General features: G+C 42.5%; 2 protein-coding genes across 5 annotated transcripts in view; both read right to left on the reverse strand.

Moving 5' to 3' along the window:
• Window positions 1-11,406: 11,406 nt before the first annotated feature.
• Window positions 11,407-48,672, reverse strand: hsd17b10 (hydroxysteroid (17-beta) dehydrogenase 10). Of its 4 annotated transcripts, XM_060938097.1 has the most exons (7): window positions 48,608-48,672; window positions 36,309-36,473; window positions 35,753-35,917; window positions 35,282-35,410; window positions 35,070-35,178; window positions 13,295-13,424; window positions 11,457-11,545 (listed from the first exon to the last, which is right to left on the reverse strand). In XM_060938097.1, the coding sequence occupies exons 1-6, from the start codon at window positions 48,629-48,631 to the stop codon at window positions 13,333-13,335; spliced, it is 684 nt and encodes a 227-aa protein (XP_060794080.1). In that variant the 5' UTR covers window positions 48,632-48,672; the 3' UTR covers window positions 11,457-11,545; window positions 13,295-13,332. The 4 variants fall into 4 exon arrangements, with proteins under 4 accessions (XP_060794079.1, XP_060794080.1, XP_060794077.1 ...); XM_060938096.1 differs by lacking the exon at window positions 13,295-13,424 and having other exon boundaries at window positions 11,407-11,545; XM_060938094.1 differs by lacking the exons at window positions 11,457-11,545; window positions 13,295-13,424 and adding an exon at window positions 27,743-28,316.
• A 22,817-nt stretch (window positions 48,673-71,489) lies between these two features.
• fam120c (family with sequence similarity 120 member C) overlaps window positions 71,490-72,089 on the reverse strand; it is a 57,118-nt gene continuing 56,518 nt past the window's right edge. Inside the window, exon 16 of the mRNA XM_060938098.1 lies at window positions 71,490-72,089. This exon is cut by the window's right edge and continues 4,975 nt beyond it. The gene's annotated coding sequence lies outside the window, so the exon portion shown is untranslated.

The following is a 72,089-nucleotide window of genomic DNA, read 5'->3' on the forward strand; positions in this document are numbered from 1 at the left end:
AAATGTTTTCTTTTATTTCGTCTTCATCAGGGTAGTAAAACTCGCTTTCGCTGTGAAGACTGTCGTTATCGCTATCCATGATGTAAAATTAATGCTATTCTCCTGAGAAATGCGAAAATAAATGTTGACAAAAATTGCTACTATGGTTGTTGTTGTTGTTGTTGTGAATGAGCAAGTTGCCAGAGGTCTGTAACCGGGGTCTGTAACTGGGGTCCGTATCGTAGGATATGGACCCGCTCGCCAGCCAATCCGAGCGCAGGATTTGATGGAAACTGGACCGCAAAAAAAAAATAATTATAGTTATGTTATAGTTCACAGTCAGTTTGACTGCTCACTTGAATTGAATGTGTTGAATACAAACATCATTAACTCTAACATAAGTAACCAATAAATAATGCCAACTGGGCTCTTATGTGTTCTGTCTGTGGAAAGACAACAAATAAAAAGCTCTATCGTGCCAACAAATAGGCAAAATACAACTGTCCAAATTATAAAAATGAGGCTAATAGTTCAATAGTACAATAGTTGGATTATGTTCATAAAATAAATCTGTACTGAAATGGTCTGTGGAAATTATTTTCCAGTTAAAGTGCTTCCTGGTTGCATATGTGTGAGAACCCTGATGTAAAGAGCAATGATGTGCCAAGTCTAAAAGATAACTGAGCACATTATGGTCTGAAGTGTGTGAAGCATCCTGAATATTCTACCATTGAGCAGCATCTCAAATTGGCCTCCATTATCATTGGTTTAAGTATGATTAAGTATATTTGGTCAAGTACTTTTGACTTACAACTGAATACATTAACTTGGTTCTATTGTACTGCTTTAACTTGTCGAATGTAAACATGTTTGCTGAATATAAAGTGATATAAATAAGAAACTACAGTGGTGATTGACAGTTTGTGAACCCTTTAGAATTGTCTATATTTCTGTATAAATATGACCTAAAACATCATCAGATTTTCACACAAGTCCTAAAAGTAGATAAAGAGAACCCAGTTAAACAAATGAGACAAAAATATTAGACTTGGTCATTTATTTACTGAGGAAAATTATCCAATATTACATATCTGTGAGTGGCAAAAGTATGTGAACCTTTGCTTTCAGTATCTGGTGTGAACCCCTTGTGCAGCAATAACTGCAACTAAATGTTTCTGGTAACTGTTGATCAGTCCTGCACACCAGCTTGGAGGAATTTTAGCCCATTCCTCCATACAGAACAGCTTCAACTCTGGGATGTTGGTGGGTTTCCTCACATGAACTGCTCGCTTCAGTTCCTTCCACAACATTTTGTTTGGATTAAGGTCAGGACTTTGACTTGGCCATTCCAAAACATTCACTTTATTATTCTTTAACCATTCTTTGGTAGAATGACTTGTGTGCTTAGGGTCGTTATCTTGCTGCATGACCCACCTTCTCTTGAGATTCAGTTCATGGACAGATGTCCTGACATTTTCCTTTAGAATTCACTGGTATAATTCAGAATTCATTGTTTCATGAATGATGGCAAGCCGTCCTGGCCCAGATGCAGCAAAACAGGCCCAAACCATGATACTACCACCACCATGTTTCACAGATGGGATAAGGTTCTTATGCTGGAATGCAGTGTTTTCCTTTCTCCAAACATAATGCTTCTCATTTAAACCAAAAAGTTCTATTTTGGTCTCATCTGTCCACAAAACATTTTTCCAGTAACTTTCTAGCTTGTCCACGTGATCTTTAGCAAACTGCAGACGAGCAGCAATATTCTTTTTGGAGAGCAGTGGCTTTCTCCTTGCAACCCTGCCATGCACACTATTGTTGTTCAGTGTTCTCCTGATCATGGACTCATGAACATTAACATTAGCCAATGTGAGAGAGGCCTTCAGTTGCTTAGAAGTTACCCTGGGGTCCTTTGTGACCTCGCTGACTATTACATGCCTTGCTCTTCAAGTGATCTTTGTTGGTTGATCACTCCTGGGGAGGGTAACAATGGTCTTGAATTTCCTCCATTTGTACACAACCTGTCTGACTGTGGATTGGTGGAGTCCAAACTCTTTAGAGATGGTTTTGTAACCTTTTCCAGCCTGATGAGCATCAACAACACTTTTTCTGAGGTCCTCAGAAATCTCCTTTGTTCATCCCATGATACACTTCCACAAACACGTGTTGTGAAGATCAGACTTTGATAGATCCCTGTTCTTTAAATAAAACAGGGTGCCCACTCACACCTGATTGTCATTCCATTGATTGAAAACACCTGACTCTAATTTCACCTTCAAATTAACTGCTAATCCTAGAGGTTCACATACTTTTGCCACTCACAGATATGTAATATTGGATGATTTTCCTCAATAAATAAATGAATAAGTATAATATTTTTTGCCTCATTTGTTTAACTGGGTTCTCTTTATCTACTTTTAGGACTTGTGTGAAAATCTGATGTTGTTTTAGGTCATATTTATGCAGAAATATCAAAAATTCTAAAGGGTTCACAAACTTTCAAGCACCACTGTACGTCTCCATCACACAAATGAGTTTATGGCATATAACACAGTCTGAATCATTTTGAACTGTCATTACAGCCTGTTTTAATATGACAAGAGATTTCCCCCCTGCAGGTTATCCCAGAATAGTTAAAAAGATGTAAATGCTGTTGACAGTCAGTAAACAGTGAGTGTCCACAGTCATCCACCCCACATACATTCATTTGTGCCAACAAGCACCAAAAACAAAACAAAAAAAAAAACCAACAACCCTGTCTGGTGCTCCATTATGGAAATGCAGAATAACTCGACATGATTGGCAGCTGTTAACACCGAACCTAGAGCCTCAAATGAACCAGTGAATATATTTGTGCAGGACTGGCTTGTTTTGATGAATGCAGGGTGAATTTCTGCTCTCCGCTCCTGAATGTGCGCTGGCGTCTCCTTTTATTCATTCTCTCTCTCTCTCTCTCTCTCTCTCTCTCCAAGCATAGCTTCTATAGCCTGCACTCCACAGATAAAATTCTACACAATGCCTCTAAAAGGCTCTATAAAGATGCAGAACCCAATGTTTCAGACAAGTGTATTTGTTTCCACAAAGACCGAGTGGTAGATTAGTTGTGTCAGTCTGGGTTACAGTATTGTTGCTTCTGAAAGACATTGTAAATGTGGATTTTGTTGATAATTCATGCTTTCATTTGAATCCATGGGGAAAGGATCTCTGAGGTCATTGATGACCGTGAAATGTACGTAATGATTGTGAAGGGGGTAATCATTTATAATCCTCTGTTGTCGCTGTTTAGCATTGTGAAGTGTGTTTATGTATTGCTACTGAGGATGCTACCTTTTACCTTCTTTCATCCTGACAGAAAAAAAAAGATCCAGCAATTGTCCCAAATATCCCAACTGCTTTCATTGAAACCCGGCAGTAAACATGTTGAAAGAAAATGAATAAGTGTAGTTTGGACTAGATGCACACTCACAATGCCTAGCCTCTTAAATTTTAAATCACTGACTCCACAGAATGCAGTAGCTAATAAATGTGCTATAATGTATAAGTAAAAAAAAAAAAAAAGACTGTGGATGCAGTGACATCTCTGAGGTACTGTATATGCTTTGTGTGTGTGTGTGTGTGTGTGTTTCTGAGCATCTCAGAGATGGATTGTGGCATGTCAGAACAGCTCTCCCTGACCCAGATAGATGACACTTCCCAGCCTTCCAGCTTTCTCCTTCCCTCCATGTCTCCCAAGGGTCCATTCTCTCATTCTCACTTTTTTTTTTTTTTGGACTTCTCTATGGAGCAGACAGCAACTAGTTCTGAGGTGTGTGTGTGTGTGTGTGGGTGGGGGGGGTGGGGGGGGGGGGGTGGAGACAACCACGAAAGCACAAATGTGCCTCAGTGAGTTTGTTCTTTATATTCCATGTGCTTTTGTTAGGAAACACATTACTCCTTAATCCCACAAACAGATGCAGCTCGTTATAGTCACTGAAAGCTCTGATGTTTATGAAGTCTGAGATTCTTGTTGCTTGATGGTACAAACTGCTTCTTTTGTTTGTGCCCTGACCAGTTACATGTGAATAAAAAATTATGGCTGATTAAAATAATCTTAATTAATATTCACTTCGGGTGGCACGGTGGTGTAGTGGTTAGCGCTGTCGCCTCACAGCAAGAAGGTCCTGGGTTCGAGCCCCGTGGCCGGCGAGGGCCTTACTGTGCGGAGTTTGCATGTTCTCCCCGTGTCCGCGTGGGTTTGCTCCGGTTTCCCCCACAGTCCAAAGACATGCAGGTTAGGTTAACTGGTGACTCTAAATTGATCGTAGGTGTGAATGTGAATGGTTGTCTGTGTCTATGTGTCAGCCCTGTGATGACCTGGCGACTTGTCCAGGGTGTACCCCGCCTTTCGCCCGTAGTCAGCTGGGATAGGCTCCAGCTTGCCTGCAACCCTGTAGAACAAGATAAAGCGGCTAGAGATAATGAGATGAGATGAGATTTTCAAGCCATTTTTAATCTACAGCATTTCTTTACACGTGCCTAAGACTTTTGCACAGCACTCTATATTGCTTTGTTTGTTTGTTGTTGGTTTATTATTATTATTATTATTATTATTATTAATTGCTAGAAATTTAACATTACAGGAATTTTGTCTCATATTTTTAAACAGAAATCAATTTCTAGGTCTAGCTAACTGATGATGTGCTGATGTAAGAGTGTAAAAGATTAGAGCTTAAGCTTGCCAGCCTTAAACTTTATTTTATATTTATTTATGTGACATAAACAATTCAAAACTGAAAAAACACCTAAATATTCACTCTTTAATGCTTAATTTTACTGTAAGTAATCTATAAACTGGAAGAAATAGAAAATGTGGACTAATTGAATGCAAGCAAATGAAATGATACATAATAATACAATAAAAAGAAGAGATGCTATTATTTTCAAGAATCTCTGCTGTTGGATTCATAAAATCTATCAATAACAGTGATAATGGCAAAATGGCGGTGCATACCGGCAGTCTGGCAGGTCCTGCTGAAGTGCACGCAAACAAGCTCGCCAATTACCACCATAAACCTGGTTTGTGTTATACTAACTACATTACACACAAAGCTCATAGAGTGACAGACGTAGTCAAAAGACTTTATGTTTTAAATTATGTGTTTGCATTATTTCTACTATCCGTGTGCTGCTGCTACTCTAACCAACAACGGCCTAATGCACTGTAAAAAAAGAATAGTTGAGAATACTTGAAATTTCAAGGCAACCGTCTGCATTAAGAATTTTATGTTTTGCCAACGATGTGCCCATGATAATCCAAACTATGATAACACTGTTATCTTTATTAAGAATTCTTAATTAAGTCAATTTTCAATACCTCATTCTGCCAACATAGATTTCTCTTTTTGCTGAACAGTGGCATTCACAATAGTACAAAAAGGCAATTGAGGTTATCACAATTATTTTTTTTTTTAGATTTTTTCTGGGCTTTTTTCACCTTTATTTGGATAGGACAGAGACAGGAAATGAGCAAGAATTAGGAAATGACCTCAGGTTGGAATCGAACCTGGGTCCCCAGATTTATGGTATGGCACCTTATCCACCTGAGCCACAACAACAACATGAGCTTCAACCGGAGAGAGAACCACATTGCCCAGCCCTTGCATTTGGGAGAGGAAACCCCGTCTCTTGCTCATTAAGAGCATGCGCTGAATAAACACCTGTGGCAATTATGTATTTTCAATTCAGATTATTCACTATTGTATATTTACACATCATTGAGGTGCACCCTATCAGTTTGATGTGGATTTTTCTGTTCGTTAATAATTATTCATATTTTCTTTTCCATTCAATTGTGAATATGGAATTACTTGAACAAAGAGTAATTCTATTTTTTACAGTGTGGCGACACTGAGTGCGCTCTCCACTGCAACTCAAACCTCAATTCTTGGAGTCATTATCTCTAGCCGCTTTATCCTTCTACAGGGTCGCAGGCAAGCTGGAGCCTATCCCAGCTGACTACGGGCGAAAGGCGGGGTACACCCTGGACAAGTCGCCAGGTCATCACAGGGCTGACACATAGACACAGACAACCATTCACACCTATGGTCAATTTAGAGTCACCAGTTAACCTAACCTGCATGTCTTTGGACTGTGGGGGAAACCGGAGCACCCGGAGGAAACCCACACGGACACGGGGAGAACATGCAAACTCCGCACAGAAAGGCCCTCGCCGGCCCCGGGGCTCGAACCCAGGACCTTCTTGCTGTGAGGCGACAGCGCTAACCACTACACCACCGTGCCGCCCCGAGTCAATACATAGTCTATGCAAAACTTTTAAACAATGGCTGAGCAACTCCACCAACTACCAGGCTTAAGATCCAAGGGACAGAGAGATTTCATCGACCGCACAGAAAAATCATCTACCTGATGGTGATTCTCCTGCTGGCTGGTGATGTCCAGCTGAACCCAGGGCCCCATTGTCTGGCCACTGGAGACTCACCAGATGCAATGGACTCTCGCCCTACCCTGATCGGTCGGATGGCCTGCGGGAGACGCCGGTAGCTGCTGGAGGGCGATGATGGCAGGTGGAGTACCCTGGTTGTTCCTCGGTTGGAGAACGGCGTTCCCGATTTGGCGGTTACATCTTCCTTTGCCAGCCCGCGGAGTGCTCTCTCTGTTCTGGATGTCACGGCGGCCCCGGTGGTGGTTTTCCCCCGGGCGCAGTGTGGAGAAAGCTCGCGTCCACAAATACCCAGTAGTAGTGAGTTCCAAACTCTGACTGCCCCACTGTCACTAAGGAATACCAATCAATTCACGAACCTCAATAAACAGACTGTTTCAGGTCGACAACAACAACAGCAAGGCTCGAATCCGGCGATTAGGAAACACCGAAGAACGAATTTTTTTCAAACTCTTACTCATGCGAAAATTATTTGGGATCCGTGCTCTAAACCTAAAGGATTACTAGGAGGACATTTAAATATTCGAAGTATTGTCTCCAAGAGTAATCAAGTAGAACATTTACTTTACAGCTCCAATTTGGATTTTCTTGGCATAACAGAAACTTGGCTTAGTAAATATTCTCCTGTGGCTGCTTTTAATGTTTCTGGGTATAATGTATTTAGGAGAGATAAAAATAAGGGCAGGGGAGGGGGATTGTTATTTTATATCAAAAACACAATTAAATGCAATCTCATTGAATGGGCAGAAGAAATAGATCTGGAGTGTATTGGGTTAAATGTATCCCTATCTCCTCAAATGTCCTTTATTGTTATTTGTGTATATCGCCCACCATCATCCAATTACCTGTTTTATGAGTATCTTCACAATATTCTTAAGCAATGTGACAGTAAGAAAGAATTAATACTAATGGGTGACTTTAATATAAATTGGGATAGAAAAGCAGACAGAAAAAAATTAAAAGACATAGTAAATAAATTTAATCTTACTCAGCTGGTACAAGGACCAACAAGAGTAACTAACTCTTCCCAAACCCAAATTGATCTGATATTTACTAACAGACCAGAGAGAGTCACTAAGACATACAGTGGGGCAAAAAAGTATTTAGTAGTCAGTCACCAATTGTGCAAGTTCTCCCACTTAAAAAGATGAGAGAGGCCTGTAATTTTCATAATAGGTATACCTCAACTATGAGAGACAAAATGAGAAAAAAAATCCAGAAAATCATATTGTCTGATTTTTAAAGAATTTATTTGCAAATTATGGTGGAAAATAAGTATTTGGTCAATAACAAAAGTTCATCTCAATACTTTGTTATATACCCTTTGTTGGCAATGACAGAGGTCAAACGTTTTCTGTAAGTCTTCACAAGGTTTTCACACACTGTTGCTGGTATTTTGGCCCATTCCTCCATGCAGATCTCCTCTAGAGCAGTGATGTTTTGGGGCTGTCGCTGGGCAACACGGACTTTCAACTCCCTCCAAAGATTTTCTATGGGGTTGAGATCTGGAGACTGGCTAGACCACTCCAGGACCTTGAAATGCTTCTTACGAAGCCACTAATTCGTTGCCCGGGCAGTGTGATTGGGATCATTGTCATGCTGAAAGACCCAGCCATGTTTCATCTTCAATGCCCTTGCTGATGGAAGGAGGTTTTCACTCAAAATCTCACGATACATGGCCCCATTCATTCTTTCCTTTACACGGATCAGTCGTCCTGGTCCCTTTGCAGAAAAACAGCCCCAAAGCATGATGTTTCCACCCCCATGCTTCACAGTAGGTATGGTGTTCTTTGGATGCAACTCAGCATTCTTTCTCCTCCAAACACGACAAGTTGAGTTTTTACCAAAAAGTTCTATTTTGGTTTCATCTGACCATATGACATTCTCCCAATCCTCTTCTGGATCATCCAAATGCTCTCTAGCAAACTTCAGATGGGCCTGGATATGTACTGCCTTAAGCAGGGGGACACGTCTGGCACTGCAGGATTTGAGTCCCTGGTGGCGTAGGGTGTTACTGATGGTAGCCTTTGTTACTTTGGTCCCAGCTCTCTGCAGGTCATTCACTAGGTCCCCCCATGTAGTTCTGGGATTTTTGCTCACCGTTCTTGTGATCATTTTGACCCCATGGGGTGAGATCTTGCGTGGAGCCCCAGATCGAGGGAGATTATCAGTGGTCTTGTATGTCTTCCATTTTCTAATAATTGCTCCTACAGTTGATTTCTTCACACCAAGCTGCTTACCTATTGCAGATTCAGTCTTCCCAGCCTGGTGCAGGTCTACAATTTTGTTTCTGGTGTCCTTTGACAGCTCTTTGGTCTTGGCCATAGTGGAGTTTGGAGTGTGACTGTTTGAGGTTGTGGACAGGTGTCTTTTATACTGATAACGAGTTCAAACAGGTGCCATTAATACAGGTAACGAGTGGAGGACAGAGGAGCCTCTTAAAGAAGAAGTTACAGGTCTGTGAGAGCCAGAAATCTTGCTTGTTTGTAGGTGACCAAATACTTATTTTACAGAGGAATTTACCAATTAATTCATTAAAAATCCTACAATGTGATTTCCTGGATTCTTTCCCCCCATTCTGTCTCTCATAGTTGAAGTGTACCTATGATGAAAATTATAGGCCTCTCTCATCTTTTTAAGTGGGAGAACTTGCACAATTGGTGGCTGACTAAATACTTTTTTGCCCCACTGTACAACATGTTAACTGGCCTGTCAGATCATAATATCACATTAATGGTACGGAAAATAACCAAAAAACTATTGAGAAATAGTACCAAAACAAATCAATACCATGAGAGAATCCCCAAAAATGAAATGGCCAATTTGGAAAATGCTATAAAACAAATAGACTGGTCTGACCTCATATCCAGTACTGACACTGAGCACAGCTGTAACACTTTCTTAACAACCATTAAGAAAGTAATATCCTCCTTTACCAGGAAGGTTAAATATAAACACAGGCAAAAGAACATCTTACCATGGCTTGATGATACTCTCTAGCAACAAATGAAAGAGCGAGATCTTTCTCTGAAGAAAGCACTTAAATCAGGGCATAGAAGTGACAGGCATATTTTCACAACCCTTCGAAACAAGGTTTTAAGGGGCATAAGAAAGGCTAAAGCAGATTTTTTTTATTCGAGTTATAAACCAGGCACAGGGTAATGGAAAACTTATCTGGAAAAATCTTAACAAATTAACTAATAGGAATAATGAACAGCGAACAACTGTATCTGAACTTGAGGTAAACGGTATAATGATCTAAGATGAAGGTATGATAGCAAGCACTTTTAATGATTTTTTTATAAACTCAGTTGAGGAGCTGGCCCAAGGCTTGCCAACCGGAACTACACCATATGTCCTTACTGATGACACAAAACCATCTTTTAGAATAATGGAGATATCTGAATTAGCAGTGAAAAGAATCATTGCATCTCTGAAAAATTCAAAAGCAAAGGATGCCTATGGCTTGGATACCACATTTCTAAAATCACATAAGGATGCTTTAGCTCGTCCCATTGCTCATATGATCAATCTTTCAGTTAAAAGTGGTGTATTTCCCAGTATCTGGAAAATAGCAGTCATAACTCCTGTCTATAAGTCTGGTGATAAAACATCTGTGTCAAATTACAGACCTATCAGCATCCTACCAGTGGTATCCAAGATGGCTGAGAGATGGGTAGCGGAACAGCTGACAGCATACCTAAATGTGGGCCATACCCCACTGCATCCAAAACAATTTGGATTTCGCACCAACCACTCCACAGAAACAGCTAATTGTTATTTTTTGGAAAGTGTTAAATCCCAATTAGATAAAGGTGGTGAAATAGACGCAGTGTTTTTAGATCTTAAAAAGGCTTTTGACACTGTGAACCATCAAACACTAATAGCAAAACTATCTTTTTTTAAATTTTTCAATAGATGCCATTAAATGGATGAGTTCTTATTTACTTAACAGGAAACAAAGTGTACTTATTGGCAATACTCATTCCACTTATCAAAACTGTAATATAGGAGTGCCACAGGGATCAGTGTTGGGACCTATCTTGTTTAGTCTGTACATTAATGATCTGCCATCAGTATGTCCATCTGTCAACATACAGATGTATGCTGATGACACAGTTCTTTATGTACATGCAAAAGACAAACAACAAGCTGCAAGCAAGTTAACTGCAGCCTTGGTCCATGTTTCTGAGTGGTTAAGAAACTCATGCTTACATTTAAACATAAATAAAACAGTTTGCATGTTCTTTTCACAGAAACATGTTAAGAAACATCAACCTGATGTTTTAATTGGTGGAGAAAAGCTCATGGTTGTATCTGATTTTAAATATCTTGGAATCATTTTAGACTCTAACCTAACGTTCAAAAAACATGTTCAAAAGGTGATCAACACCATTAAATTCAACCTGGCAAATTTTAGACACATACGACCATATTTAACAATAGAGGCAGCTAACCTCTTTATGCATGCCATGATCTTTTCTTACATTTCATATTGTTTCACAAGTTGGTCTCAAGCTAATAAGACAACTTTGAAACCAATAGAGGTCCTATATAAGCAAACTTTAAAAGTTCTTGACAAAAAAACAATCAGCCATCACCACTGTCATTGTTAAGAAGTACAATTTAATTTTGATAGTTTTTTACATTTTTTAGATGCTTGCCTAATTTTTAAGATATTACATGGGCATGCACCTCCCCCATTGAGTACATTTTTGAAGCAGATGGATGGTAGTGGCAGGATAACTAGGGCAACCACCCGAGGAGACTGTATGATACAACGCACATATAGTAAACTTGGGCATACAGTCTTCTCAGTAAGGGCCTCTAACTACTGGAATAGTCTTCCTTGTGAGGTAAGGGAAAGTTCAAATTATACAACTTTTAAAACCAGGCTTAAGAGATGGATCAAAATTAACCAGTGTAGTACGCTGAGCGGGTGGGTGGAGCACAGAAGTACGGCAGGCCAGAACTGAGTTTGCAAAAACTCTTTATTTTCAGATTTTCAGCTTCAAATACTACTCCCAGTCACACAAACACGCACACACACATCAGTTGCCGGGTAGGGGAGACAGCTCCCTTCCTCTGCGCTCTCTCTCTCTCTCCTTATATAGGGCGTGGTCACTAGGGAAGACACACAAACACAGATTAACCAACATCAGGTGCAGTGATTCTGCCACTTACCTTCCCTGACTCCGCCCTCCGGTCACAGACCGACGCTTGACCACGCCCCCGCTGCCACAACCAGTCTTATAACCATGAATAGCCCTCAGGTCACACATCACTCTTATACAAAATTACTCATTGTTGTGCTGGGTGCTTGTATTGTTTTTTGTTGTTGTTGTTGTTTTATGTTGCTGTACTGACCTGCCAAGGGACTACAGATGAAAATTAGCTAATTTGCTAACTCTGGCACATTTACATTTTTAATTCAGATGGAGATGTTGATTAATGTGCATTGTCCCTTTTAAATAAACAAAATAAATGAAAAAATAAACGAGAAAAAAATAATCCCAGGCTCACTTCATACTTGACCATGTTTGTGCTTTACTTCCTGTTCATTTGTCCTTATATGGGCTGCCAGTACAAGTGTACAATAATGCCGCTTTTCCACTACCAACGCGGCTGAGTTGGGCTGAGCCGTGCCATGCTGAGTCGAGCTGAGTGGGGCTGTTGGAGTTGCATTTCGACTACAACCGCGCTGAACCGTGCTGGCTGGAAGTGGGTGGACACATTGGGTGGAGTTAGCGAAAGTGGGTGGACGTCACGTGATGTCGTTAGGCGGCGCAAACAGTGACATCAGTGACCTTTTAAGCGGTAGTCTCATGACCCGGATAGTAAACAATAAACATGGAGGACATGGAGTCGTTAGTGTTGCTGGTCTTGGTGCTGTGGCTTGTTGTCACCGACAACGCCAACAGATACTGGCAAGAGTGTATAGATGAGGCGAGGCGCATAAGGCTTCAGAAATTCTCGTAATTCGTAATTCTTCTTCTTCCGGGTTTACGGTGTTTACAGATCCCAGCGTGCTTGCGGGGCTTGTGTGGGTATGTGAGGACAGTCCTCCTCACCAATCAGTGCACAGGGGAGTGTCTCCTCACGCCCCTAGCCCCACTCGGCTTGGTTTGGCTCACTTCAGCCCTACTCCAAAACCGTGCGAGTTTTGGGTGCTGAGTAGGGCTGAAGCAAGCTGAGTCGTGCTGCTCTGAGGTAGTCGAAACGCGAGCCGTGTCGGGCTGAAGTGAGCTGAAAAAGGGTAGTGGAAAAGGGCCATAATTAACAGAAAGGAAGAAACACATTTTCGCAGAGTTTCTTGTCCAGTGATTAGTCCATTGGTTTAAACAGTCGGACTGTGTTGAAATGGTTAAGAAGAAGAACTTTATTCATCACACGTACACTTGTGAAATTCCTCTCTGCATTTAACCCATCTGAAGCAGTAAACACACACATGAGCAATGAGCACACACACATACCCAGAGCAGTGGGCAGCCATGCTAACAGCACCCGGAGAGCAGGTGGGGGTTAGGTACCTCGCTCAAGGGCACCTCAGCCTAAGGCCGCCTCATGTTAACCTAACTACATGTCTTTGGACTGTGGGGGAAACTGGATCACCCAGAGGAAACCCACACAGACACACAAACGCCACACAGACACACAAACGCCACACAGAATGGCCCTCGTTGGCCGCTGGGCTCGAACCCAGAACCTTCTTGCTGTGAGGTGGCAGTGCAAACCACTACACCACCACTTGCCACCCTTAGTTGTAAATGTCAGAGCCCAGGACTGTCCCCAACACATTTTTATGCATTTACTTTAATGATAGTTAGCAAGGCATAAAGATATTTTTGCAAGTGTTCTTCAAAAATGACTTACAGAAACTTCCACAGTACTCTCCTTGGATTGTTGTCTGTTCATTCACAAGAGAGAGCCATGATTCCTGCCTGTATCCTGCTCACTGTATAACAATGCCATTGAGCATTTCTTCTCAAATAGGGTTCCATTTCTGAAAGTGAAAATATAATTTCTAAGCAGGATCTCAACACATTACCATGAATATCCATAATGCCACATTCCTAAATGTTTTAATTGATATGACATGAAGAACGTGGACGTCTCTTCAAGCCTGAAATAAGTATCTTTATACTAAATGCTACATCCAATCTGAATGAGATATTGACATATGATAATAAAAGGCAACTCGTTATAGAGGAACAATTCTTCATCAAATGTGTGTAAAGTATATTACTTATTAGGAAGAATATCTCATAAGTGAGTAAGCCACAAGATTCAGCCAGTGAGCAATAACATCAACGTGTGATAAAATATAATGTGCATAAACAAAAATCATTGACTGATTTGATTTCAGGTATAGATGATATTTATTTTATCCACATTCACTGGATATGAGCAATCGTGTGCTCTGATTGACTACTCTACTAGGATATCAGCTCATAAACCATGAGGAGAGAAAAACAAAATGGCGGAGCGTGTTGCTGAACCAACCGAAGGATGAAATAAAAACTCTACTCGAAAACAAAACCCCAAAAAATACAAAATAAGCAACAAAATGTGGAATAAAAGTATTTGATGGTAAGAATGTATCTTGTTTTATTTTTCAATAATTATTATTATAGCATTTTTCACAAATTGTTCCTGTCATTTCGTCGGTTTGTTTACATTCTAAGCGGAAATTATTTTGTCAGACATTTTTTATAATGTTTTTATTTATTGAGTTTGCAAAAAATAAAAATGCTCTGTTTCTCAAAATCCAGTGAATGTGGGGGCGTTGTGGCTCAGGTGGATAAGGTGCCATACCATAAATCCGGGGACCCGGGTTTGATTCTGGCCTGAGGTCATTTCCCAATCCCTCCCTGTCTCTCTCTCCCGCTCATTTCCTGTCTCTACACTGCCCTATCCAATAAAGGTGAAAAAAGCCCCCCCCAAAAAATCCAGTGAATGTGAATAGAATAAAACAGTTATTCCACTCAATCTTGTCGTACATGGCTTATAGCCACTATCAGCTCATGTATGACTCAATTTCGTGGAATAACTGCTAAATATTCTCACCTCAAAGCCTCTAAAATGCACACATGGCAGTGAGGACTAGTTGGGCGTTGTCCCTTATTACCTGTGTGCCTTTCGGAGAAAATCACTGCCAAAGAATTGTACAAATCCATTCCAGGATATGAAATGTAAAGGCCCGGTCCCACTGCACTTACGGATGCAAAGAGGATGTAAAACGTAAAAAAATCTTTGCCATCTGTTGGAAAACGCTATGCATCTGTTGTGTACTCATTGCATACATGCTTCATACGCTCTATCCATCGAGCATCTGTCCACTGTGATTTCATCCGCGCAAAAAGTTTTGAGCTGCACAAAACTTTTAGAACGGATGAACTTTCCGCCGTGTACGATGTAAATCCACGACATATACGAGCAACAAACGTTCTATGTCCGTTATCATCCGTTAAACGTCTGCTGTATCCTCTCTGCATCCTCTGGGCATCCTCGCAACTCACATCCGCTGCAGCTGAAAATGGAAAGAGGGAGGAAAGATAAGGTACATGAAACGTCTATTCATCGTTAGTAGCACGGAAATAGAAAGGATGTAAGCGTATGCATCTCGTATATAAAGTATTCAAAACGGACAAAGCGTTTATATCTGGGATGTATCTCGTATATTTAGGATGTCTGGAGTATGTCTAGAGTATGTAGAAGGACACCTAGCGCAGTGAACGGTCTGCATCCGATATACATCCGCGCAACATCCCCTTTGTTTCCGTTAGGCGTACGTGATGCATCCCCTTCATCCGCTATGCATCCGCTCTTTCTGCTATGCGTCCGCTTCTCAGTTATCACCGGTAACCCCTTCGGAGCTGTTATCCACTTCCATCCGCTTTCATCCGCTAGGCTTCCTATGAACATGCGTTTAACATCCCCGCTATATACTACCCACGACCGTTCTTTTCCGTTCTGTTTTCGCAAATTTTCGCCAATTTTGTCCATTTCTGGAGCGGATGAAAACGGATAGAGCCACCCCCGAAATTTTGCTCGTCCGCTGTGTCCTTTTTGCATACATTTTGTGTCCATCGGCCAGTGGGACCGGGCCTTAATGTTCATCTGGAACAAATGCAAGCTGTTATAAAAGATGACTGAAATGCTCCAGCCATATAACAGACATCTGTAATTTATATCTCATCTCATTATCTGTAGCCGCTTTATCCTTCTACAGGGTCGCAGGCAAGCTGGAGCCTATCCCAGCTGACTACGGGCGAAAGGCGGGGTACACCCTGGACAAGTCGCCAGGTCATCACAGGGCTGACACATAGACACAGACAACCATTCACACTCACATTCACACCTACGGTCAATTTAGAGTCACCAGTTAACCTAACCTGCATGTCTTTGGACTGTGGGGGAAACCGGAGCACCCGGAGGAAACCCACGCGGACACGGGGAGAACATGCAAACTCCACACAGAAAGGCCCTCGCCGGCCCCGGGGCTCGAACCCAGGACCTTCTTGCTGTGAGGCGACAGCGCTAACCACTACACCACCGTGCCGCCTGTAATTTATATATAAACATAAAATGCTGCTTCCTGTTGATATCCATTTCCCCACATTTCTCCAATTTCAGTTTTCAAGTTCATTGTATTTACAGTAAATTGTGCCTTTCAAAACACTCCTCATCAAAAAGCTGCTTTGCAGAAATCTGGGTTTGGGCCCCTTGAGCAAGCCAAAGTTGAAAGCAATGAGGGAAAACTCCAAAAATATAGAAAGAAACTTTCAGAGGAACTGAGTCTCAAAAAGAAGAATCCAGCTTCCTCTGGTAGACACCACATAGTGGAATTACAATAGGAGGAGTACAAAGATGAAGTGCAAGAGTGAGATTATCATAGGGATTCCAACTTAAATAACTATATTTAAACTATAAATGAATAAGAACTTGGAGTGCAAACTGAATAAACCATAACATAGCAGGTGGTGAAAAGAGTACAGAAGCATGCCTGTATGTGATGCAGTGCCGTCTAAGGGCCCGAAGATCACGGGCACCCAGTATGGTTTTCCGGCCTTGACCCTTACGCACAGAGATTCTTCCAGATTCTCTGAATCTTTTGATGATATTATGCACTGTAGATGATGATATGTTCAAACTCTTTGCAATTTTACACTGTTGAACTCATGTCATGTGACAACAATCTCCTGTATTCTCCATATGTCTGGACTATGGGGTAGGGTCAAAGAAAAACATCCAGGCCCGGCTAAATTTTGCAAAAAAATACATCAAGTCTTCCAAAAGCATGTGGGAAAATGTGTTATGGTCTGATGAAACCAAGGTTGAACTTTTTGTCCACAATTCCAAAAAGTATGTTTGGTGCAAAAATAACACTGTGCATCACCAAAAGAACACCATACCCACGGTGAAGCATGGTGGTGGCAGCATCATGTTTTGGGGTTGTTTTTCTTCAGCTGGAACAGGGGCTTTAGTCAAGGTGGAGGGAATTATGAACAGTTCTAAATACCAGTCAATTCTGGCCCAAAACCTTCAGGTGTCTGCTAGAAAGCTGAAGGTGAAGAGGAATTTCATCTTTCAGCATGACAATGACCCCAAAAAAGTTTTGGAATGGCCCAGCCAGAGCCCAGACCTAAATCCAATTGAAAATCTGTGGGGTGACCTGAAGAGGACTGTGCAAAAGAGATGCCCTCACAATCTGACAGATTTGGAGTGCTTTTTCAAGGAAGAGTGGGCAAATATTGCCAAGTCTAGATGTGGCAGGCTGATAGACTCTGACCCAAAAAGACTGAATGCTGTAATTAAATCAAAAGGTGTTTCAACAAAGTATTAGTTTAAGGGTGTGCACACTTATGCAACCAGCTTATTGTACATTTTTTTATTTTTTATGTTTTTCCCCCTAACAGATTTGTTTGTTTTTCAATTGAATTGTACAGGTTATAGGTCACATTAAAGGTGGGAAATTATATATCATGGTCTCATTTTTTTACATCAGAAAAACTTATCATTTTAACGGGGTGTGTACACTTTTTACATCCACTGCAACTAAGCCTTTTGCCAAGTTTGGTGAAATTCCTCCACAAATTGTGAGAGGAGTTGATTTCAGAAGAATGTACACCCTCATGAAACTGTCAAAGTACAAGTTATTTAATCAAGGGTCAAAACTCTGGTAAAATTTTCACAAACGAAATTAAATGTCAATATGCGTATTACTGTCATACAACAAGGCCTTTTGCCAAGCTTCGAGAAATTTGTCCAAAAATTGTGAGAGGAGTTGATGTCACAAGGCAAGCACACCTTCATGAAACTGTGAAAGTACAAGGTTGTTAATCAAGGGCCACAACTCTGGTTAAATGCGACCAAATTGAACGAAATAACAATATGGGTACTACTGAGATATAACACTGCCTTTTACCAAGTTTAGTGAAATTCCTCCAAAAATTGTGAGAGGAGTTGATTTCAGAAGGAAAACACACTCATGAAATTGTGAAATTATAATTTTGTTAATCAAGGGCTGTAACTTTGGTAAAATGTGACCCAATTTAACGAAATTACAATATGCTTATTACCGACATATAACAAAGAATCCTGCCAAGTTTTGTGAAATTCCTCCAAAAATTGTGAGAGGAGTTGATTTCAGAAGGTGAGCACCCTTCCTGGGACGGACGGACGGATATCGCCATGACATAATCCCACTTCGGCCCTTTCGGCCAGCAGGGGATTAAAAATTGAACTGCTTCAAATTGTTTTATTTATTTATAGCAATAACCTTCTCAATGATGAATAAGCGTGAAAAGGTTACTGTTGCCATAAAGTCGAATAAGTTGCGTGAATCAATCAATCAATCAATCAATCAATCAATCAATCAATCAATCAATCAATCAATCAATCTCCTTTATTTAACCAGGTAAAAGACTCATTGAGATTAAAATCTCTTTTCCAAGAGTGACCTGGCAAAGAGGGCAGCATGAACAATCCATCCATCCATCCATCCATCCATCCATCCATTATCTGTAGCCGCTTATCCTGTACAGGGTCGCAGGCAAGCTGGAGCCTATCCCAGCTGACTATGAGCGAGAGGCGGGGTACACCCTGGACAAGTCACCAGATCATTGCAGGGCTGACACAGAGACACAAACAACCATTCACACTCACATTCACACCTACGGTCAATTTAGAGCCACCAATTAGCCTAACCTGCATGTCTCTGGGGAAAACCGGAGCACCCGGAGGAAACCCACACAGACATGGGGGAGAACATACAAACTCCACACAGAAAGGCCCCCATCAGCCACTGGGCTCGAACCCAGAACCTTCTTGCTATGAGGTGACAGCGCTAATCACTACACCACCGTGCCGCCCAACATTACAGATGATTACAGGTAAAATAGTGTTCAGTTAAAATGCCATAAAAGCTCAAGGTTAAGAATTCAATTAAAAACATAAATCGAATTTTAAAAGCAAGTGCCTTGTACAAGAGAGGTATTTTCTCTATCTTTTAAAGTGGATTTAAATTCACCCGGGATCATCAGCTCTGACAGTTTCAAGTCCCTTTGTAAATTGTTCCAGGAGGAATGAGCAGCATATTTAAAAGCCTTTTTTCCTATGTCTGTTCTCACTCCAGGGACCAATATCTGTATTGTGTTATTAGAGCGCAGGGCATGTCGACTTTGTTTTAGACGCAAGTATAAAGAAAGATCAGGAGGAACTAGCCCAAGAACAGATTTATAAACAAACACCAGCCAGTGTGAAAGTCTGTGAACAGACAGAGATGGATGATTTGCTATATTATACAGAGTACAGTGATGTATAAGACTGCCACAGCCAGTGATAAAACATAAGGCACAGTGATAAATAGTGTCCAACTTCTTTAAGTACTGGTCAGGTGCATTTATAAAGAGTAGATCCCCATAGTCCAATAAGGGCAAAAAAAAAAAGAATGAATGAATGAATGACGCCAATACACTCCCATGTTAAAGAGCGTGCCCTTTTTGCCCCCAAATGACTCATATCTAACCAAAAAAAACCTTGCCTCTCTTGAACCCCAGGTCCCAGTGCACACCTCTCTTCCAGAGATCAGGCACAGTCTAAGCAGACGCAGAATCTAAAAAAGCAGCAGCAGCAGCATATATACATTCTTGAAAGATGAAATTTTACTAAGTAAAAGATCCGAATCATGGTGGTGCAGTGAGTAGCATGTCGTCTCACGCCTCCATGGTGCTTGGTTCTATCCTCATCCTTGGGTGGTACTGTCTGTGTGGACTTTCACGTGTTCTCCCTGTATTTATCTCATCTCATTATCTCTAGCCGCTTTATCCTTCTACAGGGTCGCAGGCAAGCTGGAGCCTATCCCAGCTGACTACGGGCGAAAGGCGGGGTACACCCTGGACAAGTCGCCAGGTCATCACAGGGCTGACACATAGACACAGACAACCATTCACACTCACATTCACACCTACGGTCAATTTAGAGTCACCAGTTAACTGTGGGGGAAACCGGAGCACCCGGAGGAAACCCACGCGGACACGGGGAGAACATGCAAACTCCACACAGAAAGGCCCTCGCCAGCCCCGGGGCTCGAACCCAGGACCTTCTTGCTGTGAGGCGACAGCGCTAACCACTACACCACCGTGCCGCCCCCCTGTATTTATATTCCATCAAATGTAAACATATGGGTTTCCTCATTCTGACAAAAAACATGCAGGTAAGCAGATTAGCTACACTAAAATGCCCCTATGAGTGAATGACTGTCCAAATGTTTGTGTGTATAATGCCATCTGATAGACTGGCATCCCACCCAGGATAAAGCTCCTGCCTTAAGCCCAGCATTGCTGGGATTGGCTCTGGATCCATTACGATACTGATTAAGACCAACATGAAGATGAATGACTAAAAGTTACAGAACAACACACAGTATTTGACAAGCTGAGATTCTGAAATGCCTCGATATACCGTAATTGCTTAACTAGAGCAGCACGCTGGTGTACCGGTTAGCACTGTCGCCTCACAGCAAGAAGGTTCTGGGTTTGAGCCCAGTGGCCAATGGGGCCTTTCTGTGTAGAGTTTGCATGTTCTCCCCGTGTCTGTGTGGGTTTCCTCTGGGTGCTCCGGTTTCCCCCACAGTCCAAAGACATGCAGGTTAGGCTAGTAGGTGGCTCTAAATTGACTGTAGGTGTGAATGGTTGTTTGTCTCTGTGTGTCAGCCCTGCAATGATCTAGTGATTTGTCCAGGGTGTACCCCGCCTCTCGCCCGTAGTCAGCTGGGATAGGCTCCAGCTTGCCCGCAACCCTGCACAGGATAAGTGGTTACAGATAATGGTGGATGAACATAGCACAATAATGAAGGAACCTGAGACAGCTTCCCGCCTTTCTTTCTTTATAACAGGACAACAACATTTTCCTACTTGATGTCTACAAACCCCCCCAGTATGGAATAGAGACTCTATCAAAGACTTGACTAATTACATTTAAATACATTTTGCTTCATTGTAAAAATGAGACTGTGTCCTAAACACTTACTGGAAGGTTATTTATTCAGTGGCTGGGAGGATCATAAATTGTGATGAGTACACTCAAATACGGGCGGCACGGTGGTGTAGTGGTTAGCGCTGTCGCCTCACAGCAAGAAGGTCCTGGGTTCGAGCCCCGGGGCTGGCGAGGGCCTTTCTGTGTGGAGTTTGCATGTTGTCCGCGTGGGTTTCCTCCGGGTGCTCCGGTTGCCCCCAAAGACATGCAGGTTAGGTTAACTGGTGACTCTAAATTGACCGTAGGTGTGAATGGTTGTCTGTGTCTATGTGTCAGCCCTGTGATGACCTGGCGACTTGTCCAGGGTGTACCCCGCCTTTCGCCCGTAGTCAGCTGGGATAGGCTCCAGCTTGCCTGCGACCCTGTAGAAGGATAAAGCGGCTAGAGATAATGAGATGAGATGAGATGACACTCAAATACTCTATAGCAAGCCCAATTTTATAGATTACTGGCAGTGATTAGTCCATCTATTATCCGTAAATGCCTATCTGGACAAGTCACCAGATCATTGCAGGGCTGACACATAGAGACAAACAACCGTTCACACTCACATTCACACCTACGGTCAGTTTAGAGCCACCAATTAGCCTAACCTGCATGTCTTTGGACTGTAGGAGAAACCAGAGCACCCGGAGGAAACCCACGCAGACACGGGGAGAACATGCAAACTCCACACAGAAAGGCCCCTGTTGCCCACTGGGCTCGAACCCAGGACCTTCTTGCTGTGAGGTGACAGTGCTAACCACTACACCACCGTGCCCCCCGCAGTTATTAGTGCAAAATTATATTGAAGTGTTGCGTAAAATATGGACTCCACATTCTGGACTAATTGGAACTTGTTTAGGTGATAAAGGTGTGAACTAGTTTCTGTGCATTATGGGAGGATTCGGACATTTTTATCAATATTTCTCAGATAGAGGGAGGTGGTCAGGTTTGTACATTGTAGAAGTTCCTGTTATTTTTGCTGTCTATTTTAGCTTGAATCTGAGCAGACACTATGGCCCTATATACACTTCAGAATTCATCCTGCTGCTTTTGTCAGCAGTCACGTCATCAATAAACACAAAGGAACCAGTTCCACTGGCAGTTCCACACGCCCATGCCATAAGATGAGGTGGAATTCTTCAGCTCACGAGCAGTTCCTTCCCTTCTCCATGATCTTTTCTTCCCATCATTCTGGTACAAGTTGATCTTTGTCTCATCTGTCTAGAGGACGTTATTCCAGAACTGTACAGGCTTTTAGAGATGTTTTTGGTGAACTCTAATCTGGTCTTCCTGTTTGTGAGTCTTGTCAGTGGTTTACATTTTGCAATAAACCCTCTGTATTTACTCTGGCCTTCTCTTTTCTTGATTGTTGAGTGTAACATGACATGACTACATCCTGGAAGGTGTTCATGGTCTGGCCAACTTTCCACAGCGTTTTTGGTCTTCCAGACCTTTTAGTGTTCCTGAGCTCACCAGTGTGTTCCTGCTTTCCACATTGCAAAAAATGATATCTTAGCAAGTGAAAATATCTTGAAAATAGCTGAAACGATCTAGCATTTCCTATTAGAAGAATACAAGACACCAATTCTGAGATTATTAAACCCGGTTCTAGATTGCAACCAACTTATTCTAAGATGTCTTATCAAGTAAAAACATCTGTCCATGCAGCAAGATAATTTCACTAGTATCAAGTAATTTTCTCCTCAAATTCAGTTTTCAATTTTTTTTTTTTGCAGTCTAAGACTGTACCAAAAAGGTGATTTGGCCACATCTAATGTTTTCGTTATCACTCTGATGAGTTTATTTTGATTTTTCAGCAGAATGGAGATGGCTTGCTTCGCTGGCAGTGACAGCTGTTGGAAATTCATACTGAGAGTTAACAGCAACAGATTCCAAATGAAAATGTCACACTTGAAATCAACGCTAGACCTTTTATCTGCTTACTTGGAAGTGAAATATGAGGAGAAACACACACAGCCATAGAATAGGCGAGAAGCCATTTGTCCAATTACTTTTAGTCTTTTAAAAAGGGGAGGACCAAATACAAAAAGCACTGCAGTTCCTACAGCCTTTGCCCTCCCTAGTTGGTAGCTGTCTTGTGATCGGGGACAGCTGCTTCATAGGTGGGAATTGGCTATGACTAAATTAGGGATAAAATGTGTGTGTGTGTGTGTGTGTGTGTGTGGTGGGGGGACTGTACAGAAAAAAAGAAAAAAGGTAGTTGATTTTTTATTCTTTACTTGTACGAATCACCTGGAAGACATGTAGAACATGATACCAAAAAGTGTCCTATGCCCTTAGGAATAATTTTTAATTAAGTTGCTGAGAAAACCATTTTGAAAACTGACTTCTGGTCCAGAATACTTGTTTGTGCTTGGATGCACTCCCTGTCACTCAGTTTATAGCAACACTATATGGGTCACGTGGGCGGCACAGTGGTGTAGTGTGTCGCCTCATGGCAAGAAGGTCCTGGGTTCGAGCCCAGTGGTTGATGGGGGGCCTTTCTGTGTGGAGTTTGCATGTTCTCCCCGTGTCTGCGTGGGTTTCCTCTGGGTGCTCCGGTTTCCCCCACAGTCCAAAGTCATGCAGTTTAGGTTAATTGGTGGCTCTAAATTGACCGTAGGTGTGAATGTGAGTGTGAATGGTTGTCTGTGTCTATGTGTCAGCCCTGCGATGACCTGACGACTTGTCCAGTGTGTACCCCACCTCTCGCCCGTAGTCAGCTGGGATAGGCTCCAGCTTGCCTGCGACCCTGCACAGGATAAGCGGTTATGGATAGTGGATGGATGGGTATATGGGCCACATAAGATCCTGAGCGGCGGAGCTGCATGGATATGGGCAGGAATCATTCAAATGTCAAATCCACCGAACCATTAGACTGAAGCCTGGTCTTGGGGGGAGGGACACCACAATAACTTACTCAATATTCACATAATTATGGACCTGAATGTATAAAGAAAAAAAGGATAATCAGATAAAGGTTTTTCATTTCTGCACTTCACAGGACCATGTTCTGAGAGAAGGACAACCACAATGCAGCAGCAGCTTTTTTTCCCCTCCAGATATCTGCATTGAATGAAAAACTACACACATTATCTGACATTTACAATAGGTTTGGAGTGTTTATCACTCCTTTATAAATGAACTTGAACAATAAATATGTTAATAATCATGTCTGTGCAATTTGAATGGAATTGATGCGCCAGTATTTGAAGCTAATTCAGTCTTATTGCATCTCTGTGTTCCATTTTGCGATTGCAGGATGACATTCTGAACCTTTTTTTTTTAAAGAAGACATCTGATTTATGCTCTCTCACTATAAACATGAGTGTTGTGGTATTTGAGAGCACAAATCAGTGGTCTCAGTCTTGTCATAAACTCGGCTGGAACTTTACTGTCTTGTATCGGTCTACAAAGCCTCGAAATATTTTTTCAGACACCGCCCAAGACCGTAACATCGTTTTCATGAACAAGTATTTCGTAATGTTTGTTATAGTACAAAATTTAAATATCTATCTATCTCTGCATGTGGAGCTATAGAGCATCTATAAATCTAATGTGACTATGTTTCAAAATACTTCGTCGTCTTCTGTTCAAAATAATACAGGACTTGTAACGCACAGCTGTCTTTGGTCTCAGAACATTGTATGAACAAAAACATATTCCAGTTTTTAATGCATGCTAAAGGTTGGCATGGTAGTGCAGTGGTTAGCACTCTGTCACCTCACAGCAAACAGGTTCGGGTTTCGAACCTGCTGCTCAACCAGGGCCTTTCTATGAGAAAATGTTCTCCTTGTGCCTGCGTGGGTTCCTCCTACAGTCCAAAGGCATGCAGATTACATCAACTGGCTACTCTAAAGTGTGAATGGCTGTCTGTTTTGGCCCTGCGATGGACTGGTGACCTGTCCAGGGTGTACCCTGCCTCTTACCCAGTGTCAGCTGGGATTGGCTCCAGCTCACGTGCAACCCACAATGGATAAGCAATATAGAAAAGAAAATGCATTCGTTCAGTCATTTATGTGCTTTAATCAAAGGAAATGTGCTTTGATTCACAAATCTTTACATGCTCTTGCATTTCTTTAAAAAAAAAAAGAATCGTTTGTATAATTAGGTCATTTATATCATTTACATCCTTAACCCCCAAAGCAATGATACTGTAGGGTTACACTGCAGCACCTGCTAGAACACTGGGCTATAATCAACATATCCTATGTACATACTAGTGCATCTCAAAAAATTAGAATACCATGAAAAAGTTCCTTTTTTCATAATTTAATTCAAAAAGGTAAACTTTCATATATTCTATATTCATTACATGTAAAGTGAAATATTTAAAGCCTTTTTTGTTTTAATTTTGATGATTATGGCTTCTAGCTCATGAAAATCAGAAATCCAGTATCTCAAATTATTAGAATATTCCCTAAGATCAATCAAAAAAAGGGTTTACAATACAGAAATGTCCAACTTCTGAAAAGTATATTCATTTATACACTCAATACTTGGTTGGAGCTCCTTTACCATGAATTACTGTATCAATGTGGTGTGGCATGGAGGTGATCAGTCTGTGGCACTACTGAGGTGTTATTGAAGCCCAGGTTACTTTGATAGTGGCCTTCAGCATATCTGTATTTTTGGGTTGGGTGTTTCTCATCTTCCTCTTGACAATACCCCATAGATTCTCTATGGGCTTCAGGTCAGGCAAGTTGGCTGGCCAATCAAACACAGTAATATCATGGTCAGCAAACCATTTGGTAGTAGTTTTGGCACTGTGGGTAGGTGCTAAGTCCTGCTGGAAAAGGAAATCAGCATCTCCAAAAAGCTCGTCAGCAGATGGAAGCATGAAGTGCTCTAAAATCTCCTGGTAGATGGCTGTGTTGACTTTGGACTTGATAAAATACAGTGGACCAACACCAGCAGATGACATGGCACCCCAAATCATCACAGACTGTGGAAACTTCACACTGGGCTTCAAACACCTTGGATTCTGTGCCTCTCCACTCTTCCTCCAGACTCTAGAACCGTGATTTCCAAATTAAATGCAAAATGTACTTTCATCTGAAAAGAGGACTTTGGACCACTGAGCAACAGTCCATTTCTTTCTCTCCTTAGCCCAGATAAGACACTTCTGACATTGTCTCTGGCTCAGGAGTAGCTTGATATTAGGAATGCGAAAGTTGTATCCCCTTTCTTGAAGATGTCTGTTCGTGATGGGTCTTGATACACTGACACCAGCCTCAGTCCACTCCTTGTGAAGCTCTCCCAAGTTCTTGAATCAACTTTTCTTGACAATCCTCTCAAGACTGTGGCCATCCCTGTTGCTTGTGCACCTTTTCCAGCCACCCTTTTCAGCAATGACCTTTTGTGGCTTACCCTCCTTGTGGAGGGCATCAGTGATCATCTTCTGGACAACAGTCAAGTCAGCAGTCTTCCCCGTGATTGTGGTTGTGCGTACTGAACTAGACCGAGAGATACACTGTGTTCATACTGTTTTACTCAAACTCGAAATGAAATATTCTAATATTTTGAGATGGGTTTTTTTATGTTTTTGTACTGTATGCCATACTGATTAAAATTAAAATAGAAAAATGCTTGAAACATTTTAGTTTATGTGTAATGAGTCTATAATATATAACATTTTCACTTTCTTAAATAACTGATGGAAAATATTGAACTTTTTCACAATATTCTAATTTTTTTAGATGCACTAGTATGTTCTGTGTACTAACTATACAAATGATAATACCAAAAGTAGATGCGTTATTTTAGTTACTACAAAAGAAATTTCAGGTCAGGTTAGGAAAACACTGCAATCAGCAAATGAACATATCTGAACACCTGGTCTTGGGCTTGACATGACTTGGCCATGTGTGGTGTTAGTCAGTCCACTGGCTACGATTTTGGTCTTGTTTCGATCTAGACTGAGATGGTTTTCAACCCAACACTTGGAACATTTTCAACGGCTTCAGCTTGAAATGACTTGTAAAGCATTTATGCTGGTTCACTGCTGCCCCCTGGTGATGATATTGCGATTTGCTGCCTCATTGTGGGAATTTAGAAACAAAATTCAATTAACCTTCTGAGGAACTGTGCTCAGATTTATAATTAAAGTCTCTCTTTAATAACTGAAACCGGTTATACTGTATAATTTAAAAATATGGCCTTAAACAGAGATCTGTATCATGTAACAGTTGTTTATTCAGGTAAAAGCGTTCACCCAAAGTAAGCCAGAAAATGGATCTTTCAGAGTTCAGCTGAAGATTATGCGCATATATGCATGCACACACTGGCCTCTTTATTGGAAACACCAGTACACCTGCTTATTCATTCATGCAATTCTGCAGGCGGAAATGTCTTCTTGATGAGAAAGGTTCGAAGAGAATGGCCAGACTCAAGCTAGCAGGAAGGCTACTGTAACTCAAATAAGCGGTATCTACAACTGTGCTGAGCAGAAAAGCAACTTGGAAAAAACACACACACGCACGCACACCACATAAAACTTTGACAGTTCAGCTACAACAGCAGAAGACCTCATCAGGATCCACGTCTGTCAACCAAAAATGGGGATCTGAGCCTACAATGGACTCCGACTCATAGAAATTGGATAGTTAAAGAGAAGAAAAAAGACCAGGAGACATTTTTCCAACCTTCAACTGTTTGCTCTAGAGATCACCGTCCACTGCAGCGATCAGTACATGAAAATCCTACAAAGATGTGAAACTTGACATTCAAATGTACTGTAGAATTCCTGTGTGTTACCTGTAGTGTCGTAAGGGAGCATAATTATAACACTTTCCCGGCTTTTCAGCAAGATGTTTTATTATTTGATTATTTGCAGTACACTCTGTTTATTCTGATCATAATCTCAATAATGCACTTTAGGCATTTCCCAGAACAGAATAAAGCCTGGTACTGGCCTGAAGAGTAAACGTCCTCACACAACCAGGTTTTTGGAAAATCAGAGCAGCATTCTAAAAAATATCTACAGATTTTCAATGATTTAAACATAAAAAAAAAAAAAAAGCAGCAGAACTTTAACTCAGGAAGTCCTGAGAAGTAAAACTGCAGTACACTGAAAGAGGAAATGCTCATCAGGCTCTGTTCCATTAACCCAGTTTCTTTTCCACACACAGACCGCAGGGTGCATTACTAAGTCTCTTCCCCTCTGTGAGGTTCTCTCCTTCTTAAGGCTGCATCCTGATGGCTCCATCCAGGCGAATCACCTCGCCATTGATCATAGGGTTTTCAGCAATGGCAGTCACGAGGTGAGCGAACTCAGCAGGGTCGCCCAGGCGCGAAGGGAAAGGCACCTGTCTTGCGAGAAAACCTTGCACTTTCTCAGGCAGACCAGCCAGCAGTGGCGTAGAGAACAAACCTGTGGTGTGGAGGAGTGATGGGACAATGTGTGAAGGGTACATGACGACGGCTGTGAAACATATTCATGACGTAAATAAAATCTGTTCAATTCAGAGGACACCACAGACTGAATGAATAAAGTCCACTTTGTACTCACTGGCACCTACAGCAGAATACCGAAAAAAAAAAGGTCACACTGTTGTAGCTATTCCAAAACTACACCTTGTTCAAGGCAAGAAACTGCAGGCAGGAAACAACCGTTTCAATCATCTTTTGGATTTTTGGATAAATTACATCTGTAACAGGTTTCTTTTAGTATTAAAATATTAAAATTCACTCACTCACAGTAACCAATTTTTCATGGTCAGGTTCACAGAGCCTCTCCTGGAAACTCTGTGAGTAATGTGGGAATACACCCTGGTGGATGCGACCCCACACTATCAGACAGCACACACATTTACGTTTATTTTTGCCAATCGACATACACGACCGTTCAAAAGTTTGGGGTCACTTTGAAATGTCCTTATTTTTGAAAGAAAAGCACTGTTCTTTTCAATGAAGATCACTTTAAACTAATCAGAAATCACATCACATCACATTATCTCTAGCCGCTTTATCCTTCTACAGGGTCGCAGGCAAGCTGGAGCCTATCCCAGCTGACTACGGGCGAAAGGCGGGGTACACCCTGGACAAGTCGCCAGGTCATCACAGGGCTGACATATAGACACAGACAACCATTCACACTCACATTCACACCTACGGTCAATTTAGAGTCACCAGTTAACCTAACCTGCATGTCTTTGGACTGTGGGGGAAACCGGAGCACCCGGAGGAAACCCACGCGGACACGGGGAGAACATGCAAACTCCACACAGAAAGGCCCTCGCCGGCCCCGGGGCTCGAACCCAGGACCTTCTTGCTGTGAGGCGACAGCGCTAACCACTACACCACCGTGCCGCCCTAATCAGAAATCCACTCTATACATTGCTAATGTGGTAAATGACTATTCTAGCTGCAAATGTCTGGTTTTTGGTGCAATATCTCCATAGGTGTATAGAGGCCCATTTCCAGCAACTCTCACTCCAGTGTTCTAATGGTACAATGTGTTTGCTCATTGCCTCAGAAGGCTAATGGATGATTAGAAAACCCTTGTACAATCATGTTAGCACAGCTGAAAACAGTTTAGCTCTTTAGAGAAGCTATAAAACTGACCTTCCTTTGAGCAGATTGAGTTTCTGGAGCATCACATTTGTGGGGTCGATTAAATGCTCAAAATGGCCAGAAAAATGTCTTGACTATATTTTCTATTCATTTTACAACTTATGGTGGTAAATAAAAGTGTGACTTTTCATGGAAAACACAAAATTGTCTGGGTGACCCCAAACTTTTGAACGGTAGTGTACTGCCGTGTTTCATGTTTGTAAGGTAGGAGAAAAGCAGAAAACCTGAAGGAAACCCATGCGGGCACGCAGAGCACATACACTAAAACCCACACAAACAGGAACCTGAGGTCAGAAATCAAACCGTCAAACCGTGGACCCTGGAGCTGTGAGGCAGCAATGTTAGTGACCAGCACACTATCAGAAACAGCAACTCTGTAGAAGGCATAAGCTTCTTCCTTCCATCATATATCCCTGAAAAGCTTGTTTCCTGATATACAGTACCAGTCAAAAGTTTGTACACCCCTACTCATTCATAGCTTTTTCTGTATTATGACTATTTTCTACATTGTAGAACAATACTGAAGACATCAAAACTATGAAATGACATATGGAACATAGATGGAATTATGTGGTAAACAAAAAAAAAGTGTTTAAAATTAAACAAAATGTGTTTCATATTGTAGATTGTAGGTGTGTCCAAACTTTTGACTGGTACTGGACTGTATGTCAATTCACATGTCCTTATGATCTACAAGTCAATTTTATGAACCTTATAAATGATGAGTGCAAACATATTAAAGCACTTATTTCTACAGTTGTGGTCAGAAGTTTACATACAGTGGCATGAATGTCATCTTGGATATGAATGTCATGGGAATATTTGGGCTTTCAGTAATTTCTTTGAACTGTTCTTTTTCTGTGGCAGAATGATTGTACAGCAGACATCTTTAATTAAAAAAAAATCCCACTAGAATTTGGTGCACAAGTTTTAATTTTCTTTGGGTTTTCTGAAATCAACACAGGGTCAAAATTATACATACAGGGTCTAAAATTTACATACGCTCACTTAGATTATTAATTCAGAGGCTGAGGTCTCTTAACTTCCTGTTAGTGATCATGATTGACTACAGCTGATAGCTTCTCTGTGCCTTCATAAAAAGGGTTTGTTTACAGCACTTACTGGATTGACCAACACAGTAAAATGGGAAAGTCCAAGGAGCTCAGTGCAGATCTGAGAAAGAGGATCGCAGATATACATACACAACTCTGGAATGTCTCTTGGAGCCATTTCTAAACAACTGCAAATTCCAAGATCAGTTCAAACAACTGTATCCAAGTTATTGTGAGGTGTAGTCACTTTGCCAAGCCACTTTGCTTCAAGAAAACCCAAACTATCACTCACAGCTGAAAGGAAATTCGTTTGGATTGTCAGGAACAACCTGGGAACCACCATCCATGAACTGGAAGCTGATGGATCACTGTCTACAGTTCAGATCACCATGGACTAAGAGGCTGCTATCCAAGAAATAACCCCCTGCTCCAAAACTGACACCTTCAAGCTTAACTAAAGTTTGAAACTGACCACACGGACAAAGAAAAAGCCTTCTGGAGGATAGCTGTATGGTCAGATGAGACAAAGATTGAGTTGTTTGGCCACAATGACCATCATGTACAGAGGAACACTGTACCAGCTGGTGGTGGTGGTAGGATCATCATGCTCTGGGGCTGTTTTGCTGCCAGTGGAACTGGTTCATTGCACAAAGTGGATAGAATAATGAAGGAGGACTACCTCAGAATTCTTCAGCATAAACCATCAGAAACTTGAACACGACTTACAGTAGGAGTTATAACAGGACGATGAACCCAAATATGCATCAGAGCTGGTTGTGGAGGATAAAGCAGGCTAATATTAAGCTTAAAACAAGTCCGGACTTCAACCCTATTGAAAATATATGGACCGTGCTTATAAGTTGAGTCCATGCCAAGAAAAAAAAACAAATTTAATTGAACTCTACCAATTCTACCACGAAGAGTTATGAAATATCCAACCAAAATTCTGCCAGAAGCTTGTTTGTGGTAAACGAAAATGTTTGGTCAGGGTGAATCTTGTGAAGAGACATTTTACCCAAATATTAGGTGTGCTGTATGTATATTTTTGGCCCTGTATGTATAATTTTGACCCTGTGTTGATTTCAGAAAACCCAAAGAAAATTAAAACTTGTGCACCAAATTCTCATTCTCATCTCATCTCATTATCTGTAGCCGCTTTATCCTTCTACAGGGTCGCAGGCAAGCTGGAGCCTATCCCAGCTGACTACGGGCGAAAGGCGGGGTACACCCTGGACAAGTCGCCAGGTCATCACAGGGCTGACACATAGACACAGACAACCATCCACACTCACATTCACACCTACGGTCAATTTAGAGTCACCAGTTAACCTAACCTGCATGTCTTTGGACTGTGGGGGAAACCGGAGCACCCGGAGGAAACCCACGCGGACACGGGGAGAACATGCAAACTCCGCACAGAAAGGCCCTCGCCGGCCACGGGGCTCGAACCCAGACCTTCTTGCTGTGAGGCGACAGCGCTAACCACTACACCACCGTGCCGCCAAGAAATTACTGAAAACCCAAATATTCCCATGACATTCATAGCCAAGATGACATTCATGTCACTGTATGTAAACTTCTGACCACAACTGTATATTCAGAACCAAAAATATCAGATTCTCGATGTGCTGTAGTCATCAAATTTTACATATTTATTCTAACTCCTAATTTGAAAGCTACAAAGGAGGAATTTCCCAAACTGTAGATTGTTATATTCATATCTTATACTCACAAAATGGCATAAAACATGTTTTAAAAAAAAAAAAAAACAGTACAGAACTTTCTTGCTTAAACATTACAGAAATTAACTTTTCTGTTTCTGCAAGTCTTTCTCTTGAGAGTATTTTCAAAGTGAAATGTTTTGTTTCTAAGATCAGAAGACTAGATTTGTTTTGCTGATATATATTTCATTAGTTGAAGCCTCATTTGAATAAATACAGGGTGTTTCAAAAAATTTGATATCATTTCACAATCTAATAACTTTGCCAATTCTCGTTCAATTGACCTCAAACTGTAACAGCATGTGTGGAAACAGGTCAAAATTTTATGCTTAATATATTTTGTTTTGATCTTTTTAGGTATAGAAATGCCATTCACTGGAAAAGAAAAGGCGTTTTGTGTGTTAGAGTACGCTCAAACAAGACTGTGCAGCGTGCAATTATGAGAGAATTCTCTAAAAATGCACCAAGTGCAATGCAGATTTGGACATGGCACAAAAAGTTCACAGAGGAAGGCTGTCTGTGCAGGGCGAAAGGATCTGGACGACCACCAGCCTCGGAAGAGACGGTCGAGCGCGTTCACGAATACTGAAAATTTGTGAAATCGTTCATGGAATCCACATAGCTTTGAATTTCTCATTCAAATTTTGAGGAATAAATCTTATATTGCTCAACATTAAGCCTGTTCAGTTTCATTTGCCTCGACTATGTAGTTTCTGGGATATTTACATCTTAAATAAAAATGTTTGAAACACCCTGTATTTTCCAATACAAATAATATTTGTAAGAATATGAGCAAATCAGCTCCGAATATCGATAGGGATGTGATTAATTTAAAAAATAACCTATTTGCAAGGCTCTCGAGTTGCGCAACAGAAAAGCGTTCACCCTATTATCCGGTAGAGGTGTGACGATTCGGTTTTTTCACGATTCGATTCGAATCATCATTTTGACCTTCTGATTCAATTTGAATCACGATTCACAATTTTTGTCCTCCATTTTATAACTGATGCAAATTATTGTCAATATTCTGTTAACCGTCAATCTAGAAATCTAGAGCAATAAAAAAAAAAAAAAAAGTAGTGTTGCCTTTGTAGTCTTTATTCAGACTCCAGTCACTCCACTGACTTTGAATGTATCACAGTTCAGTTATTTTTGGCACATTTTAATTTTCAAACTGCAAAACACTAAGAAACAAAAAAGCAACGAAAAATTCATGACTTTTGTCTCAATCTTTTAAAACACAAAAATAGTCACTTGTGTTAAAGTGGATACCACCTCTTGAGACACAACATTCACTGTCCAGAGAGTACATAAGGCACCGAGATTCAATAATTTCTGAGATAGCAATCATTTATTGCCATGATGAGGAAACTCAGACTCGCACAGCTTATACAGCACTTGTTTTCTGTCACGAGACAGTAAGAAATGTCACCAAACTGGGCTTTTAAAAGCCGGTGCCTTCAGGAATTCCGAGTCGTCCGCCATGTTGTTCAGGTTGCTATAGCAACCACAAACATGGCTGCGCCCACGTACAGCTCCGGATACCGAATCGAAATTTAATATCAAAATTATGCCTTTTGTCAAAATTTGTCATGCATCTAGGGTTATCAGGATGAAATTAGGTATTGTTAGTGAATCATCAGTGAATCATGATTCATTAAATTTTAATCGATTTTTGAATCGCGGATTGAAGTGGATCAATAGATCGGGGATCGATTCATCGTCACACCTCTATTATCCGAAGATTACTAGTTTGAATCCCAACGATGCCACAGCCGTCTGTGGCCAGGAGAGCAAGTGGCCTGTGCTCTCAGGCTCTCGGTGGGGCATAGTCTGGGCATCTGGGAGCTCATGCATAGAGAAGTCAGCAGATAGCACTTTCTTCCGAGTGTGTTAACCCCCCCCCCAACACTGCATCAGGAGCAGTTTGAAAAGAAGTGGTCAGAGAAACAGAGATTCCCACAAACGCCGGCGACCGGCGGTTTTCTCCGCCTACACAGACGGTGTGCGCCAGCTACTCAATCCTAGAAAAAAATAAAAACTTGCCTTTCAATGTTCAAGCAATTTATATAGTCTCTGCTGCCCATAATTTGCTGCAAATCCAATTATTCCACCATGAAATTGTCTTCGATTCAGATTCCGGCATAACCAGAAGCGACGCCATATTTGATGATCAGTTCTCACGCTTTGATTGGCTGACCCGGACCATGTGACCACAACGTAGCGTATGTAGTCATGTTACAGAGCCAGGCAGCGTACTACAGAGGGTACCTGAGAAAGCCAAGCACACAGACATCTGGAAGGAAATTTCATACATATTTTGCAAGGAAATGGTTCGTAATTTATTAGCTGAGAATGCACCAGAAGGCATGTAAATTTCAAAACTTTCTGGGGGGCCATGCCCCTAACCCCCCCCTTGCAAATTCCAGAGCCACGTACCACTTTTTTTTTTTTTTTTAGCTGGGTACTTCAGATTTGCTGGAGAACCCTGGAGGAAGCACGTAGTCTTTCCTGGATGATAGTTGTGATGTGATGGGGAGAGTTTTCTGGTGGGTGGTAATTGGCAATGACTAAATTGGGGGGGGGGGGGGGGGGGACCTATTCACCTGTACTGTCTTGTCTTAATTCTTGTTTGTGGGAAGGTTCAGCTTTTGACTCCTACGGCTTTGTAAGTTTTTTTTGGAAAACAAATGAAATATTAGTGCCTGCAGAAGGCATAGCACATTACAGTGATGCGTCTCATGTGTACAGTATGCTGAGATTCAAAAGAAGTCCCACCTGGAGCAATAGTGACCACGCGGATGCCCATAGGAGCAAGATCTCGAGCAACTGGAAGAGTCATTCCCACAATGCCACCTTTAGACGCAGAGTATGCAGCCTGACCCACCTGATAAACAGAGAAAATCGAAAATGAAGCTGCACAGCAGCACTTGGGAAAGAACTCATTAAGCGCAGGAGTTCTGGGTGATTCAGTAGGCTAGCTGACTTACCTGCCCGTCAAAAGCTGCAACGCTGGCTGTGTTAATGATGCAGCCTCTGTGTCCATCAGCATCTGGCTCGTTTTTGCCCATCATCCCTGCTGCCAGCCTTATTACATTAAAGCTGCCTGCAATATTTACCTTGAACATACAAAAGGTATTGAAGAAAGAAGGGAATAAGAGCATTAAAAAATGAATTATTCAGGTCTGCATTCAAATGTGACACCATTCATTCATGATAACTCTTTAACCAAGTCTGCACTGTTTATTTATTACGAAACCAGACTAAAGAGTACCGTAGCAATTCACATAAAGGTAACTTCAAAGAGTCTCAAGAGGTTTAAATTTCACTTAATATTCGTTCATCTTCAGTAATTTTTTTTTCCTGTCAGGATCACGGTGGATCAAGGACTAATCTCCCTTTTAGGCACACCGATCCAGTTATACAACATTAGCGTGGTGCCACATGAGCAAGAAACTCACGTTGATGACCCTACTGAAGTCTTCCAGACTGTGAGGGACATCCTTTTTAAAGTTGTACGTCTTAACAGCGACAGCAATACCAGCACAGTTCACTGCCAGGTCCAGTCGACCAAACTTCTCTTTCGCCAAATCCACAGCTGAGCGCACATCTGACTCTGAAGTCACCTAGCTCAAGAGAGGCATATTAGAAAGATCTATTAATTTCGATGCCTAGAACAAGCAGCTGTCACAGTGAAGCCATATAAAACTGCTCCAAAGATCAAGTCCAGTGTAAACAACTCTAATGGCACCGCAGCCCGTGGTGCTGATTCAGCTCATTACTGTTTATTTCGATTTCAAGTCAACTAATTCTGCATTAGCCAATTGGACTTCCTTCCTTTCAGCAAAATCTGAACATAATCAAATGGAAGACCAATTTGTGTGGAACCAAATGCTGGAAGTAGTTGTATAACGGAAGCTGGAAATTCATCCGTTTCAGTTAAATATGTGATATTTCGCCTAAAATTGAAAGCTAAGGGATGTCAAACAACTCATCTCGGTGTATAATGGGACTTACATCAGCTGGAGCGAATGCACAGCGCTCACCGAGAGCTGCAGCCACACTCTGGCCGTCTGAGCTGGGCAGGTCAAGGATTACAGCGCTCGCTCCGTGGTTGATAAGCCGCTCTACTGTAGCCCTGCCCAAACCCGAGGCACCTCCTGTGACCAGCCCCACCATCCCCTTCGAACAGAGAACAAAACAAGGGCAAGTAAAGTCATTCAGTGGAATTTGGACAGATGGAATCAACCATTTTCAGTTAGATGAGGCAAAGTTACTGTCTACTCTGTTATTTTATAAAAATGCAGTCATATTTGTAAGATATACCGTAAATTCATTCATTCATTTTTTTATACCGCTTATCAGGCTCGTAGTACTCCAGTCTGACTCGTGACTTGATTTGGACTTGAGCACTGATGATTCGGACTTGGACTCGGACTCGTGCATTAACTGCATTCGGACTCGTAAATTAGAGACTCGGACTTAGATTTTTTCTTTATTTTTGTAACATGCTGTAATAATTTGGCATAAGATATATTTGTATCTGGGGCGGCACGGTGGTGTAGTGGTTAGCGCTGTCGCCTCACAGCAAGAAGGTCCAGGTTCGAGCCCCGCGGCCGACGAGGGCCTTTCTGTGCGGAGTTTGCATGTTCTCCCCGTGGGTTTCCTCCGGGTGCTCCGGTTTCCCCCACAGTCCAAAGACATGCAGGTTAGGTTAACTGGTGACTCTAAATTGACCGTGGGTGTGAATGTGAATAGTTGTCTGTGTCTATGTGTCAGCCCTGTGATGACCTGGCGACTTGTCCAGGGTGTACCCCGCCTTTCGCCCGTAGTCAGCTGGGATAGGCTCCAGCTTGCCTGCGACCCTGTAGAACAAGATAAAGCGGCTACAGATAATGAGATGAGATATTTGTATCTACATTAAATTTATACTAATTTCGTGCAAGACAATGCATGTTCACCTGTTTATACGTCATGTTCAGGTATAAACTAACCTTAATGGCGCTAAAATGCCTGGCGAGAATGTCCCTAGGATTGTCCGCTTTGCTTATACAGACTTCTCGTGCAGTGGGAAAAAACTGCACTGCTATGTGTTCCATATGTAGAAGAACTATTGAGGAGACGACGGGGACAACCTCGAACTTCAATCGCCATTTGGCAAGACTCCACCCAGAGAAGTAAGTGACACGCTATGTTCATTGCTCTGTTGATAGCGGGGCTTGCTGACCGATGAACTAGCTAGTGTTAACCCTCTCTCATGTTATTTGCCCTGTTGATAGTGGGCGGGGCTTGCTGAGCAATAAACAAGGTTTTTATCTGTAGCCTGTTAACTAAAACGGGGCAGTCAAGCAGTAACGTTAGTCCAACACAGTAGCAGAGACGGTTTCACATAAAGGCAGCAACAGCCACCGTCAAATGGTGTGGTTGGAGTCTTGTTCTCGGACTCAACTCAAAATTTTCTTTAATGACTCGGACTCGAACACTGGGGACTCGAGACTGGACTCGGACTCGAGGTTTAGTGACTCGACTACAACACTGCCACTTATCCATTGCAAGTCATGGGTAAGCTGGAGCCAATCCCAACTGTCTTTAGGTGGGAGGCAGGGTACACCCTGGACAGGTCACTGATCTATCACAGGGCTAACACAGAGAGACAGCCAGCCTTTCACACTTACATTCACAACTTTGGGCAATTTAGAGTAGCTAGTTAACCTAATCCACATGTCTCTGGACTGTGGGTGTGGGGAGGAAACCAGAGCACCCAAAGGAAACCCACGCAGGTACGGGAAGAACATGCAAACTCCACACAGAAAGGACCCCGTCGACCAGCAGGTTCAAACCCAGATCCTTCTTGCTGTGAAGCGACAGAGCTAACCACTGTACCACCCCTAAATACCCAGATCTCATTTCATTAAATCTACTTGGGCAATAAATATATTGTTCCATTTAAATGGACTGCAGTCCCGTCCAAAGTATATCGATCCGCATACTCTGGACTCACCACGAGTCCTGACCAGGATAAAGTAATTACTAAATAATAAGTTCATATAGATATTTAGGCGGTGCCTAAAAGCGGAGCTCCTGATGTGCATATGAGCAAAATATTTGCAAGGCACAAAATCAACCTGAATAGAATAATAATATTATAGCATACAGTATGAACCATCGAATTGTGTAGTGTAGTGTATTTCACGTCAATAAATTGCTGCATTGTCTTGCGACAGTGATAGTAATAATGAGATACACATCACATCTACAAGTACATATTTATTCCTTTCTGTGACACTGCATGGGGAAGCCTAATGGTTAGAGAAGCAGCTTTGGGACCAACAGGTCACTGGTTTGATTCCCTGGACCAGCAGAAATGGCTGAAGTGCCCATGAACATGGCACCTCACCCCCAAATGCTGCCCAGGCTGAACACTGCTGTGGGTATGTCAAGGTTCTGTCGTGCTGTACATCACTCTGGATTAACAGCATCTGCTGAATGCCTGTAATGTAATGTTTGCCACGCACCAGAAACAACACTATGACATTTATTATGGTGTGACTCTGCTGGGTGCCTGATGGACAGCAGTGAACCAGCGCTTTCACTTTACATCATTACCATATAGTTATTATTGTGTAGTATCATAACTGCTATTGAATTACACAAGAATTACATTTACACGAGTGTGAAGAGTGAAAAAAATAATTCAGGTAAAAAAAAAAAAAAAGCATACAATGGAAAAGATACATTGCTCACTATGAAAAAAAATGACCTCCCATCAATATTTTCTGTAAAATGTGTTAGTACACTATATCCCACACTATTTTTTTTTTGAAAAGCAAATTAAAAATAAGCGCTGCATAAAAACCCATCTATCTTATGTAAATAAAGATACAAATTTTGTTGTCTGGTGGTTAAGTGTTTATGAGATACGTTCCCTGTGCTAGTACACATACATCATTCATAACGATGTACGTTTGTACGGACATCGTACGGTCGCAAACGCCAGCAAAATAGCCCCCAAGCATAACTACGTCATCACTTGTTTGCCGCAATGCATTGTGGGGGAAGCCAGGGTCGGTACTTGAGCGATATAATTGATGTCAGATTAATTTTACGTGACATCGATGTGAGAGGAGCGATTTTTCCGTGCTCTGTCGTAGAAGACAATGATATTGGTGATTTAAAGAGGTGGATAACATGTTGAGGGTTTACACCACGAAAATCGGAATCCAAATCAAGCTTGGTGAGAAGGTAAGAGTCTAGACCGAGTCTACCACCACTGTACAACAACATCAGATCTCAGAATGTCTTATTTCTGAGGACGTATATTGGATCACGAAGCAATCTTAGACTTAAGTCTAAATTAGTTTCTTTTAATCTTCAGTTATTCCTTACCATTTTCTAAGAAGCTTTGCTCTAATGAAATCTTAGCCTTGTACTTAATCTTGATCCAGCACAATGAAAGTTACAGATGCAGGAAGGGAAACGATTATGAAAAATCAACTGTTGACTTAAGTCTAAGATTGCTTCGTGATCCGGGGCCCAGATGAACAGCATCAAAACATTTATAAATGAGTGATTAGTTAAATGAAACTTGATATCAGGAAACATTACAATAAAAATAAATAAACAAATAAGCCAACCTTTGGAAACCCGCTGATCTGCCGTGTCATGTTCAGTATAAATGCATTTTCTTCAATAAATGCTGCTAGTGAGATGCATTGAACATTATACATACCTGAAAGAGAACCCTTCATGGTTTGGGAGTTTTATCAGTCCGACAGGCTCGTTCGCCTGCCGAGTGCGTCAGCACGTTGAGAGGCAAAGGCCAAAGAATGCTTCTTTGTTTTCCAGGCTTTGGAATATTGCTAGTTTCAGACGATGAACAGTGTCAGGCCTGGAATTTCGTTATTTTAGGGGCAAGGCCACTTGTCCTTTTGTGCTGTCAATTTTTTGAGGGCATGAAGGCCAAAAGCCAGGGCACCAAGGCCATAAAATAAAACAATGATTTTAAGTTCACGTCTATAATGAATGTAATTTAAGGACTAATGACTCTTCTGAGGAAGATTGGAGTCTCAGTCGAAACTATCAAGCAGGTAAAGAAACATCTCCTACACTATTATGTCTGAAGATAAGAAAATATTGAACACATCTAAACTTGTCAATCCATCACTCACTTAAAAAATTGTAAAACTTATTAAACCTATATCCTCCCATAATTTTTGTTCAATTGACACCGAATGTGCAAGAACATCTTCAGACTGTACTACTACGCAGATTTCTGATTAATCAAAATTGAGCCTGGAGTACATCAAAATGTTTGACTGTAAATGGAACATATGCTAGAATGTATATGAAAATGAATAAATGTTAATGTTGTAATGACGCCAAAAACAATGAGGTAAAATCTCTTGCGATGGTGATCTCGTCAAGATGGCAGCAGTTACACTTCGGTTAAACAGCAAAAAGAAACATACAATACTAGTAACAAAACAATGCTAACTGCATAGATTAAAAAAAGTGGCTATGAACAGACAACAGCACATATCACGTATCATATTACGTGATATGAATGAAAATGAAAACCATTTCGATTCAGTTCGAAGGTTTTCATTGCGGATTAAACTTATCCATTTCTTTCTTCTCTTCTGGCAGCTGATAAAAGCTCAAATTAGGTGTTCTCTTTGTTGTGGAGACACAATAAGTTACACAGCAATTCACTTTAGGCACGGTTAAAACCGGTTAGACAGAACAATGCAGTGTTTAACAAAGGCGAAAGTAAACAACACGGTGGAGCTGACCCCGGGTATCGCCCATAATGCATTGCGGTAAGCAAGCGATGACGTAGTTATGGGTTAGGGTCATTGGTTGATGCATTACCATATTCTCTTAAGTATGGAGCTCTGCTATTATTCATTTACAGTTTTAGGCTTTTCATTTCAATCTTGACCTTGGATTACTGTTCATGTGTAGTTTCTCTGTATGGGGTTCCTCCACGTTCTCCAGTTTCCTCCCACATCCCAAAAACATTCCAGTAGGTGAAATGGTGTCTCTAAGCTGCCTCAAGCTGTGAACGAGTGTGTTCATGGTGCCCTGCAATGGACTGGCATCCCATCCAGGGTGTGTTCTTTTGTGCATTGTGTCCAGGGTTCCAGGGACAGACTCCGAATCCCTGAATCCACTGTGACCCAGTCCATCTCCAAGTCAAACAGTTAAAACTAAAATCACATCCACAGCATGTTATATGGTAATGCTCTGAGATATCTCACATCTTCTATAAGTGTTCGGAATACCCACCATAATGCCCGTTCAGGTACCATGTCCCTTTTTGCTCCCTCTGTTAAGTCATTTGGCCGTTCTTCATTTAGGTACACCGCGATCACTGCCTGGAACCAACTGCCAAGTCAGTTGCAGTCCATAACTGTTTTACATAGTTTTAAATCCATCCAATGTCGAGAATTTTTTTATTTGATCAATTTTATCAGCATTCACAAAATCCTTTTATTATGTTCTAGTTCATGCCATATTTTATTTTGTATACCTCCTGGACACCTTCCTTTCCTCCTTTTTTGTTTATAGCCCTTTTTGGCACTTGATGGACCAGAATGGAAATAAGTGTTTACACTTTATTGTGCTATCTATGTATTTTAATGTGCACTATACTTCTCATCTCATTATCTCTAGCCGCTTTATCCTGTTCTACAGGGTCGCAGGCAAGCTGGAGCCTATCCCAGCTGACTACGGGCGAAAGGCGGGGTACACCCTGGACAAGTCGCCAGGTCATCACAGGGCTGACACATAGACACAGACAACCATTCACACTCACATTCACACCTACGGTCAATTTAGAGTCACCAGTTAACCTAACCTGCATGTCTTTGGACTGTGGGGGAAACCGGAGCACCCCGAGGAAACCCACGCGGACACGGGGAGAACATGCAAACTCCGCACAGAAAGGCCCTCGCCGGCCACGGGGCTCGAACCCGGACCTTCTTGCTGTTAGGCGACAGCGCTAACCACTACACCACCGTGCCGCCCTGCACTATACTTGTATTTTGTATATTAATTTACTAAATAGGGCAGCACGGTGGTGTAGTGATTAGCGCTGTCGCCTCACAGCAAGAAGGTCCTGGGTTCAAGCCAGCGAGGGCCTTTCTGTGCAGAGTTTGCATGTTCTCCCCATGGGTTTCCTCCGGGTGCTCCGGTTTCCCCCACAGTGCAAAGACATGCAGGTTAGGTTAACTGGTGACTCTAAATTGACCGTAGGTGTGAATGTGAGTGTGAATGGTTGTCTGTGTCTATGTGTCAGCCCTGTGATGATCTGGCGACTTGTCCAGGGTGTACCCCGCCTTTCGCCCGTAGTCAGCTGGGATAGGCTCCAGCTTGCCTGCGACCCTGTAGAACAGAATAAAGCGGCTAGAGATAACGAGATGAGATGAGATGAATTTACTAAATAAACTCCACCACCACCCTGACCAGGATAAAGCAGTTACTGAAGATGATTAATCAGACCCTCCAGGATTTCGCGATGTTGCGATTTGCAACTTCACCACAAATTCAACCAATCCCCGCGAATTCAGGGCGGTGTTGCAATTATATCCAATCACCGCAACTTTCCCACAAATTTGACCAATCATTGGCGTCGTCTTGAGGTGACGTTGACAAACTACCTTCCGCCTTACTTCCGTGTATATGTTCAAGAGAAGCAGCATGTGCGAGTCAGTGTTTATATAGGCTTAAATTCTGTTACTGAAAGTGTGTTATGTTTACAGTGAAGGACTGTGTGCACTTTACATTATTTTTTTTACTTAATACAAGAAATTAAAGGGATAGTTCGGGATTTTTGACATGAATCTATATGGTATCCCCATCAGCAGTGTCGTGCATCCACACTGACTTACCCCCGACAGTGTTCTGTGAGCCTAGATATTGTACAGTGTTGGTCAGTGCACAAGTAGTTCCGGCAGGTTTCCTGGGGTCTGCAAAGTAACACGTTTTTCTTCTCAAAACAGCTCGTGTTCGAATGAGTGATTTATTAGCATAACAAAACCCTTGTAGTCCAAAAAGTCACAGCTTGTAATTGCTTGGGGCTACTTTCTCTCAATAGCGATCAGTGCGCGCTGTCACTGTTAACAGTTGTGTGCGAGCTAGCCAACAACTTTCATTAGTTGTTCGACAGTGTTTAGCAGCAGCAAATTGCTTTCCTCCTCAGTATACAAGTGCGCTTCCATTGCAAGGAAAAAGAAACTACCACTGCTGCCTATGTAGTGCCCTATTTATACAAATAGGAGTCATTCAGGATTCAGCCATGACACGGAGCAAAAACATGGCTGAATCCTGAATGACTCCTATTTGTATAAATAGGGCACTACATAGGCAGCAGTGGTAGTTTCTTTTTCCCTGCCATGGAAGCGCACTTGTATACTGAGGAGGAAAGCAATTTGCTGCTGCTAAACACTGTCGAACAACTAATGAAAGTTGTTGGCTAGCTCGCACACAACTGTTAACAGTGACAGCGCGCACTGATCGCTATTGAGAGAAAGTAGCCCCAAGCAATTACAAGGTGTGACTTTTTGGACTACAAGGGTTTTGTTATGCTAATAAATCACTCATTCGAACACGAGCTGTTTTGAGAAGAAAAACGTGTTACTTTGCAGACCCCAGGAAACCTGCCGGAACTACTTGTGCACTGACCAACACTGTACAATATCTAGGCTCACAGAACACTGTCGGGGGTAAGTCAGTGTGGATGCACGACACTGCTGACGGGGATACCATATAGATTCATGTCAAAAATCCCGAACTATCCCTTTAATGGATGCCAACATTTTTGCCAAAATGGTATTTTATTTTCCATTGTTTAGGCAGCTTCAGCATCATACTGTGAGATTCTATTCAAATTGTTTTTTTTTCTTCTATGAAGCCTGAGCCATTTATTTTATTAGTTTATAATTATTGTTTAATTTAGTCTTCAGGAGAGACTGCCTGCACACAGTACTAGTATTAATAGTTTTTTTCTTACATGAAAGCTGAGGCATTTATATTATATTTTAAGGTAACTTCATGTTGTGCTGTGAGGTTCTGTGCACTTTAACTTTTGAACCAACAGGAGCATTTGGATAAGTAAAGCCTATTTTTCTGCATTTTTATAGTCCTGGTAATCTTTTATATTGGTAAAGTTGTTTATAGGACCATTTCTCAGTGTCTTTGTTTTTTTTAGTCAATAGTTTTTCAGTAATAATTTAATATTTAACATATCACTCAATTTTAATCACAAAAAGAGAAAATCGCAACTTTCACTTCCTCCCGCAATGTAATCGCAACAAAAACCTAAAAAACACCGCAACTTTCATCGCAATTTTTTGGAAACCCCCCGCAACATTATGGAATCAATTTTGTGCCAAAATGTTCATACGATACTTTTGAAATATCAAACAAAAACGACAAATCAAAATACAAAAAAAGGTCAATTTTCTTAGACTTGCAAACAAATTATTCGTGTAATTGTGCAAAATATCAGTCTATTACTCTTCAGAAACCTTTTATTTTTGTTCCGCGTCTTTCTCAGTTTTGTTTGACGTAATTTATTTTGGTTGCGATTCCAGCTTTCTCATTTGCGCTCTCTGACTTTCTGCTTGCAGTTTTGGCACAAACTTCACGTGTGGGTGGGCTGTCCAGGAATGGATTCCCATTGGCTAACTTGTGTTTGACTGACAGCTACGCTCAGCCATTCCCTACTCGGATTCTGGCGGACTGACGAGTGGCCGATCCATTGACTGTAAACAAGGATCGAGTGGACTTCAGTGGCGACTATGATATTGAATTAATTCAACAAAGTGTAAGTATGGGACAAATGTGTTGTGTGTGTTGCAGTAGTACACATTATGCAGGTGTGTTTAACGTTAGCAAGACAGCTATTATATTAGTCTGGCTAACGCGACTTCAAAGCTCTGCGAGCATTTGGTCTGGCAAAGATATTAAGCCCAATCATTTCCCAAAGTGCATGGTTGACCCGCCTCCCTGAAATGCCTCAATTTGCTACTGGTCGAAGCCAGAAAAGGCTGTGACGAAGCTTAAACCAATCACATCACTCTTTCCTCTGACGCATGTGATGCGACGGAAACTGCTTGAGTAACAGGAAGAAGATAAATACCTCCAGGGCTGCTCTTTGCTCCGTTTTCAATGAGAACTTCCCGTTGAATGCTTTCAATACAGCATCTACCGCTGTGTCAAAGGCTTGCCGCTGCTCCATGTTCGTAATGTTTCTAGTGAATGAAGCGCTTCCGGCATAGATTCTGTAAACAATCTATGGTTTCCGGTCGCAGTTCTACTACGTCACTGCCTTGAACACGCCTCTACCCAGGGCCGTTGGAGATGCTCAAAGTTGATTGGCTCCCGATTTTTCGGGAGCTTGGAAGAACTGGAGATAGCTTGCCTGGCCAGACTAGGATGGGCGGGCCCAGGCTACTATTATATTGGGTAGTGGAGCCAAGTCTAACATTTGACTTGTCAAGAAACACGCCTGCATAATGTGTACTACTGCAACACATACAGCACATTTGTCCCGCACTTACACTTTGTTGAATTAATTCAATATCATAGTCGCCACTGAAGTCCACTCGATCCTTGTTTACCGTCAATGGATCGGTCACTCGTCAAACAGTCCGCCAGAATCCGAGTAGGGAATGGCTGAGCGTAGCTGTCAGTCAAACACAAGTTAGCCAATGGGAATGCATTCCTGGACAGCCCACCCACACGTGAAGTTTGTGCCAAAACTGCAAGCAAAAAGTCAGGGAGCGCAAACGAGAAAGCTGGAATCACAACCAAAATAAATTACGTCAAACAAAACTGAGAAAGACGCGGAACAAAAATAAAAGGTTTCTGAAGAGTAATAGACTGATATTTTGCACGATTACACGAATAATTTGTTTGCCAGTCTAAAAAAATTGACTTTTTTTTAAATTTTGATTTGTCGTTTTTGTTTGAGATTTCAAAAGTATTGTATGAACATTTTGGCACAAAATTTATTCCATACAACATCAGACATTAAAGCCCGCAACAATCACAAAAAAGGCCCGCGGAATCCTGGGGGGACTGAGTAATGAATGAGAGATAGATTGATGGAGAAACTTAAAGGGCTGATGACATGAACATGACTCTATGCAATTTCTTAAATAAACTATACAACATGGCAAACATGTTAGATTTCTGTTATAATTACGTGAAAAGAAGCTGTTGTTACGCAAATATCCAACTTTTAATTGCACAGCGCAAGAAAACTGGGTCCGTGGCTCGCGGCCATGCTGTGACGTCAGCGGGAGAACATGCTGCGGTTCACTGGCTGTTCTACTCTGGTTCTACTCAATGGAAATGGCGCATGAAAACGCCGGTGAACTCTCTAGTGCTAGCTCTTCCTCTTCTGGGAGTCTAGAATTGTGTTGATCTCTTCCGAATAGAATCTATGATAGCCTACCCTCTTTACCCTTTGCCTCTCGTTGCTAGGCGGCAGTTACATGAAAGCCGCAAGCTTTCACAAGCAAATACATGACTGATATCACGCCGACTTTATGATTACATTTATGATTAGCATGTAGAATCTATAGCTCTACGTACCTTTATCTTATGTCGTTTCACAACACATGTTCTGACAGGAGGACTGTCTTTGGATCCGGCATAGCTACTAGTAGACCCCCTCCGGAATACTGGCAGTGTTGCCAGATTGGGAGGAATCCCGCCCAGTTGGGCGGTTTCAAGTGCATTTTGGTGGGTTTTGAACATATTTTGGGCTGGAAAACGTCAGCAGTATCTGGCAACAGTATCTGGCAACAGATACTGCTGACGTTTGCCAGCCCAAAATATGTTCAAAACCCACCAAAATGCACTTGAAACCGCTCAACTGGGCGGGAAACCTCCCAATCTGGCAACACTGTGTAGGCACTGCTGATGGTAGTAACACACGTTTGTGCTGAACTGAACACCCAAGAGATTCTTTTAAGCTGGGAAGGGTGTCAAAACAATCCAAATCGAAGTGTTCAGAGCACAGGACGGATGTTGGTGAGGGCTCCCACTTGTCACGAGTGCGCCTGACTTGCTTCACCCACTTCGCATGCAGCTCGGGATCTCTGGGAAACTTGAATAAACTTACCCCATCCTTGTGGGTTTTGGGGCAAAAGCCGGCAGCACAACGCGAAGGCATAATAACTATATATATATATATATATATATAGATAGGGCGGCACGGTGGTGTAGTGGTTAGCGCTGTCGCCTCACAGCAAGAAGGTCCTGGGTTCGAGCCCCGGGGCCGGCGAGGGCCCCTCTGTGTGGAGTTTGCATGTTCTCCCCGTGTCCGCGTGGGTTTCCTCCGGGTGCTCCGGTTTCCCCCACAGTCCAAAGACATGCAGGTTAGGTTAACTGGTGACTCTAAATTGAGCGTAGGTGTGAATGTGAGTGTGAATGGTTGTCTGTGTCTATGTGTCAGCCCTGTGATGACCTGGCGACTTGTCCAGGGTGTACCCCGCCTTTCGCCCGTAGTCAGCTGGGATAGGCTCCAGCTTGCCTGCGACCCTGTAGAAGGATAAAGCGGCTAGAGATAATGAGATGAGATGAATAATAATACTAATAATGACAAACTGGTAAGTTAGGAGGAAGGTTCTTTCGCTGACGTCATACAGCCCCTCCTCCACTTTCGTCTCCTGGGTGCTGCAGCCCTGTCAAATTTGCCCAAATAGCCGCGTTTTTTATTATAACTTGTAAAATAGGCGCCTTCGTGAATTAATATATGGATCATCGGGAATTACTTTTTATGTTATAAAACATCGCCAAAGATGTCAAAAACGTGTCATCAGCACTTTAAATGATTCTATAAGGAACTTTTGAAGGGAAGTACATACAGAAAACAAGCTTTTTTTTCAGAAGATCCTGTTTAATAAATAAGTAATCATGCTACCTTTCAGTATGTTTGAGGTCTGATTATGGAAGCAGGCATTTTTTGGTTTCTAAGCACGCAGGCAGTGAGACGCAGAGCTCAGTCTCAGCTTGATTATCGGAGAAGACACTGTTTCTCAAACCGAGCTGCTGAAACCTCACAGAACTGTGAACAGAACGCATTTTCCTGCTGCTGTAGTGGATAAACACAACCTCGCCAGCTAACAGTCACTTTTAATGCTGCCTTTGCACCGCAACACTGTTTATAATGCGGTTAAAACTCGGAAACAAATATAAATCCGATCTAAATGCATTAGAAGCAAAGTTTAAACAGATTCCATAAACATAATAATATACTGCGATAAAGAAGCCATTCATTATTCTCATTCAATCTTTCTCACCTTGACATTCCTGATGTTCGCCATGTTTGAAGGCGGAACTGCTGCTGCATCACAGAACCAGACCCGGTTTCAGACCAATCACAGACACGGAAGCGACTCCTCCCCCTATCCTATTGGCTGATGGTTATTTGATTGACACGCCGCTTAGATTACAGACCAGGGTCATTAAAGGGCATATCCTGGACCAATTTCTCATCTCATCTCATCTCATTATCTGTAGCCGCTTTATCCTGTTCTACAGGGTCGCAGGCAAGCTGGAGCCTATCCCAGCTGACTACGGGCGAAAGGCGGGGTACACCCTGGACAAGTCGCCAGATCATCACAGGGCTGACACATAGACACAGACAACCATTCACACTCACATTCACACCTACGGTCAATTTAGAGCCACCAGTTAACCTAACCTGCATGTCTTTGGACTGTGGGGGAAACCGGAGCACCCGGAGGAAACCCACGCGGACACGGGGAGAACATGCAAACTCCGCACAGAAAGGCCCTCGCCGGCCCTGGGGCTCGAACCCAGGACCTTCTTGCTGTGAGGCGATAGCGCTAACACCACCGTGCCGCCCTGGACCGATTTCATTTTTTTTTTTTTTTTTAATATATGAAAGTATGTCCCTTTACACACTCATCCAGAAGGGTAATTTTGCACAAGGCCATCTGTCTACAGCAGAAAAAAATAAAATAACAAAATGCGTCTGGAAAACTGTGATGAAAGTAGAAAGGAGGTTGAGCTGGGTTTGGAGAGATGCATTGGAACGAAGAGGAATGAAGGTGAGCAGGAGCAAAACAGAATGCATGTGCATCAATGAGAATGGGGATGAGAGTGTAGTGAAGATGCAAGGAGTAGACGTAAAGAAAGTTGGTGAATTCAAGTACCCGGGGTCAACTGTGCAGGAAAATGGGGGCTGCGATGGTGAGGTGAGAAAGAGAAAGAGTGCAGACAGGGTGGAGCAGTTGGAGAAGGATTTCGGGAGTCATTTGTGATAAGTCCCAGCAAAAGTGTATAAGACAGTAGTGAGACCAGCTGTGATGTACGGATTGGAGACCTTAACGAAGCGACAGGAGGCAAAGTTGGAGGGGGCGGAGTTGAGGATGTTAAGGTTTGCGATGGGAGGTTGGACAGGATAAGGAACGAGCACATCAGAGGGACAGCACATGTGGAGAGCTTGGGAATTAAGCTAAGAGAGATGAGACTGAGATGGTACGGGCACATCCTGAGAAGAGATGCAGAGCATGTTGGAAGGAGAATGTTGAGGATGGAGCTGCCAGGCAAACGAAAACGAGGAAGGCCAAAGAGGACATACATGGATGTGGTGAGAGAGGACATGAAAGTGGCAGGTGTGGTAGAGAAGGATGTGGAAGACGGAGCAATGGAGACGAAAGATCCGCTGTGGCGACCCCTAATCGGGAGCAGCCAAAAGAAGTAGTAGTAGTCTGGAAAAATCCCAAGGGAGTCTGGAGCCAGATTCGTGACGTCACCTGTGGATCCGCCAGCAGGTTGAGAGAGCTTGCACAGTTTCAGTGCACAGTCTGTGTACACCAAGTTTAGCAGCTAGCGATTTTGCATTGAAATATGGAATTGTCAGCTTCAGCACCCATAGATTCATGTATCAATGCTCATCTATCTATTTTTACATAAATCATATTTTTTCTAATTACTATTATGTATTTATATATTTCTTCATTTAGAAGAGTACTGGCTAATGTAGGAGAAATATTTCATAAGCTACACACATGGAATCGGATAAGCAGGGTTGTATATACATTTAATGTGTTTGACAGGTCCCAAGATCTCAAGCCCTGACACGCATATCCCTTGATACATGCGAAATGAGTGTATTATCGCCCAGCGCTTTCGTGTTGTTTACTTTTGTGTGTATCAATAAATAACATTATCCGTGTACTACACAAACACAGGAGCACCTAATTTAGAGTATAGTCTCCCTTATTTCTTACCCTGGCAACAGTCAACTTGTGAATTGCCGATTTTCTTGGTCTTTTTCTCGGCTCTGCTTGGTCCTCGGCTACGAGGGCCTCAGTGGATGCGGCACTTCGCCTTCTGTCAGGGGAGACCAACACGGCTAGCTCCTTTGGTGATGCTGACACAGATGGAGACAGTATTGCTTTGGGAATTCTGACAGATGGAACTGCATCTTTTTTCAGATCAAGTTGCCTCGCGAAGCCCATTTCCCACTGCAAATAGTTCTCAAAGTCGTCAGGCCTTGTGAAGTGAGCACCACAAATAATGCTGTAGTCTGTAGCACGTAGCCAATTTTTCTGGGTGCCTCGCACGAAGCGCTCCCATTTCTCTCTCATTGTCTGGTCTTTTGGAAAATGATGAGTACTAATCCCATCAAGATTGGTGTTGCTACACCCTCCTACGATACATCTGTTAACCATTTTAATAATTACGTGATAACGTTGAAGAAATTTGCAGAAAACCACCAGGTCGTTTTTTCATAAACAAACCAGCGCTGACGTAGGATTCAAAGGGAGGCGTCCCGCACGTGATGTCACGAAAATCAGTGTTTGCTGGGAAATCCAAATGCCAAGTTTTTTCAGAGGCGGACCAATTCGCCTCAAATGGCTTGATTTCAACTGAATTTTTCTGGTATTGCGCAAGGTAAAAAAAAATTGCACAAAATGCAAAATGTGACACATATTTGACCAAAGTTTAATATAAAATAGGAGAATTACATTGATCTTGCTCCTGAATTTACCTGTGATATGCACTTTAAGGTCACACATCAAGCTCACAACTTGCATTGAATCCCCCGAGACACAATTATGCACTGTTGCACTTTATGTATGATCATACTACTGTATACGCAACATGGCTGTTTATTATTAACCCAATATGATTATGAACTGTTTCTTCTTATATGGTGTACTGTATATTTATAATGTGTATTGTGTACTGTTTATATTGATCACATGCATACTTTTAATGTATACTGTATTATTGATATTGTATGTAAAACATGACTTTTTTTTATGACTCTGTGGTGGCATCAACCATATTCTATGGAGTTGTCTGTTGGGGAAGCAGTATCACGACAGCAGAGAGGGAAAAACTGAACAAACTGATTAGGAAGGCAGGATCTGTCCTGGGCTGTGCATTGGACTCGGTGGACGTAGTGGGGGAGAGGAGGATGTTGGCCAAGTTGTCATCCTTAATGGCAAACACCTCCCATCCACTGCAGGAGACAGTAGCAGCACTGGGCAGCTCCTTCAGTGACCGGCTCCTCCATCTGCAGTGTGTTAAGGAGAGATACAGCAGCTCCTTCCTCCCTACTGCTATGAGACTGTACAACTGGCACCTCACCAAGCACAGCACCAGACACTCCTCACAATCAACAATACTATCCCGATCACTTCTACATCCACTGAAACCCCTCTGAACGTATACTGTGTGCCCTGACTATCAGCATCAGTACTTTACAGTGAACTGCTTGCTACACATAGTTAAAATGGCTCTTGTGCAGTATACCTATTCACTTGTGCAATACCACATTTGTAATACACTTATGTTAACTATATTTCTGCAAACCTGTTAATTTATGCAAATTTGTTAATTTTTTATCTCTAAATTTGTAGTTTCTTGTATATATATCCTTTTTTGTATACTAAGTACTCTTGCACTACTTCATTGCCTTATCTTTTTCTCTTTATATATTTTGCTGCTGTAACAATGTAAATGTCCCCTTGTGGGATAATAAAAGGCTCTCATATCACTGGCAGAGTCGAAACGGCCTACATGAGGGAGGTGGTCAGTCTGGTGTCATAGTGTGATGATGATAACCTCACCCTCAACATGGACAAGACGAAGGAGATGATAGTGGACATGAGGAAGGAGAGGAGACCTCATTGGCCACTGTTCATCCGGCAGCTTGAGGTGGAGAGGGTGAGCAGCTTCAAATACCTGGGTGTTCATATCAGTGAGGACCTCACATGGACACTCAACACCACCCAGCTGGTTAGGAAGGCTCAACAGCGACTGTACTTTCTGAGGAGGCTGAGGAAGTTTGGTATGTCACCCAAGAGCCTCAGCAACTTCTACAGCTGCGTGATTGAGAGCATCCTGACCAACTGCATCACTGTGTGGTACGGCAGCGCTACAGCTATGGACCGCAAACGCCTGCAGAGGGTGGTGAAGACTGCTGAGAGGATCACCAAAACTCCACTGCCCTCTCTGCAGAGTCCACAGGAGAGCTGCCTCCATCCTCAAAGACCCCACTGACCCCCAGCACGGACTGTTCACACTTCTACCCTCAGGTTGGACGTACAGAAGTGTGAAACGCAAGACTGTCAGACTAAAGAACTCTTTCTTTCCCACCGCCATCAGACTCCTGAACAGTTGACAGGAGTCTACAGTATAACCATGGACTACCTCCCTGTAAACTGCCCTTGACAGTTTACATTTGTTGGCACATATTTGCACATTACTGCCCTTTTTTGCTGCCATGTCTGATCATTACCTTATTTTTATATTATACTGCCTATTTTGCACTACAGTTACCTTCTTGTACTATACTGGGTTTTTGGCTATTATTTCACACTACATTGCCTTTGTATTATTTCTTCCGCCTGTTTATTTACTCGTATTTGTAACTGGAATTCATGGTGGACAGCAAACTAAGAATTTCATTGTGCAAGACGACGTGCATATGACAAACACTTTGAACTTCAACATTATAGATATTTAGCATAGATACTGTATATTTTAGACAGTGCATAATAGGTATTGCATGTTATGTAATATTCTATATAACCATTATTGTAGATTGCATATTTATTATATTGTGTAATGCCTATCGTCCATTACAGATGCACATTTTTCTTGTATTACATATATTTCCCCCCCGCATTGCTAGAAAGACACCAACTGCCCGAACCAAATCCCTTGTGTAGGTCAACATACTTGACCAATAAACATATTTTAAAAAGTTCTATAAAAATTAAGCTCTTACTCATTTCTCCAAATTAAGACCGAAGGAAAGAATCATCCAAATTCCTAAAAGTTTTAAATTCTACGATTAGCTAATGGGAGTAATGTGACTAACTCACAGCACCGGGACCCTGATTCGATCCTAATCTCAGATTATTTCAGTATAAACCCAGTTTCGCATACTCTCCTTGTGTCTCATGTCCACATGGGTTTCCTTTGGGTTCTCCGATTTCCTCTCACTTCCAAAAACATGCCAGTAGATACACTGACCAGACCAAATTGCCTCTTGGAGTGAGCCTGTGGATGCTGTGACAGACTGGCATATTCCATGTTCTATGCCCAGTGTTCCAAGGATGAGCTCGATTGCTTCAGATTCACTGCAACCCTGACCAGGTTAAAGCATTTACTGAAGATAAATGAGCCAACGATATGCTGCTAAACTACTTAGGAATTATTTTCTGATGTGTTTAACAAATTTTTTTTTAAAAAAGCTGACAATTGTGAAATTTTACAATAAAAACAGTCAAACTTCATTCATAAGAAGTGTTCAGTTTATTGAAATTACCTCCTGAAGAACAGACAACACATTCAGAAGCAATGCATAATAAAATACATCAATTATTGACGATGGACTCCTTTACACTAAATCGCTGTGGTTCAGGACTCTGGTATGGAAGGCAGTAAGATGTATAGTTATCTCCAAAAAAGGGCAAAACATATCAAGTCCCCGCAACAACACAACTTACTACCTCATCACAACCAAGCCGCACCCCGATATGGCTCAAGCTGGACAGTTCACTTTCTCTACTCCCACGAAGAAAGGAAGGATGCAACGCAGTAGCCGTGAGAAAGACAGTAGACTGTATAGTTATCTCCTAGATCTGGTGTGATCCCAAACTATACAAACTACTACCTCAGCTCACAGCACCACAGTCCACGATCACAGCTCAGAGGCAGGAGGCGGCACAGGTCTACGAGTGTAGCCATTTCAGGATGGCATGTACATCAGGAACAGGAATACTGAACAGAAAGCAGTGCTCAAGGTGCAATTTGACAGGTCATGAGCAAGAGAGGAAAAAAAAAAAAAAAACACTTAAAGATTCTAATTAACTAAAGATTGCTAAGCTAATTTGTTCAGACAGACTGAATAGAGTCTTACTAGTGCATATAAATTTTGTTAAAAAACTCAGCTCAGGTCACAAAGCAAAATAGATTGCATTTCTCACCGTCTTTACATGTTTCTAATCCAGTCTGATCCCTCCAACAGCTAGAAGTATGTGAAGATTGAGTTATCTCATCACTAGAAGTATAACAGTATATACATTATTTATATATCCAGAGAGACGTTACATGTAATCAGTGTTGGACTAAAATAGCAGTAACATGAACACTGTTTTAGGATACAAAATTCTCACCAAAGTTCTGCCAGTCTAGTTACGCCACCCTCAGAATAACAGGGATGCATCCTCTTCAGGATCCTACACACACACACACACACCAAACATGACATTTAACCAGGTGAGAGCTTCGCAAAACCCAGGGAAAGGAGAAGTTTAAACTAAAAGGACTTCATTTAACATGGACGGTACACACACGCGTGCTTAAGCAATCTTGAGCATGTACCTTTTTTAAAACATAACCGAGTAGACTCACGCACATTAAGGCATGTCTCAACCAGCTGAACGCTGTTCTGTATGTTCAGGAAGAGCTGGAAGGAAGCTGACAAACAATGGCAGTTTACTAAGAAGGGAGTGTTGAGTGGCGACGGCGGCTTATCAATGCAGTTGTCTCCCTTTAACAGGCACACAATGAATACTTTCCATGTGCATGCTTACAACTGGATTACATTCAAGAGAATTTCAAACACTTTTTTTTGTCCCAAGTTAACCTTTAGATATAAAGTACATAGTGAGGCACAATGAACTAGTAGTACGGTTTTACTTTGCATTTACTAATTTGCCAAGTCCTTAGATATGAAACTACAGTCAAATATGTTGTGGTGCGTCATCTCCCACACATGGTCTCATCCTGTCTAATCACCTTCTATAAAAGACGATCTACCTTATATTTTAAAAATAAATAAAAACACACCCCTCACACACCCAAATAAAGCAAAAATAAAAATTCCACACGTCCTTCACACACAGCTGGAGAAACTATTCTACATATATTTTTTACTAAAATAGCATGAGTGTTGAGAGGTGACGCTCATCAGCGCGGTTTTAATATAAGGCAGGTTTCAAATCTTTGCCCTTCAAGTCTTAAAACTTTGAACGTTTCACTTCAGAATATTATTCAATAGCATGGTCACAGAAAACATCAACAGTGAGGTGGTGTATGGCTGTCACCAGGTTATGAGCATTTTAATCCTTGCATAATCTCTCGAGACACGCTCACTTTAAAAAGTTGAATAAACATTTTGTTCAGACACCGTCCTGCAAAAACGTATCTGACGCTACAGGAACGTCCTCGCCATCTGTTGAACAAGTCACTGTGTAGTATTTTTAGGTCAGTCAAGCTAAATATGTAAAATAATTTGGCGGGGGGGGGGGGGGGGGGGGGGGGGGGGGGGGGGGGGTTGGTTTGCCTCCACACTGATACTTCTCGTCTTGTGTAATAGAGCAGTTAGGCAGTTAGTCCCAGTAGTTAGGTTTTGAAAAGTAAATACAAAACAGGGTCAAGTTTGACTAAACTTGAATTACAGCTAGCGTTCACTCCAAAGCGGGAAACTGCCGGTGCAAATTGATTTTGTCCGTATCAACTGAGTCACTCATCTGTACGCAGCAAGACTTTTTTTTTTTTTAGCTAGTTAAACATGCTGTAAGTAAATCTCTGCCTCTGGTGAAATTAAACCCAAACGTGAAATGCGATGTTGTTAATGTGCATACAGCCTTAAGGCCAATTTATGCTGACAACCCAGTCCTCGCAGATAGCGTCGCAGACAGCGTCTGTGTAGCCCCCCCACCTTCGCAGACACTCTGCACGCACCTCCCAAAAATTGTGACCACCGCAGAAGCCTCGCAGACAAGAGGGCTCTGATTGGTCCACTCTACATCCGCTGTACACGCACTTCCGCTTCCCTACTTTCCCGGTTTGGTTTGTTTTCACGACCGGCATTTTTAAAAGCACGAGTGAAGATGGAGCAGCATGAAGAGCGGTTGATTGAGGAAGTACGTACATCTATACGACTCCAGTTCTAGTCATTATTAAAAAAAAAAAGTTCTAGTCATTATAAGTAACCGGAGGATAAACACTCCTCCACTAACCACACCCACCAACTACTCCTAGCGACTTCGCGCCCCCTTGCGTTGTTGTGGCGGTGAATAACATCGCGCACGCCTATACTCCCCGCTCAACGATAAATTACAACTGTCTGCGAAAAGCTATCTGCGAAAGCCTTGTCGCAAGAGCATGCAGAGGCCTTTAGCCTGCACAGTCATGCCACTGATAAAGGCTTAGGATTTTGTGCCATACATGTCATTTAGCACATGTGAGAGAGGCAGAGTGAATCATTTGAAAATTTTCCAATCATTTCTACAGAAAAGAAAAAAAAAAGGGCAACTTTACCCGAAATGCCCAATCCTCTTAAATACCAGCACAAAGAACATGTACACCAGATCTACAACGCAGTGAACGACTCCCTCAAGGCAAACACTCGAGAACGCCGTCATGTTTGAACTACAATGCATCGTATTACCCGCGTGTTGTTTATCCAGGTCTAGCTGAGCCTCTCAAGGCTACACAGAAATTGTTTTTTTGATATATGGTGCCAGGAAGCTGTGACAACTGCGCGTGCACACACACACCCCATTCAGTTATGTGCCTGAACAAAACCTACTGAGAAATCTCAGTAATGGAGCAACAAAATGCCCAGAGGTTTCTAGTGTTGTATTAAGATCAGTCAACGTGATGCCAGGATCAGACTACACAAATTTAGCCCAAGTCTGACATGACTTTTGACAAATTTCCATCATCTAGCCCAAATATGAACATTGGGAAAAACAACCTGGTCTTGTAGTTTAATTGAAGAACAAGGATGTGGCAGACGCCCCCAAAATTCAAGCAAGTCAATTATTCCCCCCCCCCCCCCCCCATTTTCTAGTTTGACAATTCCTACAACGTGTTCCTTGCTGTAGCCATGATTGACGATTTCTCGACCCTCCTCCCGAACAAGATGAGGATATGAACGATGATTGGTCAGGGTCAAACTTAGTGTTGCCAGTCTCCCGGCCAAGACACAGCAACAATTTACAGCACTATGATTTTGCCCAACCTCACATGGTGATCATCATGGAAGACAAAAATATAATGTAGTCTGATCTCAGTACAAGCTGTGATAAACACACTCAGAGTGTAGCACTGATACAGTGTCCCTGTTGGCAAAGTTACAGCTAATCCAAAGAAACGGAATAACACAAAAATAAAGACATGATTGACTTCTGCCTGGCACTAGATGGTTATTAGCTACAACCAACATGGGAAGTCTCTCCATGCTGGGGTTGTGTGATGCAACTCGACTCTGCATAGAGTAACTCCTAGAACTCCCAAGCTGATTAATGTCCAAGAACGGCAGTGTTTTATTTTTCTTACACAACAGCAATCTGCCAAGGATTACACTGTTTTTTTTTTAGGCACTCTATTCTTATTAGATACACAAACATTCAGTTCACTTTGTAGGTGTACAAATCAATTTACAACAGAGCCAGGATATATTCAGGTAATTATGCTGCAAAACAAAGAACCTGACCCGAGAACTAATATTTAAAATGCATACAAATGTACTGGCGGGCGGCACGGTGGTGTAGTGGTTAGCGCTGTCGCCTCACAGCAAGAAGGTCCTGGGTTCGAGCCCCGTGGCCGGCGAGGGCCTTTCTATGTGGAGTTTGCATGTTCTCCCCGTGTCCGCGTGGGTTTCCTCCGGGTGCTCCGGTTTCCCCCACAGTCCAAAGTCATGCAGTTTAGGTTAACTGGTGACTCTAAATTGACCGTAGGTGTGAATGTGAGTGTGAATGGTTGTCTGTGTCTATGTGTCAGCCCTGTGATGACCTGGTGACTTGTCCAGGGTGTACCCCACCTTTCGCCCGTAGTCAGCTGGGATAGGCTCCAGCTTGCCTGCGACCCTGTAGAACAGGATAAAGCAGCTAGAGATAATGAGATGAGACAAATGTACTGTATTGTACAGGACCACATTTTGGCACTACAACCTCTTTAAAAATGATGTCACAACTTCAAACATACCGCCTCTACTTTCGCAAGAGATAGAATTGTTTGATTTGTGCACTTTTAACTGCTACACAGATTAATCAGAACGGCAGGCAATGGGGATGAGATGCAATCTGTTTGGAGGGAAAAAAAAAAAAAAGAAAAAACAGGGGGTGGGTGGCGCTTTTGAGGTGCATAAGGACCCAACAGTGATGACGCTACGATCTGGAACTCACAACCTGATGATCAGTTGCCCAAAGCCTTAACCACTTCCTGCACTTCATCAGTGGTTCAGTTGCTCAAGCCAGTGTTGACAATAAGGTGCTCAAAACCCCCAACACCACTTCTGAGCATGATTCTTGCACCAGCAGCATGCGCGTGCGCACATGCACACGATGAAAATGTTCCATGACATAAATAAATATTCAGTTAGGGGTGGTCTGACAGTGAGGACTAAAACTGTTTATAGCAACAGATCTAATACAGTCAGTGACTACTTGTATACAAAATAAGGGTGTGACCCAAGACCACTATCTGTATCCGTTTAGTGCTCTAAATATTTTCTGCATTTGGATGTAAACTGGAAGTGGGTGTGGCCTAAACTGCAACCCTTCGTGTTTTTACCTGCCCTTGACATTTGGCCATGAGGGGTAATTAGTAGGACACTGCATTACTGCACACTTGCATTTTAAAATGCTGCTTTGAGAGACATGACTTTACCAGAAACATTACCACTGATCTTACTGTTCCACTTTTCTTCTATCCAACTACTTGATGGGGTAGAGCTTACAATTTACAGACCACCTTTATTTGCAATGGCTTATATTTTCCAATACTGTTCTGTTTAGTTTGTGCACGCTGTCCTGTGTACTTATTGGGCAATTTTTGTTCTTCTAGTAAGGAAGGAAAGATGGATACACACGCCAGTCCAATATTAAAACGACCAACACAAAGAGAATAACACCATCTTCATACAGTGACTGACAAGGGCCAAACTGCGATGGCTAGATGATGGTGTCAGAGAATCTCCAAAACAGCAGGTTGTGAGGTGTTCCTGGTATGCAGTAGTTTGTACCTACCAAAAGTGGTCCAAGGAAGGACAACCGGTAAACCGGTGACAGGGTCACAGGCACCCAGGGTTCATTGATGCACCTGGGGAATGAAAGCTAGCCCATATGATCCAATCCCACAGAAGAGCTACTGTAGAAGAAGCAGCAGCAGCAACACTAATTGTTGAAAAGGTTAATGTTGGCTATGATAAAGGTCCACTGGACTGTGGAGCAATGGAAAATGGTCTGGTCTGACCTGATGAAACCGTGGGTCCCGGCATTCATGTGGATACTTTGACACGTACCATCTACCTAAACACTGCAGACCAAGTATACCCCTTTACAGCAGTGGCCTTTTTCCATCAGAATAACGTGCCCCTCTACACTGCAAAAAAACCCGTTCAGGAATGGTTTGAGGAACATCACAAAGAGTTCAAAGTGTTGATGTGACCTCGCCTGATTGCAATCCAATTGAGCATCTGTGAGATGTACTAGACAAACAAGTCTGACCCATGGAGGCCCACCTCACAGCTTACAGGGCTTAAAGGATCTGCTGCTAAAATCTTGGCTCCAGATACCACAGCACACTTTCAGAGGTTTTGTGGAGTCCATGGCTCGATGGGTCCGGGGTGGGTTTCCCAAAAGCCTCTTAACTAAAAGAGCAAGTGTTCATTGTGATGCTCGCTCTATCATTTAACAATGATCTTTGTGCTACGATGCTTTTGGGAAACCTACCCCAGAGCGGTTTTGCTGGTACAATGGGGCCCTACACAATATTAGACAGGTGGTTTTAATGTTATGGCTGATCAGTGTATAGTGTTGTGTTGCACCACGGACTTCAAGAAATTATTTTTTTATTTCAATGTATATGGTTACCGGTTCTGTCACCGGATCTGTTCATAACTTTTATGGACAGAATTTCTAGGCGCAGCCAAGGGGTAGAGGATATCCGGTTTGGTGGCAGCAGGATCACGTCTCTGCTTTTTGGGGATGATGTGGTCTTGTTGGCTTCACCAACCTGTGACTTACAGCACGTGCTGGCACGGTTTGCAGCCAAGTCCGAAGCGGCTGGGATGAGGATCAGCACCTCCAAGTCCATGGCGCTCAGCCAGAAATGTGTGGGGTGCCTACTCTGGGTCAGGGGGGGGTTGCTACCTAAAGTGGAGGTGGTCAAGTATCTCAGGGTTTTGTTCATGAGTGAGGGTAAGGGCCTCTGCATGCTCTTGCAACAAGGCTTTCGCAGATAGCTTTTCGCAGACAGTTGTAATTTATCATTGAGCGGGGAGTAATAGGCGTGCGCGATGTTATTCACCGCCACAACGCAAGGGGGCGCGAAGTCACAAAATCGCTAGGAGTAGTTGGTGGGTGTGGTTAGTGGAGTGTTTATCCTCCGGTTACTTACAATTACTAGAACTGGAGTCGTATAGATGTACGTACTTCCTCACTTCCTCGATCAACCGCTCTTCATGCTGCTCCATCTTCGCTCGTGTTTCTAAAAATGCCGGTCGTGAAAACAAACCAAACCGGGAAAGTAGGGAAGCGGAAGTGCGTGTACAGCGGATGTAGAGTGGACCAATCAGAGCCCTCTTGTCTGCGAGGCTTCTGCGGTGGTCACAATTTTTGGGAGGTGCGCGCAGAGCGTCTGCGAAGGTGGGGGGGGCTACGCAGACGCTATCTGTGAGGACTGGGTTGTCAGCATAAATTGGCCTTAAGGAGGCATGGGAGTTGGAGACAGACAGACAGATCAGAGCAGCATCAGCAGTGATGCAGACGCTAAACCGGTCTGCTGTGGTAGAGAGAGAGAGCTGAGCCAAAAGGCAAAGCTCTCAATTTACTGGTCCATCTACGTTCCCACTCTCACCTATGGTCACTACCCATAGCTCGTGACCGAAAGGATGAGATCGCCAATACAAGCGGTAGAAATTAGTTTTCTCCGCAGGGTGGCTGGGCTCTCCCTTAAAGACAGGGTGAGAAAGCTTGGTCATTCGGGAACAACTCGGAGTAGAACCACTACTCTTCCACATCAAAAGGAGAGAGTTGAGGTGGTTCGGGAACCTTGTTAGGATGCCCCCGGACGCCCTCCAAGAGAGGTTTTCTGGGCATGCCCCACTGGGAGAAGACCCCGGGGCAGACCCAGGACACGCTGGAGAGATTACATCCCTCGGCTGGCCTGGGAACGCCTCGGTATTCCCCTGGAAGAGCTGGCCGGGGAGAAGGAAGTCTCTGCTTAAGCTGCAACCCGAATCCGGATGGATGGATATGGGTTATGTGCAGGAATGACAATTTAAAAACCCATTTGACTCATCACAAGAGTCAAACGTGTCTGAACATGAACAAATGCTTGAATAGCTCAGAATTAACTTTTTACCCAATACATTTAGATAACGGCCATGTAGCTTGAAGGCACATTAAAACCCCATTTTTTACAAGTCCAGTGCCACAAAGTAATCTCAGTGCTGAATTGGGAAATATGCCAGGTGGACTAGGCAACTCAGTTCAGTTAACAGGCCCAAAATGATTCTGCTTATTAGATCTGAAACTCGAGAAGGTGAATATTAAGTGATCCTCAGTGCCCAGTGTCTCGGTTAGCATTACCGGCTGGTTATAATCACTAAGCTAAGTGCAGATAGCTAATGTTACTGAGCGCTATAAATTACAGCTATATGAACACGCTGTTCCCAGCGAAGTCAGCCTACGATGAAATGGCGAAAACAGCGTTCTTTCTCTCAGACACATTAATGAAGAAACAGACCGTCTGAGGTTAACAAAATGTTTGGTGAAATACGTGTTAATTACGGCTCGCTAAGTACAGTTCTAATAAATCAGTTATGCTAATACTAATATTTTTTAAAAATGGCCGCTGGAAATGATGGGCAATAAACTACACATTTCAGAAACCTGGCTTCCAGATATTTCCACTCGCGTTTTTTCTTTCTTTCTTTTTTTAAGGCATTAAAACAGAAAGGACAAATAACCCTTCGACACACTCTGACATAAAACTGAATAAAGAAACGGTCTGATTTGGCTCACCTGAGAAAGTGACTCCTACATGTCTTCGCCATCTTAGAGCAGCAGCCAGACGAGCTTGTCCTATCGCGAGATTTGGATTCTCGCGGCGGGGGTGTTGGCTGTCAGTGGGCGCGGAACACAAAACTGCAGCCAAATCAGATCCATGTTTTATAGAAATAATTGTCTTATTTCAATAATCGTTGACAGGATGATGTGTTTTACTTTTTTAAGCAACAGAACGATTCTGGATTTAATTATTAGTTTAGTTTATCAAAATGACAATTCATGTGAAAACATGTATAGTTTACAGTGAATCATGTATGTTCTGGTCAGCAGACCCCTACAGAGGCCCCATAAAAGCCGCTCATTATCTGTAGCCGCTTTATCCTTCTACAGGGTCGCAGGCAAGCTGGAGCCTATCCCAGCTGACTACGGGCGAAAGGCCTGGACAAGTCGCCAGGTCATCGCAGGGCTGACACAGACAACCATTCACACTCACATTCACACCTACGGTCAGTTTAGAGTCACCAGTTAACCTAACCTGCATGTCTTTGGACTGTGGGGGAAACCGGAGCACCCGGAGGAAACCCATGCGGACACGGGGAGAACATGCAAACTCCACACAGAAAGGCCCTCGCCGGCCACGGGGCTCGAACCCGGACCTTCTTGACGTGAGGCGACAGCGCTAACCACTACACCACCGTGCCGCCCACAAATATATATTTCAATGTAAAGAAAGAAAAACTAGATAGCCATACATATCATAATGTAAAAAAGAATAATAATTTTTATTAAGCCAGATGGCCAGTGAACATCGTGCTACATTAAAGCAGATGTAATGATCTCAGAAAAATAACATTATTAGATTATGTGGAAGGGCAGCACGATGGTGTAGTGGATAGCACTGTCGCCTCACAGCAAGAAGGTCCTGGGTTCAAGCCGGCGAGGGCCTTTCTGTGTGGAGTTTGCATGTTCTCCCCGTGTCCGCGTGGGTTTCCTCCGGGTGCTCCGGTTTCCCCCCACAGTCCAAAGACATGCAGGTTAGGTTAACTGGTGGCTCTAAATTGACCGTAGGTGTGAATGTGAGTGTGAATGGTTGTCTGTGTCTATGTGTCAGCCCTGTGACGACCTGGCGACTTGTCCAGGGTGTACCCCGCCTGAGACTTGGGATCAACAGAGTGAGTGACATGCCATGTCAGTTCTCTTTTCTCTCCTCGTCTCTGTGTACATGCCAGACTGCATGTAGATCTCCTGTGTAGATTATGAGTATGATCAGAACTACAGTTGCTTCTGGCCTCTAAAGCTGTGATAGTTTCCTGTGAGCTTATACTCTACAATGTCTGAGAGAGCTAAAGTGTTGCTGTCGGTTGTTCAGTGTCTCACTCTGGATCACAGTACAGGAGTGTTTGTGTAATTCTCTCTAATTGGTCCCTCTGAGTTACATGTTGATCCTGAGATGCCAACCTCTTCTGCTCCTCGGACCTGCCTGATCCATCCTGATTCCCTTACGTCTGGCTGGAGTCTCATCACATTGCTCCTGTGGAGGACGACCTCATATGGACAGTTGAACATCGCACTTGGAAGATGCTCTGGACACTTACAGGAATGCTTTTATGTCTGAGGACTACAGTTGATTTGCTAACTTTAGGACTGCAGTTGTCATTAACAGGGGCGGCACGGTGGTGTAGTGGTTAGCGCTGTCGCCTCACAGCAAGAAGGTCCTGGGTTCGAGCCCCGGGGCCGGCGAGGGCCTTTCTGTGTGGAGTTTGCATGTTCTCCCCGTGTCCGCGTGGGTTTCCTCCGGGTGCTCCGGTTTCCCCCACAGTCCAAAGACATGCAGGTTAGGTTAACTGGTGACTCTAAATTGACCGTAGGTGTGAATGTGAGTGTGAATGGTTGTCTGTGTCTATGTGTCAGCCCTGTGATGACCTGGCGACTTGTCCAGGGTGTACCCCGCCTTTCGCCCGTAGTCAGCTGGGATAGGCTCCAGCTTGCCTGCGACCCTGTAGAAGGATAAAGCGGCTAGAGATAATGAGATGAGATGAGATGAGATGAGTTGTCATTAACAGTTTATAACTTCAACAAAACAGACTTCATGTTAAAACGATAATGAACTTCCTGGTTTCACAGTTATAGAAGTGAGTTATTTATAATCACATTATCTATTATCACCCAAATGAAGATGGGTTCTCTTTTGAGTCTGGTTCTTCTCGAGGTTTCTTCCTCATGTCGTCTGAGGGAGTTTTTCCTTGCCACCATCGCCACGGGCGTGCTCATTGGGGATAGATTAGGGATAAAATTAGCTCATGTTTAAAGTGTTTAATTTTCTGTAAAGCCGCTTTGCAACAATGTCTATTGGCGGCATGGTGGTGTAAGTGCTTAGTAGGGTGCATCAGTTGCCCTCACTTTCATAAAATCTGATGCATTTTTGTTTGGGTGTTCCTTTTCACCAATAAAGACATCCTGTAAAATTTTTTGACCATATTCAAAAGTCTAATGGTGGCACCATGAGGTTCATTTTTTGCCAAAAAACGCTTATTTTACAGTATGTTTTCGCGTAAGGTTTGAATCACAATGTTGAACTCCATTTATTGATTCCTTGTGACCCAGAGATCATGTTAAGAACCTTTGCAAGGGATTGAGAAGCATTAATGTGATTCATAATACATTTTGTATTGTTTAAAAGTAGTTGAACAATGATTCAATGAACAGCTAAAACTCCAACTGTGCTTGATAATATATTTAGAATATGTACTAAAAATATGTAAGATGTTTGGTAAACTCTATAATAGGGGTATTCAATTAAAAGTCACTGAGGTCCAGTTATTAAATTTTGTCCAAGTAGAAGGTCCGAACCGAAGTCCAGCTTGTGTCTTATAGCCTTCCCCTATGTCCACATTTTCATATGGTTTCAACAATATTTATTGTTAATTTCCAATGCAGGAAATGAACTGAGTGCACAACTCTCTCTTTTACCATAAATAAAAGTAGTCCCAGGAAAATAAATTCAAGGCCTTCGTTTCAGATTAAAGAAAACAGAAACCTCAGAATAAAATAAAGTGCAAACAGAGTGGAATAACTCCTTTTTCTCTTAAATTAAAGAGGTCCCAAACTGAAGAATTGAAGGCCTACACTTCAAGTAAAAAAGTCAACTCAGAAAACATTAACTAAAAAGTGCAAACAGAGCATTGACTTCACATTTTCTCTTCTTTGTTCTTAAAATAAGGAGGTCCCAGCCTAAAAAAATGAGGGCCTACTTTTCAAGAAAAAAAAAAAGTCCACATCTTCAGAAAACAAGTGGCTTTTTGGGGGGGAAATGCAAACAGAACATTTTTCTTTGAACTTTTCTCTTTTAATTCTTCCTCTTTTACTTTCTTAATGAGAAAAATGGGCATGTGGCTGACCTGCCAGTAATTTAAATCTTGGTTGGAATGGAGTTAGTGCCATTCTCATGCAGATATGTAGGTGTTCATTGTTGAGCCTAGAACGGTACTTGGTTTTGACAATGTTCATAGTGGAAAAAGCTGACTCACAGCTGTAAGTCGATCCAAACATAGTCAAGGTGTGCAGTGCTCCTTTGGTTAGACCAGGGAACACACTCTCAGGTGGGGTTTACATTAGACCATATCAGCGGATCATCAGATTAATGTTTTTAAAACGATTAGTGTGCACACAACAACGCCAATACACGATTCGCGTGCACACAGCAACGCCAATACACGGATACGCTCGGCTCCGCAGGCATCCTGCGCTCCAAATCACTCCGCCCTGAACAGCGAGTGCCCTCTGGAGGGTGCGCACTCCGGCCCTGCGCAGCTCACAGAGCGCGCGAGTGGAGTGCACGAGCAGTGATTTGGGACTGAGCCGCTGTGTGTGTGATCCTAGTGCATGTCGGGCATGCGCGTCACTTACCACTTGCAAGTGGAAGGATGGAAAGCCTAAAGGCAATCATAACTACACAATGGGCAGTATTTGCATCAGTATTTGCAGTATTTTCATCCTTTTATACTCTGTAATGAAAGGTGATACAAGGCGGAAGTCCGCGCCGTTATTCAGCAGTCGCGTCACATGACCAACGCCAGCGAATCAGGAAGGTGGATGTCACAGTGACGTTGTCCAATGACGACGCCAGCTAGAGCTCAGCACAGCATATCCGCGTATTCTCAATGTTTACACAGCACCGGACCAGACACGATCTGGATTGAATACGTGGACCCTGGCGGATTCCCGTTTCCCGGCGTTTTAATGTAAACAGACAGTGCATCCGCGAAGAAAACGAGACAGATACGGTCTAATGTAAACTTGGCCTCAGAAACAGTCTGTAACCAGAAAGTAGCAGGGTCAGTTGTCTCAAAATGCTCTCTTAATGCAGCATTTCCTTGCAGATCAATGTCTCAGCAACGGCGTTTAAGCACTCCTTCACAACTGTCCCATCACTAAATGGTTTTTTTTATGTTGCCCCAAAATCCACGCTACTTTTAAGGAACATTCGTTTGCACGTTGCTGGGCTGTAAGTGTATGTGTGATGAGTCGGGTAGACCTGTCATACTGTGCTTGCAGTTGGGTTATTTTGCATGCCCTCAGCTTGGACTTCAGGGGATAACTTTGCTCAAAAGAGCTGTGCTTTGTTTCGTAGTGGCGCTTCACGTTGCCGCTTTTAATTAATGCCACGTTTTCGGAGCATACGAGGCACACTGGTTTTGAACTGCTCGCTGGAAGAATGAACATATATTTCTCCGTCCATTCATCTTCAAAACAACGATTTTCCTTGTCTACTTTCCGCCGCCTTTTGGAGCAAGCCATGTTGTCTCGGTCGGTTGTCTCTGAACTTAACTCTCTTGCGTTAATAACGCAAGAACATCGTCATTCCCTACATTTCTGGTCTATCTGAGAAACTCAGGAGGATCTTCTACAAACACAACATTCCGGTACATTTCAGACCCAGTAACACCCTGAAGCAGAAACTGGTCCACCCTAAGGACAGAATAGCCAGACACAAACAGGACATCGTAGCGTATGCAATTCAGTGCGGTGAGGAATGCACAGACTCGTATATTGGGGAAACAAAACCGCTTCACAGGCGCATGACAACACAGGAGAGCCAGTTCCTCAGGTCAGGACTCTGCTGTCTATCTTCATCTTAACAATAAAGGACACTCATTTCAGGATTGCAACGTACACGTTTTAGCCAGAGAGGATCGTTGGTACGAGCGAGGAGTTAAAGAAGCCATTTTTGTTAACCTGGAACGGCCATCACTGAACAGAGGTGGTGGTCTAAGACATCGTTTATCAGCCACCTACAATGCAGTCCTTGGCACACTTCCCAGACAATTGAATGCACACCAAAACCCAGCTGTTTTCAGTGACTCACAGGAGGACCGAGAGATCCAACAATCCATTGATCACCCCAATGACACTCTAGGCCGTTCACACCCAGCCCCCAGTGACCCACACCAACAGGATGACTCAGCGACACCTTAGGATTGCTTTCCATCCATGAGAGGATAAATACCCGATACTCCCTGCCAGTCAGATAGAACTGAAGAAGCCTTTCAGATGAGAGGTGAAACGTCTTCAAGAATCTTCAAGCAAGTCCAGTTGCTCTTTTTACCACCCACAGTTTACTATGACCTGGATGACTGAGAATCTTCACAGACAAGGTTCTGGGTTCGAGCCCAGTGGCTGATGGGGGCCTTTCTGTGTGGAGTTTGCGTGTTTTCCCCCGTGTCTGTGTGGGTTTGCTCCGGTTTCCCCCACAGTTCAAAGACATGCAGTTAGGTTAACATGGGAGGGCCTTGGGCTGAAGTACCCAAGAGTGGCAGTGCGCACGTACGCAGCGGCTTTGCTCTCCTATGATAAACTAAATTTCGTTGTACATTTGTGCAGTGACAATAAAGGCATTCTATTCTAAAAGCGCTATAAAAATAAACTTGACATAACTATCATTCACTTAGTTGGAACAGTCTACCCTAACAGGGCTTGACTGTATCCCCCTCTCAATTATCTTTGTTCTACAACTAACATTGAAGTATTTTCCAGCTAGCACCAGAGTGGCTGCTCCATTCAGCAGAGGCCTTCGCTAGGGAACTGATCAAATTCTAGCAGCAAGTCAGATGCAGGTGCTGAACCAACTCATTCTTGAGCACGACTCTTCCTGGTGGAGCCAGATAGTCCTCTGGGACACGATGCACAAGTCCATGACTGGTCATGAAGCTTACCAAAAGTATTCTGAATGCATTACTACATGCCTGCTTCCACCATGTTCTCCTTCGAGCCCAGTGTGGGATCTCCCACTTATTCTCCCATTGAAACCCATACCCCTTACAGAAAAACCACATGAACTTCACATGATTTCTCACATGTGAAATATGTGGAAAATGTGTTTTGCACATGGGAAATGTGGTTTTGGCCCAATTTTATGTGAATCACATGTGGGAATGTTTTCCACGTGGTAACATGTTTTCCACATGTGCTCTACATGGTAACACGTTACAAAATCTGATACCATGTATTCCACATATGATCACACGTGAAATTCATGTGTTTTTTCTGTAAGGGACAGAATGATAATCTGAAAAGGGTGTCATTTAAGACAAGGTTTTTGCTAGTGATTACCTCAGGAAAAAGGGTGGGAGAACTGCATGCTCTGGCAGCTAGATGATTCCGCAGTGACCTTGTGCCCAAAACCAGGATTCATACCCAAGGTTATTTCACTTGCTAGACTCCCTACTGTGTACAGTACATTCCTTACAATACTGTTGAACTACACAGCAGCTATTCATTCATCAGTCACAGTGCAAAGACACTAGGCGCTCCCCTGCGTTAGCAAAGACTGGCCCACTGAATGAACAAGGTCATCACTCTGTGTAGCCTCGATGGTGGTGTGCCTTTCCATGAGGCTCGTTTCATCCTGATAGACATGCTACCCTAGGAGTCTTGTGCTGCAGCTACACTGGGTATCACATTGTACATTTTACAGATTCTATAACGTCAACATTGCTCCTCCTATTGGTGTAAGTGCTTTGATCTTCAAACACCTTCCAAGTTGGCCATAGGTAATTTGGTTTCTCATGACCTTGTGGCAGGGGGTACCCAGACCACCACTCCCCCACTGTGGTTTGCCATTCCATGAAGAGTGTTTCATCCTTATGGGCACTAATTAGGAAGGCACACCTTCCCAGTTGGCCACAGGTGATCTTGTGGCAGCAAGTATCCAGATGTTAGACATAGCCCCTGGAGGGGTGAGAAAGGGTGAAACAGAACACTAGTTACAGATGTACCGGTGTTTCACTGAACTGACACCTTTCTGTTTTAGCCAGCCTTAACTTTTTCAGCAGTTTGTGCTACAGTAGCTCTTCTGTAGGATTGGACCATGTGGGCTAGCCTTCGTGCCCCATGCACATGAGCCTTCGACACCTGTGACCCTGTCGCTGGTTCACCGGTTCTCCTTCCTTGGACTAATTTTAGTAGGTACAAACCACTACATACCAGGAACATCCCACAAGATGTACCATTTTGGAGATGTTCAGACCCAGTCATCTAGCCTGCACAGTTTGGCCCTTGTCAAAGTCACTTAGATCCTTACACTTGCCCATTTTTCCTGCTTCCAAGACATCAACTTTCAGAACTAACTGTTCTCTTGCTGCCTAATATATCCTACCCACTGGCAGGTGCCATTGTAATAAGATGTTCACTTCACCAGTCAGTGATTTTAAAATGTTATTGCTGATTGGTGTGTGTCCCATTATGTGTATTTACACACAATCAATGGTGTATTTTTTTTATTCATTAAAAACTCATGTCTTCAAGTAATGATGGACGTTTCTCTTTACTTAGTTGAGCAGTTCTTCACATAACATGGATGACTACAGTTGTGGAATAGGGCCATTTATTGTAGTTTTATTATTAACAATTTACTGTATGATAAATGCATTAAGAAGGCAAGAAATTGCACCAATTAATTTGACGAGGCACACCTGTTAATCGAAAAGCATTCCAGGTGACCCCCTCATGAAGCTGGTTAAGATAACGCCAATAGCGTGCAAAGAGTCAAGGTAAACAGGATCATACCTTAATGATCTAATTAGTATTAAGCGAAAGAGCTCATACTGTTTACGGGCTAATAATAACTTAATGTTAGAAGTTCCTTGGGGGATCATGCGTAAAATACAGGCTGCTAGGTCCTTTACTTATGCCGCACCAACTTTATGGAACAGCCTTCCTCCTTGTTTCCATGAAATTAAATCACTTTGGTTTTTCAATGCAAATTGAATACGCATTTGCTTACATCTGCATTTTGGAGTTCACTTATGAATTTTATTATTAGTGGCAGTACTTTATTTTATCTTTTATTGTATTTTATATATTTTTAGCTATTGTATTTTTTTTAGATAATTGGTTGTATTGATATTTGACATTGTAAAACACTATCATTGTATGTAAATGGCACTATAGGTTATTAAATTACTACTACTACTACTACAGTGGCTACTTTGAAGAAACTAAAATTTAATACTGTGTTTACACCACATAATTCCATAGTTTTGATGTCTTCTGTATTTTCTACATTGTAGAATAATCACATTTTAGAAAAACCTATGAATGAGTAGGTGTGTTCAAACTTTTGACTGGTACTGTACATGCAGAACACTTAAAAGAGAGAAAAAACATCTTTTACTAAAAGAATAAATTTTATTTCAGCACTGTAAGTCATTTTCCAACCATACAAACATGACTGCCAACTTCAACTCTTTCTCTCTCAGCCTTTTGGCTTTCTTCTCATCTGCATCGTGAATTCAGACCACAACAGCAAGACAAATAAAAAAAGGTTTCTTTCCCAAACAACCTGGTGCTTTTCTTTTGACTAAAAATGAGAAACTGTTAATAACGATCATAACCATAACAGCAATAATAATAATAATAATAATGAAGTTTCACCCTTCACTACACAAGTTCTTTTGGAGACCTTGATGCATGCATCAACGCGTTTATCCTGGTGAATGGATTAGATGACAATGTGTTGCCTACAAATGAGACCGGGTCGTCACTTGAAAATGTTGACAACATTGCAGGGGCAACATGCTCTAAAAACAAGAGGATAAAACATGGGCACTCATCCAGCAAGAGTAGAGGGGAATGGCAGGGAACCATTGTACACAAAACACTGCTGTTATCGCTAACAGGCTCAAAACCTTACAACACCGGTCAAAAGCGCACAGGCGGTCCTGTGACGTGAAGGGTTTCAAAGCTGGGATAGAAGGGAACGATTTTA

Source organism: Neoarius graeffei, chromosome 13 (genome assembly GCF_027579695.1).
Source record: "Neoarius graeffei isolate fNeoGra1 chromosome 13, fNeoGra1.pri, whole genome shotgun sequence".
Lineage (NCBI taxonomy): Eukaryota > Metazoa > Chordata > Actinopteri > Siluriformes > Ariidae > Neoarius > Neoarius graeffei.

Coding starts and splice junctions, on each gene's coding strand:
- hsd17b10 (XM_060938094.1), bottom strand. CDS start 48,631: ATGGCGAACATCAGGAATGTCAAG. Junction 35,411..35,752: donor ACTTCAGTAGGGTCATCAAC/GTGAGTTTCTTG, acceptor TGTATGTTCAAG/GTAAATATTGCAGGCAGCTT. Junction 35,179..35,281: donor TTGCAGCTTTTGACGGGCAG/GTAAGTCAGCTA, acceptor TCTGTTTATCAG/GTGGGTCAGGCTGCATACTC.